Source organism: Amblyomma maculatum, chromosome 6 (genome assembly GCF_055883805.1).
Source record: "Amblyomma maculatum isolate TAMU_Amacu chromosome 6, ASM5588380v1, whole genome shotgun sequence".
NCBI classification, from domain to species: domain Eukaryota; kingdom Metazoa; phylum Arthropoda; class Arachnida; order Ixodida; family Ixodidae; genus Amblyomma; species Amblyomma maculatum.
In genome coordinates, this window is record NC_139349.1 from 31,692,994 (window position 1) to 31,765,082 (window position 72,089).

General features: G+C 45.9%; 1 non-coding gene across 1 annotated transcript; it reads left to right on the top strand.

The window, feature by feature from the left end:
- The first annotated feature begins 10,857 nt into the window (after window positions 1-10,857).
- TRNAS-UGA (transfer RNA serine (anticodon UGA)) lies at window positions 10,858-10,930 on the top strand. The gene has a single exon. It is a non-coding gene; the product is annotated as a tRNA-Ser (tRNA).
- The last annotated feature ends 61,159 nt before the right edge of the window (window positions 10,931-72,089 follow it).

Sequence of the window (72,089 nt, forward strand, 5' to 3'; positions counted from 1 at the left end):
CGGTAGGACATTACACCCTTTGTCACAATTTCCTGAAAGCACACGTCAGCTTGTAACGACCGGCCATTTCCCGTCGTTCGCTATGAAACCAGAAAAATATTATGGTTAGTTTTCCTTATATGTAGCCCTCTCAGCCCGTATCCTCCTACCTGTCGTGGTGTTTTAAATATACTTTGGCTTTGTAACGAGATTTCATACTTTCACGATCTGCTCTAGGATTTTCGTACTAGCTCTGAACCAGAAAAGAACATCATAGGCTGAATGCGAAATCAGAAAACTGCTTTAAAACATTTACGTCTGTGTATTTTTATGATGGCTAAGACTGCTTTTCACCCCCATTGCTCTGCGGCGTTCGAGAGCACCCCTTTTGTTTGTGAACACCGTGTTTGTCTATAAAATGGGGGAGTCACGGAGCAAGTGGGTATCTTGCACAGCGATTCACTCGCGAAGGGACGATGGCGCATAGGATGGCGTCGGTAGACAACTATCAGTAGGTTCGTTGTTGTTTAGCTGGACAACAAATTCATACAGAAAGAAGCGGCGGTGGTGGATACAGTATGGTGTGCATAAAGCATACGCTCGGACTACGCGCGGTGAGTTCAAAATGGGGCCCATAAGGTGACAATCATCACGTCGCGGCTGCAGTTGAGCATTGTTTCCAAGTGTCATGATCGGTTTGATGCGTAGAAGAAAAAAAAAATGCTTCTCATAACCTTTCGATTATTAGAAGCAAAGCAGGTGGAATTAGTGCGCACACACGCTCAATTGGCTGTTGTTGTTTGTGTAAGGCATGAAAGCGTTCCAACTGCTCCACACTGGAACGATTCGTGAAATGTTCTAAGAGTGTTAGAAAAATCTTTGCGAAGGGTGCAAACAAGCTTTTGCTACTATAAAAAGTCTTCCTTTTGTCATTAGTGCGACATTACTTTCTTTGCACGAACATATTGACAGCCAACACAGGAGGACAGATTGGCCAGCGGAATCCATCAGAGCGCCTTATCTTCCGTCTTCGAGATTTTAAATTTCTTTTTGTGCTCATGCACAAGCGCGCGCACACAGGAACAGGTACACAATAACAGTAAACCGTGCAGCTCTGATGAAGGTCTGCTTGTAAAATGACTTTTGATTTTTGAACATGTGCATGTAAGAAGATAGGTACAGAACAGGTACAGTGGTTTTCAAAAATACACGGCCCACGGCTTCAGTCCGCGGAGCGGCTGCCGGGCCGCACCGCGGCGCTACTATCTCTGCCCGGCGCTCGATACGAGGGTGCCCTATGTGACGACAGCTTTCTCCCTCCCTCTAGCGCTGTAAAGTAACACGCCTTCTGAACTCTATGTGCGTCGTTCGCCCGTTTCGCCTTTCTTCCTCTGATTTCGCCGCTGCCGCTCGCTACGAAAGAGGGCGTCTGGACTGTGGATATTCGCATCACCGGTCTCTGCGTGCGTTTGCAAGTACTGGCGCCCTGCAACCTTCCTCCAACATACGTTCATCACCGTACGTGCATCGAGACGCGAAAAACGAGCGTCGTGCCTCTCTCTCGCCGCGCTGTTATCCGACCTATGTCCCCGGAGCGTTGAGATGCCGCGCTCTGCAGTGGCGAGACCTTGCTACTGAGTCCGCTTCTCTTGTGCAGTTGTGGCGATGGGAACAAGTGTTCTACCATTGGCCATTTTGTCTAGTATAGTTGCACTTGACAAATCGGAGGCCTTAAACGTCTACTGTGAATTATGTCAGTGGAAATAAATTTAAACATTATGCTACATTTAATGATATATCACTGGATAGCTTGTCAAGTTTGATAACACTGTACTAATTGTGGACATTAATGAGTTGTCACTAATTTGTAATTTGCGATTAAATATATCGCTATACTGTCAAGTCATAAACTGTTGGATAGCTATGCAGAGTATAATTGCGTTGGAGTAGCTAATTGTACTTTTCAATTAATCATCGCACTTTTTTTAATTGCAACAAAGTATGAAATATGCTACACCATGAAGTCATGCATGGTTGGAAAACTTGTATTACGTATTATAGCAAATAATGATTGGAAGGCGCTAAACTATTAACGCTTTGTTAATTTCGCATAAATATGTATATTACACTACAACCTCAGCTTATATATCACTGGATAGCATATGTTGAGTATCATTGCACAGATCTACTAGTGGGTGTTCATTAATTATTTCTTATTATTTAATTTAAATATATATGTTGCGCTACAGCCTGAATTTATATATCATTGAATAGCTTAAACCGACTATTATTGCACAGAACTGATAATGGGTGTTAATTATTTATCGCTTAATTGTTAATTGCAATTAAACATTGAGTGCCATGCTAAATGCTCAAGTTATATGCCTTTGAATAGCTTATGTTGTGCATAATTGTACCCCACTATCAAGAAAGATCAGTATGTATTACAGCATCTTGCTCTGAAGTTAGGCTAAATCTGGCGTATTGTGCGAACTGTGTCTATGGCGATAACAAATTAGCGATAAATAATTAACCCATAATATTAGTTCTGGGCAATAATACTCGACGTAAGCTATCCAATGATACGTAACTTGAGGTTGTAGTGATATTTATTCGCAATTAACAATTTCGCGAAAATTAATTAACGCCTCCCATTATTTACTTCATATATAATACTTTATATAGGTTTTCCAACGATGCGTATTGCATATCTAGTTACAATTAAAAAGAGGGCGATAAATATTTGAAAAGTACTATTAGCTAGTCAAGTGCAATTACTATCCAACAATTTATGACTTGAAGGTGTAGCAAAAAATTGATTCGCAATTTACAAATTAGTGACAACCCATTAATACCAACGGTTAGAACAGTGTAATCGTACTTGGCGTAAGCTATCCAGCGATATATTATTAAATGTAGCATAATGTTCAAATTTGTTGACACTGAAATAATTCACAGTAGATGTTTAAGATCTCCGATCTTTCCAGTGCAAGTATACTAATGGTAGAACACTTGTGCCCATTAAACTTGGTATTTCTTCTTTCGAAGAGTTTGCAATGAGGAGAGCAAAATTTTCTAGAAAAGTCATACTGAGTTTCGCCACAACTGCACAAGAGAAGCGGACTGAGAAGCAAGATCTCGCCACTGCAGAGCGCGGCATCTCAACGCTTCGTGGACATAGGTCCGTATAACGGCGCGGCGAGAGAGCCACGGAACTCGTTTTTTGCGTCTCGATGCACGCCCGCCTATGAATGTATGTTGGAGCAAAGTAACAAGGCGCCAGTATTTGCAAACGCGCGCCAATCACCCACATGGTGAGCGCCGAGACCGGCGATGCGAACACATGAATGAAAAACTTTATTGAGTAGAGATAAGGGAGGGGGATGTGTAGGTGGGGTCCCTAGCCCAGGACTCCAGCGGCTGCCGCTGCTATCCGCGCCCGTATCACGAGGGCTCGTTGGGCCTCTAGACCAGAGCTGAATAGGGCAGCCTCCTACCCGCCAAATGTTGACACTGTATTTGTGACATCTGGAGGCCCCAAATGCAAATATTGCGGGGAGAAGGCAGACGTGCACCACATGGTGTGGACCTGCCCACACAATCCTCCAGATGACCCGAACATCCTACGAACATCCAGTGTCCAGACGCCCTCTTTCGTAGCGAGCGGCAGCGACGAAACAAACGGACGAACGCCGCACATAGTTTTTAGAAGGCGTGTTACCTGACAGCGCGAGAGGGAGGGAGATAGCTATCGTCACATAGGGCACCCTCGCACCGAGCGCCGGGCAAAGATAGCAGCGCCGCGGTGCGGCCAGGCACCCGCTCCGCGTACCGAAGCCGTGGGCCGTGTATTTTTGAAAACCACTGTACATCGGCGAACAAGTGACAGGAATAAAAATAACAAGGCGTATTCAGAAAATAAGGCATAAAGTAAGCAGGGATCAACCACACAAAGCAAAATATTTTTCTACTCAGAATGAAGGTCACGCTTTGGAATATAGATCGCCTATAGAAGTAATGGGAATATTTCCTTTTCGCACTCTCTGTGGTTTGAAAGCTCGTTGCAAGTTTGGCTTGAACAAGCAATCGCATTTTCGTGCACCTCTGAGGAAAGGCAAAAACGGACGACTTCCGACGACCCCTGCTTAGCGTCACGACTTGTTGCCTTCTTTCCTTCCTTGCCGGGCTGCTAAGTGCTATCACTGCGCCGGTAAACGCCGGGCAGTTTATTACAACTCTCTGCCATTAGTGTGACAAACGCGCGCATTCCATGCGGCTACGTGGAGTAGGAGAAGGCAGCCAAGAGGCGAGCGCGAAACGCGAAACGATCTTCGAGAAAAAGGCACGAGAGGGCGCGTGGGCGCACTCGGTTAGGCGCGGGTGCTTCGGCAGGCAGATAATGGCATCTTCGCGTCTCGATCGACGCAGCGTACCAAAAAGAAATTACGCGCCAATGAGGTTGCCGAGGAAATAGCGGGCGACAGAGAAAGCGGTGGCACAAGAAATAAAAAAGCAAGCAAACACAGCCATGAGCGGAGGAGGAAGAAGAATAGAGGGAAGCTCGAGAGCCGGATGAGGTTGATAACCGCGATTAATGCACGCAGCTCGTGCGCGAGCGAGGGCCAGAGAATGACGTGGTGGAGGCGGGAGTTGGGGCTTGCGAGGTTCTGTAGAGATTTATAGAACGCCGAACGGATTCTCTGCGTGCATATCTCGCGCTAGCGCGAGCGTTGTATCCTAGCGTTTTCGCAGTGCCGTGCAGCGCGAGCATATGTGCCGGATGCCTTAGAAAGAGCACGCTCCAAATCTCTCGGCTCTGAAGTCAGGCAGAGAAAATGGATGCTGCTATGTCAATGCAGGTTTAGCGATAAAGCGTTGAAACAAACCCGCATCACAACGAGAGGAACAAGGAACATTTAAGTCAAACACAGATTCCAGTGCCTATGTAACTTCTTCCCTTTTGAGCTTATCATGTGCGTGCTGGGACTCGCGAATGATCTTTCACAAGACTACCTGCTACGTGACATTAATCAGTACAACGCCCACTCAATCCTGCAGCTACTCCTGACTATGTGCGGAGTATCAAGTGTGCGGAGTAGGTAATCTTGTTTATGCGACGAAGATACGTTTGAAGACATGTTCATAGGTCACACTGAGCTTATTCCTTAAGGGGAAACAATTTAACACATGTGTAGGCGTTAGGTTGCTATATCATGCGAGATTTATATACCCGTGTGATGTGGAAGCTTGCTTCAAGTTTTCGTGCCTAAAGTGTAAATACCGCTATTACCTACCCCACTCTGTGCTAAAACATAGGCACATAAAATACTAATCTAGATTTAGTGCTATGTTTAGATGTTCTGGAAGCGGCGTTCGAATACATAAATAGAACGGGAGCACCGAAATGTGATAGTTAGGCTGTGGCGTCGTTCCCGAAAATATTTTATGCCTATAGTACTGCAGATACCTGAATGTTGTGGTATGACAGTTGAGCTATACGTTTGGAGGTATATATTCAGACGGGAAGCTTGGAGAACTACACACCTCCATGAGTGCTTGTGCATTGATTCATTTTACACTGTCGAGTCCTTCAAGTGCAGCAAATATGCTATACAGTGATATTTATGTACCTCCCATGTTATGTCTTAACTGTTCCTGTCGGGTTCCAACCTATAATATAAAGCTTCATTCGTTCAGCTCTGTTGCTTTATCAAATGTGAAACAAAATATTTGAATAATTTCTTTTCCTCATCTTGAATCAATCAAGCCAGTGCTTTTTACCAATTCTTAATGACAGCTCTTACTTACCGTCTTAGATGTAAGAACTCAAGGTTGGATATAGAGCGAAGGAAAGCTCCTAGGTCCCTTTCGCATTCTATCGAGTCTTCATTTCGAACTATTGATCGTAACGTCAGCGTAGTTACTTTGCAGACATTTGTCCGACCAACCCGTTCCTTATCACGTTCCCAACACCCGGCCAACTGCACAGGACTATCTCGACGGCACACGTAGGGTGCTGTGCAGGCGCACTCCGGCGATTCCGCGGCCGCATCGCCGTCCCACACCCTCAGATGGCGTGGCAGCGTCTCTTCGCCCTGCTAGCCGGTCGTTATCGGCGCCCGATAAACCCCCGACGCTCCAGCCTTTCTCCTCCGCATCTCTTCCTCCGCGTGGAGTGGATTCGCAGTAGGCTGCAGCTGCAGATGAACAACATTAAAGATAGAAAAAAACAAACAAACAAACGGAAAAGGATGGAATGCAAGGAAAAACCTGAACAAAACAACGGATGGTGAACTAACGGAGCCAGATAATTGCCGGCACCAAAGATTGCGTGAGAGGAGAGAAGGGCCAAGAACAGAGCGGAGAAGGAGGGTGGAAGCGGATGGCGGGGCAACCGAGAGTGCGGCATTTGAGCAGCACGGACGCCTCCTAGGCTTTCCGTCCTTCTCTCCTTTCAGCGGAAGAAGACGATGCGGACCCTCGTGCGACGCTGACGAGCGTAGCGCAGCCGAGAAAAGGTATTAGAGTGGCGATAACTTGATTGGGAGACTCGCCGCCTGAGCCTGAACAGACGGAGCTGGAAGCCTGCAGCGGTCTCTCGCCGTTCGATATAGAAACAGACGGCCACCGGTGGTCTTGGGATCGGTTTTAGCGTAAGGCGTTCCTGGCTTCTTTCGGCCTGGCGTTCTTCATCGGCGAGCTAACGGGCGCTTACGCTTATTCGCGATAGAAGCGGGCACATAATGAACGGGGAGTTGAGAGCTCCCCGAAGCTGGGAACCAGGGAGAGGGCTTTAATCGAGTGATTAACATCGAGCTCTGCGAGTACTCAGAGGTTAATTTGTTTTTCTTTTTTCTTCTACGAGAAAGTAGTTGTGCTCTCTACGTAGACGAAATGGGAATGCTGAAATGTTTCGGGAGCTAGTGACTGTTGTGTTGCCTAGCGGCCGAGGTTGAACAAAGCATCTTGGCGTGGGTTTTCAGCGGTTGCTCCCAGCATGCGCTTCCGCTCGACGTTGGCTGGGCGCAAGTTATGCGTCATGTGTACTGCAAATTTCCACTACTTCAGAGCGATTTGGTAGGTTTTGTTAGTGGGGTTTAACGTCCCAAATTGACTCAGGCTATGAGAGACCCCGTCGTTCAAGGCTTCGAAAATATTGACCATCTGGGATTCTTTAACGTGCGCTGACGTCGCACAGTCCACAGGCGCTTTATTTTTGCCCCCATAGAAAAGCGGCCGTCGTGGCCGTGATTCGATATCTCACATCCTTGGACACAGCAGTCGAGCGCCCAAACCACTGCACCACCACGGCGGGGCTGTTCCGAAAGAAGAAAGGAGGACAGTGACAAGCGCCTCCATATGCAGCACTAATTTATACGTTTGCATGTTTACTATTTACTTTGTTCGCCAACTTCACATTTATTTTATTGAAATGCGCGATATGAAACTTCAGGTCAGCAAAGAGGAAAATGAATAGCATTTCAATCGCTTCTGAACGTCGTTTAGAATATTGCATGTATATATCTGTTCCTATCAGATTATATCATCATCATCATCATCATCATCATCATCATCATCATCATCATCATCATTATTATTATTATTATTATTATTATGATTATTATTATTATTATTATTATTATTATTATTATTATTATTATTATTATTATTATTATTATTATTATTATTATTATTATTATTATTATTATTATTATTATTATTATTATTATTATCGAAACAAAACAAACTGAAACAACGAAACCAACAAACTTAACGACAATGAAGAAGATAGTCTGATGCACCAAAGCGCTACAGGAGGAGGAAGATGAGGAGGAAAGGCACGGAGGTTAACCCTTAAAAAAAAACGGTGTGCTACCCTGCAGGGGTGAGCGTATATAAGAGTTGTTGGAGAGGGATTGTTGAAGTTAGTACAGTCACATCACAGACATGTCACATCACATCACGCCACAGTCATATCATGGAACATAACAGCAAACTCATAGTTTTTCCATTAGGCCTGTGCTTTTCATAAAGCGGAGCAGTGCCTGGGAGGCCTTCACCGCAGAAGATCGCCGTGGCCAGGGACCTAAAATCTTAATTGGGCGTCCATCTAGATGCTCCAGCGCACCGCATAGATACTGTCTTTCCTCACTGTATATAGGGCACTCACAAAGAATGTGGCCTATAGACGGGGCTTTTTTATTCCTGATCAAGAGGATCAGATAGGTTGTGCAGTATTGCCGTAGTGTAAAAAAAAAAAAAAGGACAGCTAAGTTTGTAGTAGCAAGAAAAATAAGGCTTGCAAAAAAAGGTACTGTTCTAATTTCAATGCAGTAAAGCTCAAAGCGCTTGGCACGTGACCTTAAGCAATCTTAAGGAGCATTCGAAGACATCTTTTGCACTTATACGATACCTCGAGCCCCTTTTGCCGATTCTGAAATTAGAATATTACTTCCGATTATGACGGTGTTACATTTCGCCATGTAATATTGTGCCTTAACAATTGAAATAAGTAAAGGTAAATATTTTTAAAAATTTAACTGTCCTTTAATTGCGCTTTATCACGTATATGATGCCTATATAGCAGTACAGTCAAGATGCAGAAATTGAAACAGCGTCTATGTCGCAGCTTTAAAAAGGAATGCATGTAACCAATAATTTTAAACATCCTGTATATCATCACCAGCAGACGATGCAATACGACTGGGATGAAAGAAGAACAAAATAAACAAAAATGAGGGAGAATTAGAAGGTTGAGTTACTTCATTTCCTTAACCAATTTATTTCGCTTATTCCAAATAGTTAACACCGCTGGCGCAGCGTCTGGACATGCTCAATACCCGATATCTGAGGCCATCGACCTCGAGCTCCTTCCATTTGTTTCCAAATCGCGCCATTACAGCACATTCCTTTTTTTTTTTTTCCTGATGGAGAAAACATTGCTCAAAAGAGATAAAGACCTTCCAATAAAAGACTCGGGATGACCCTAGCTACGACTAGCTCATTTCACTGCCAGCCAATAAAAATCTTTAAAGGCAGACTCCAGCAGCGGCAGAAAATGAGTCCTATTGTAAGCTTCTACAGGAATTCACTCTAATACGACGTTGACGGATTAGTGCATTCCGTTCCGCCGAGGAGAGGCCGCGAGGTGGCGGTGAAGAAATTTAACGCACCTCTCGCTTCTCCTTTGTGCACTAACCTACTCGACTCTGTGCGCTTCTAGCCTTTTGACTCAGCCAAGTGCTGCTCTTGCTCACAAAGTTTGTGTGGCAAATTCTTTCGCTCGCTTCGAAGTCTGTGCGAGCGCGCGGTACAACAGCGATATGATATGATATAGGTTTGAGATGGCAGCAAGTATTTTCCCCTATGAATGCGTGCAGGAGGGCCGAAATCATATCGAGAGAGATAGAAAAAAAAAACCCCCATCAGTTTATTTTGTTTCGCGAACCAATTATTCTGCGAATATTCCTTTCTCCATTGAACGAGACAGAATAAAAAGGTCTTTTACAAATGCCGTCAGCCAACAATGGTTCAGAGCGGCGGATTCTATTGTGCAGCTCGATAGTCTATTTGGTGCACTTACAAAGCGACTGCGCAAAGCATTTTCGTTTTAAGATTCCATATCTGCAAATTGGACAAGCCTTTTGAGAGTGGTGAATTGTGGAAGAAAGGAATACTGAAAGAACAAGGCTACCAAACAAAGTAAATAAAGCGAACGAGGACTGACGGAAACCTATTCGCTCTTCAGTGAAAAAAGTTGGAGAAAAGAAAAGATTTTGTGAGACAACAAAGAATTGAATAACGCGAAATCCGTATAATAGAACAATGCAGATAGGCTAGTAAGAGAATGTTCTACATACATACAAAAATACATATATACATACATATCATGACTAGCAGCTTACCGGTATCGCTCAAGAAGAAAGTATACAACAATTGCATCTTGCCTGTACTCACCAATGGGGCTGAAACGTGGAGGCTAACCAAGAGGGTTCTACTTAAGTTGAGGACAACGCAGAGGGCTATGGAACGAAAAATAATATTAAGGGATAGAAAGCGTGCAGAGTGGGTCAGAGAAATAACTCAAGTTACCGATATTTTAGTGGAAATCAAGAAGAAATGGGCATGGGCAGGACATGTAGTGCGAAGAGAGGATAAGCGATGGTCGCTGAGGGTAACAAAATGGATTCCAAAGGAAGGAAAGCGTAACAGGGGGCGGCAGAAAATTAGGTGGGCGGATGAGGTTAAGAAGTTCGCAGGGGACAAGTGGATACAGCTAGCACAGAGACGGGTTAAGTGGAGAAATATGGGAGGTGCCTTCGCCTTGCAGTGGGTTTATTCAGGCTGGTGATGAAACCAGCTATATCAGCATCAAGCGCTTGTCTTGCCTTTTATTAAGCCTCACGTGACCTTGGTCAAACTGGCGTCCCAGGCACCATTTTGCCGACGAGACCGAAGCGGCGTGAAAAAACTGGTGTGGTATGGTATACGGTGCGGTATATGAGGTTTAACATCTCACAGCGGCATGGCTTATGAGGAACGCGGTAGTAAAGGGACCCAGATTAATTTGTACCACCTTAATCTCCTCACACAGTGCGCTGTTGCGCGGGTGTCTTGCGTTTCGTTGAAACGCAAGACACCCGGAAACTCGGGCTGCCACAGTTGGTAGCGAACCTACGTTTTTGGGATCAGCATCAGTAGCGTAAGAGGGTTCTAGCACAGCTTTCGCCCTCGCTCTTGATCATGTTCTACGTGATGCTGGCGGTAACACAGGACGTTCCACGTGCGCCGCTTTGGTTGAGGGTGGCGCTGGTGAACACTCTCAAGGTTCGTATACAGACAACATTAATACCCAAGAAAGTAGCAGGGGGGGCAGCGGCCGATGTAGCTCAGTTGGAAGAGCACCGGACGTGATATTCGGAGGTCGTGGGTTCGGATCCCACCATCGGCACGTTGTTTTTTCTTCTACTTTGTGTTTAATTATCTTTCTCTTGAACAGATTACATTACTAATTTATGTGATTATCGAAGTAAAGATTAAAAAAATATAAGAAAAAGTACAATCCTCAATGCTTTCCTTGGCCTCGCCGACTGTTGGCTTCTTTCCTTCATATATATATGCACATCATCGCATCATTACCCGAGGTACTTCTATTGTTAGCCGCCGCCCTTACCGTGTTTCCTTATCAGAGCGTAAAATCATAGAAGATAATGTGAATCCCCGGTCGTCTCGGTCAAAAGAAAGAAAAAAGGATGGGTCAGTGCGTGTTTGTGTTGATTACCGCGCAGTTAAAGAAGTCACTCGCAAAGACGTTTATCCTATGCCACTGATTGACGACTTCCTCGACTGTCTTCAGGGCGCCGAATATTTCGTCACTTTGGATTTGCGTTCCGGTTACTGGCAGATTTCGATGCACAAATCCAAAAAAAAAAAAAACGCATTTGCTACTCTTGACGCGCTTTACGAATTCAATATCATGCTTTTTGTACTTTATAATGCCACTGCTTCGTTCGAGCGCATGATTGACACTGTTCTTACAGGACTTAAGTAGAAACGTACTTGCGCTTCCTATACGACGTAGTTATCTTCTCTGCGACTTTTTCTGATCATTTATGCCGCCGTGATCAAGTATTAACGTGCCTGGCATCAGCCGGTCTCCAACTGAACACAAGAAAGTGTAATTTCGCCGAGAAAGAAATCAGAATCCTCGGCCACCTCATCCGCCGCGGTGGCATTCGACCCGACCCCGACAAGCTTGCTGCAGTTTTGAACTTTGCACGCCCTCAGCGGACTAAGGAAGTATGCAGTTTCCTTGGCCTATTTTCATACTTTCGCAGTTTCATTCGCAATTTTGCTACCATTGCTGCACCACTACACTAGCTTCTTACCAACCGTACGACTTTCAATTGGTTCGAAGAAAGCGAGAAAACTGTTCAAACCCTGAAGAACGCCCTCACTTCGGACCCTGTTCTCGCTCACTTCGACGACGCTGCTGCCTCCATTCTCCACATCAATGCCAGCAGCCTTGGTATCGGCGCCGTACTTCTGCAGCGTGATGGCACTTCTCGGGAGAAGGCAACTGGTTTGCAAATCGCACTCTAACACCAGCGGAACGCAAATACACCATCACTGAGCAAGAGTGCTTTGCCGTCATTTGGGCAGTTCAGAAATTCCGCCCCTACCTCTACGGCCGCCATTTCAAGATCGTTACCGATCACCATGCTCTGTGTTGGTTATCTACCCTCCAAATTATGACTGGAAGCCTGGACCATTGGATTATGCGTTTGTAGGCATATACTTTCGATGTTACATACAAATCGGGTCGCAAACATCAAGATGCCGGTGCTATTTCCCGTTGCCCGCTTCCAGAATCACCAGCTAGTGCTTCTTCGCTCCTTCCTGCGTGTATTCTAGACGCACCAATGTGGTCAAAGAATCCAGATCTCATTAGTGCTCCTCCTTCCGCTGCTCCAGATTGCTACGCCCTTATTTCACATCAGCGACCGGATCCATACTGCCGTTCCCTAATCCACCATCTTACCGGTGCTTCTCACCATCATACCGCTAGGATGCGCAGGCAACTTCAAAAGTTCAAACTTGACAACGGCGTGCTCTCCCGTTATATTTATTGCTCTGAAGGAACCCGTTGGGTCCCTGTTATCGCGAGAGCGATTCGCACCCATATTCTGGTGGCTCTGCACGATGATGCTACAGCCGGTCCCGTATGCTTTCACAAAACTTACCCCCGCGTGAGAAACCCTTACTTCTGGCCAGGCCTCGCCTTAAGCGTGGCAAAATATGTCGCCTCTTCCCTGCCATGCTAGCGCCGCAAACGGCCGACTTCATATCCTGCTGGCGTACTACAGCCTCTACCTTACCCTGCCACTCCTTTCGTCATTGTACGCGGCCGTTATACGGGCCGTTTACATTGTTCGCACGAGGTAATCGCTGGATCGTCACCGCCGTCGACCATCTAACGCACTACACTGAGACCGCTTCCCTGCCTAACGGCTTATTTTTTCACACTCCTGGACTTTGTGACAAGTTCCAGCGCCGTTACATTGGTCCGTACTCAGTTCTTGGACAAACCTCTCCGGTCAACTATCGCGTCTCCCCTGTTTACCATCCTCCGGACAGTCGTTACCATGGAACTGAAACTGTCCGGGTTGCACGCATGAAGCCTTTAATTGGGCGCAGTGCTTCGGACTAATTGCGGCCAGGCTGGCCGCTTCAACTGCCGCGGAGGAAATAGTGTGAGCAATGTATGGCGCTTCATCTTTCATACGGGTGAACGTGCAGCCTCATCTTCATCCTTCTCTCTTGTAGATACCCATCGGCATCGCCGAGGGTGGTTCGGTATGCGACTAGGGCTTCAGGTCTCCAATAAATCTGATCCGCCTCTCAGTCAGCGCGCAACCGGTCCTTTGACTGGTCCCCTGTTTTTGGGCGTAATAAAAGAGTTCACCACCCCCAAGCCCTAAAGCCAGCTGATTCAGATCATAAAATTAGCGAACGTTGTACGCGGAATTAGAAGCATCGTTTGGCAGAAAAAAAAGTAAAAAGAAAACTTATAAGAATAACATGATAAAAAACGAAGTCCAGATGATGAAGTGCTTAATGGATTTCGTCTTTACTTCTTTTTTTTTTCCCTTACACTTAAATATGAGTTCGAGACACCTGGCAAATGTTAGAGGTCGCTGGTGAAATAGATCAATCTAAAATATATTTCTAGACCTCATTAGAACACTTTCGACAGCAGGACGTCATCTCGAGCGCTGCAATAAAAAAAAAAGAAGGAAAAAAAAAGATAAGAAAAAGATTGAGATGCTTCAGAACCACTGAAAATATGCGGAACTCAAGCTGCTGTTCCTGCAGGTTTTGTACCGCACGGAGCATGTTTTAATTCTCCTGTGTAGTGAGGATTTTTTTTTATTTTGCAAGCGGTCGTTTGCTTTGATTAAAAGTGAAAAAAAAAAAGAAATATACAGGTTAGCTCGGTTAAGCCCGCCTACGCAAGCAAAATATTTGTTATGCTTGGTTATTTTGTATTGCTAAGCCACGCTAAGCTCACGTAGACCTGAACCTAGTTTATAGAGTGGAAGCTCGATTAAGCATGGTCAGGCACAGTTTTCTATTATTTAACTCCTCTATGGCTGTCTGAGAAAGTCAAGCAAACGCAGCTGAATCATTGATCCCAGCTCGCGACTCTTCCATGACTGTCTAAGAACCCCAAGGGCACCACAGACTGGTCTAAACAAAACGATGGTGTCGAGGGTATTTTGAAAGGGGAGATCCAAGGAGGCGAGCGAAATGGGCAGCGGTAGCGGTGGACGGAAAGGGTAGGCAGTGGACTGGAAGGCTGTGTGGCATTGTGGGAGGCAAGGTAGAACGAGAGAAAGAAGATGGCTACTCAGTATGAAAGAGCACTGAACAAGGGTAGATGAGGAGGGGGGAGGGGGGAAGAGCCTCAGTCCGTCGGTCGAGCCAACGTTTTGACAAGTGGACTTGTCTTCGTCTGGGCCTGACGAATCCACTTGTCGAAACATTTGTTCGACCTGCGAGATGAACACAAGTGTACTTGTCGAAACATTGGCTCGACCTTCGAACTAAGCCTCCCCCCTCTCTCTCTCCTTTTGTACACTTGTTCAGTGTTCCTTTATATGTGAGGCAGGACCACTGATCAAGTGTAGAAAAAGAGGGGTGGGGGGAGGGGGGAGCCTTAGTTCGCAGGTCGAGCCAACGTCTCGACAGGTAGACTTGTGTTCGTCTCGCAGGTCGAGCCAATGTTTTGACAAGTGGATTCGTCAGGCCCAGACGAAGACAAGTCTACTTGTCAAAACGTTGGCTCGACCGACGGACTGAGGCGCCTCACAGTTGTTTGTCTAGCTGACCTCTGCATTCACCTTTCTTTTCCACCTGCAGTAGCTGATCATTTGGAATGTATTAAGTGTAAATTAAGAATAGCGAGACAACCTACCAAGCCAGAGGATGAGCAGCAACACAGCGCTCCAGCAGCGGTGGGCGAGCCGGTAGCGCAGCGATGGGCCCCTGAATGGGAACTTCATGCTGGCTCCCTCAGCGTACTCGAGATGGCGTCACCGGCTGCCACGCTGGCGCCCCTTTGTTGCCGGGCTGCCTGCGGCTGAACGCTTCACCTGAGGAAAGGAAGGAGAGAAGCACTGTCAAGCGTTGACCAGCAAGGGCACAGTATTAAGGGCAGACATAAATCGCATTCGCAGAGGAATGTCCCTTCAAGCAGTCGTACGATTCTAGAAGGTGTTACGTGATACACCCGCACGCATCACCGTTCATAATGTGACTCGAATTGTAGGCTGGGCAAGGAGGATGCTTAGCTGCGTTCTAAAGCAGTATTTTAGCAATGGTCACTCGCAGCAGTAGTTCAGTGGCTTAGGCGGCCGGCTGCTGGAACCAAAGTCGTGAGTTCTACGCCAGGTGCGATGACCACTTTTTGATGTAGGTGGTACGGAAGGTATCCGTTTACTGTGCGATGACAGTGCTCATTAAAGAACCGCAGATTATCAAAATTATCTAAGCCTATCAATGCGCCATTTCTCCCACCGTTCTCCCTTTAGGACGTTAAACTTCGTACAAAAAATATAAACACGGGATACCCCATCGCACCACATTGCGCTGTACCGTACCGTACCGTACCGTACCGTACCATACCGTACCGTAACGTACCGTACCGTACCGTACCGTACCGTAATAAGTTTTTTTAAGACACTATAGTGAACAGGTATCATTTAAAAATTATGTTCAAGTCGCTTTAAACAAAATAATATTAAGACAGCGTTGCTGAAGAATCGCTGCCATAGGCGCTCAACTTCGTATTATACGCATTCATGAGTTTATAAATTTTACTTATTGGTTCGGTATGGTTTATATGGTTGAACGTCCCAAGGCAACTCAGGCTATGAGAGACGCCGTAGTGGAGGTCTCCGAAAATTTCGGCCACCTGTGGTTCTTGCACGTGCGCTGATATCGCACAACGCACGGACACCACTTCATTTCGCCTCCATCTTTAATAACGCACTAAAGCTGTAATTACGCGGAAAACGTGGTTATATACGCGAGAGGGAGGAATAATATATAAAAAAATAGCCTAAAGCTAGGCAGCATGGGTAGAGCCTTGGTTCATATTGCGGAGCGAGAGTTATAGATGGTATGCTGCGAAATTTTTTTACAGCATCTGACATTTGTATCCCGGTATTTAATCGAATATAAGCCAGCCCCGATTTCCGTACGATTCCCGAAAGTTCAACGTCTGAAATAAAGAAAAAGAAAACTTTCCAGAGACAAAAGTAAGAAAACTGAGGACAACAGTTACAAAACACAAATGACATTTGTTTGCCACGAACCTGTCTCGGCTCACGACTCAGCGTCGTTGCTGGTCTCCTTATCATATGTCATGCCTGCAGGAAATCCCGAACAGACAATCTTATAATCAGCAAGCGTTATGTATTCATGCGCGTGCTCGCATCCGTTTCGTATCCATCGTATAGCGTGAGACGCTCAAATACCGTTTGGTCAAAGCTCTCGTGACAGTACTGAAGCATTGGAGAGTTGTAGCACGCGCCGCAGCATTGAGCAGCTAATCTGAATGCTGCCATAAGTATCCAAGGTTCGTGACGCTCGGACTACAAAATTTTCATACGTTGTGCTCTATAATGGTCTTTTAATGTACGATCAAAATTGGGTGGCCTTTCCTAAGGGCTCTTGTCCGCTTAGCGGAACAATATAGGGACCTCGTTAGACTGTTTTCTCGTTTATGTTTACAGAGAGCTCCTACTCTAGAACCATTAAGGCTTCTCAATTGGTCAAGCAATAATTAGAAATGATCAGGAAACACTATTTCGATGCTAGTGCAGACTTCACTGTGATGCTAGCCTGGAGTGACCATTGCTTATTTTAGGACTTCTGAACTTTACTTTTGTAGAAGATTAAACAGCTTGGAAAAGCAAGACTATATTACGACTGCATGCTGTAGTTTAAGTGCAGTATCTTCATGCGCGCACGCTGTGTCCGCGACATTAAACTTACGCCTTGCGCCACTACAAGCACTTCCACACATCTATGTAGGCCAAAAAAGAACACACAAGGAAACGTTCGCACGCTCACTCTTCCCGAATCCTCGGCAGCCTTTAATAGGCCGAGCAAGCTGCAAAACGATTTCTCGAAAATAGGAAGTGGTGGCAGCGGTGAATTTAACCCCAGTCAAGAGCACCTGGTCTAACGATGCAGCGTTGAGGAGCAACACGTTGAGACACAGAATAAAGAACGCCACGAGTTGCCCTGGGGCCCCTTCGCAGCCGCTGAAACCGCCCGCGATATACTCCTGGGGGCGAAGAGAAACAGAAAAAGAGGGAAAAGAAGGAACAATAAAGAGCATTAAAAATGAAAAGAAAAAGCATCTCTCGCCGCACGCGCGCGGGTGCGCGCGACGATTCCATTACTTTCCTCAACTGCGAGAAGCTCGGGGAAACGAGCACGCAACACAAGAACTCTGTGCAGCAGTGGAAGCTGCTTCGCGTTCTCCGAGTTGTGCGGACCAGTACGATGCAGGTGCATCGCTTCCCACGCGGTGTGTGGAACGTCCGGGAGAGGCAGCGCCGCCTGAAGGGATTCGTCTAGGGGATGAGGAGGAGAAGCTCGCAACTCGCGTTCGAGACGGGAAACTGAAAAAAAAAAAAAAAAAAAGAAAGTATGGTAGAAAAGAAACTGCGCGTGCAAGAACGTTTTACGGAGGAGGTTTTTCTTTTTTTTCTCAAAGAAAGAGAAGAGGGAGCGAAAGAAACGCCGGGTGAGCTTGGCAGCAGAGCAAGTGCGTGTTACTCTCCAGCGCTGTAGCGGAGTGGCGGCGGAAGCAAGATGCTCTCTTCTTGTTGCCCACTTTCGCTTTCCTGGACTCTCTCTGCGTGCGTGCCACGGAACGTCTTGTCTTTCTCACAAAGTGAAAGCCCGAAATTGTTTGCGTGTTGCTGACGCTCTAGTTGTCCGTTTTCAACGCCGCTGTCGTCGTGTTCCGTGCCCGTCTGCCGAGGGAGGGTTATGCGTGGAGCAGAATATCGACGCGCGTGCGCACGCTCACAGCTGCTGGACAATGTCTTGATAATGGTTTTTATTTGTTTCTCTTTCGCCTCAACATGCTTTTTTGAAAGATTAGATTTCGACTCTTCGTCTCCGGGACTCTGCTTTTTCGCCTCAGTCGAAATGGCAAAAGAGCATGGGGACTCAAAGACTCAAAGAAAAGAGCCTGCTAAGACTAGTACAGACTTAATCAGTAGGGTAAAATATGCAACACCCTACCTAAACCTGCTAGTAAGGGAAACGGAACAAATAGGCGTCGTAATAAGGAAGAGCATCAAAAGCGCACTCAGCCTTCCCAGCTGCACCTCCACGACCAGACTGCTGGGAATGGGGGTACACAACACATGGGAGGAAATAATGGAAGCCACAAGAATAGCGCAAATGGAGAGACTCAGTTAATCCGAGACGGGAAGGCAAATTCTAGAATGGGTCGGGCTCCAGCACGACAGAGAGATGGACCCCAAGATCAACCTCAGCTAAAACTGCAGAACCAACCTATACATCCCAGCCATGCCAAGAAACATGAGCCCCATTCATAACAAAGAGAGAAGAGAAGACAGAGCCAAAGCCATCGAAAAGAAGATGAGCAAGCTTGACCTGAACTCCGTGGCGTACACTGACTCAGCCACCGGGAAATCGGGACCTGCAATCGCAGCAGTGGTGGACGGATCCGGAGCCCCTCTAATCACGGCGTCTATAAAAACAAGAAATGTAGTCATCGCTGAAGAGGTAGCAATTGCGCTAGCCTGCGTCGGCACAAAGGCTAAAGTGATTATAAGCGACAGCAAAACAGCCATTTGGAACTTGACAAAAGGAAGAGTGTCATCCGCGGCTAAGAAAATTCTCGAATCTAGGAAGATCTCACGGAGGATCACAATAAAATGGACCCCTGGCCACGAATCGGTGTCTGGAAACGAAGCCGCTCACGCGCTCGCCCGAGATATCTACCACTGGACGAACGTCGAGCAGGTCGACAACCCAGAACCCGAGGAGAGGTTAAACACCTATCACGAGATCTGCGAATACTACAAACTAAACAGAAAAAAACATTCTCCACTCCACACAAAGAGCTAAACAACGAAGAGGCCAAAAGTCTTCGCAGATTACAGGCCGGAAATTACCCCAACCCGGTATGGCTGCACCATTTAAAAGTAGATGACAGACAACACGAAAACTGTAAACACTGCGGACAGAGAGGTACACTAGAGGTACACTAGAATCTGGCAATGCCCCTTTTCGCCTGGGGCAGTGGCCAACATTCATGACACGGAAGCTTGGGAATCCCTTCTCCAAAGCGAAACCTTTGAGACCCAAAAAGAAGTCGTCCGCCTGGCGGCTGAGGTCGCGAAGAATCAACGTATCCTTGCGTGCTTAGTCCCAGCCCATTATTCGGGTCTGCGTACCTGGGTGGGGGAGTAGTGGAACCTCCTGTATCGACGGCAATAAAGTTTTAAATAATAATAATGAGTTGTTCGCAGCATCTGACCGAGCACATCAAACCTCAACTTGGGCTCCAAGTTTGTCACTTTCAAAATGCTTGTTATTCTTGCAAATATATGCATTTGGCGTATCAGTATTTCTGCTATGCACTATAGGCACGACCTCTGCATGATCTCCGACATCATCGTGCAGGCGAAAGTGGCGCCATTAAACCTAGCTGCAGTGGGAAACACTGCATGCAGTTATAAATTGTAAAAAAAAAAAAAAAAAATTGATGTGCTTTAGCACTTATCTGTGTGTATCAGGCAGCAACTACTTACTGTGTGCCTTTTCTGCATTGGTCCATTCACAGATAGCCAATTATTGCATGATAGAGTGCACAGCTCGTTCGTTCGAAAATGCTTCGTCGTCGACGTATTCCAGAAATGCGAAAAATATGTAGGAAAAAAGTACGCAAAACGTTTTCCATCTGAATTGAGACGCAACCGGAAAATATGTAGCGTTCAGGGTGGTGACGTAAGATTTCGCCTCCGATTTAGCATCCATCTGCTAACGTGGGGCCCGGCTAGCTCAGTCGGTAGAGCATGAGACTCAATCTCAGCGTCGTGGGTTCGGGCCCCACGTTGGGCTCCCAATGAAGGCTCCGCCTTCTAGGAAACGGGTCCGCAAGAAGTGATCTCGCCCGACCAGTCGCAAATATCCATTTGCATAAAAAACACCGGTTTATTCCGGGTCAACCGAAAGGCACTTCGAAATGATACATCGGAAGACACTGTAGAGCGAAGCATACATTTCATGCTTGCGGCAGCGCTATGCCAAGATTAAGAAAGAAGGGCGACTGTGCTTTCACACGGCACGGCAGGGAAAAACAAACTTGGGGGCGAATAGGGTAATGCGGAACGGCAAAATCGCTCATAGCGGCACCAGAGACGTTGATTCGCGCGTGGTAACAACTCGCGCCAACAGCTTAACCCTTCTCTGGAGGCACCGCTTAAGTGGGCTGAGTCTTCATACTGGTCGGGCTCCGCTCAGCCGTCCGTGTTCACCCAGGATGCATTGTGCCGCTTGCTGAAAGCATGACCGCGCCGATGGACAGCGCGGCCCTCCGTAGTCCTCCACTACGGCTCTCATTTTTCTCTTTCCACGTTCTCTCCCACCTTCCTCCTTTCCCTTACGGCGCGGTTCAGGTGTCCACAAAGCAAGTGTAACAGATGTGTAACAGAGTTTATATTAGTTTATAAGAAAGAAAATGCGCGGTATCTGTGAAGGTCACTTGAACGTGAAAACCGGCGCTACGCTGACAGTTCGAGAAGCTGGCGTAGTGAAGCTTTCGCTTCAATAAACATAGGTAGGACTTAGAAACGGGCTAAGCTACTACGCGGGGCACCTACTTTGTAATGTGGACTGGTAGGATGCAAAATCGCAGAAAGACAAAAAAAGTTAGCGTGTTAGAACAATAAGGCGGGTAAGTTGAAGTGAGTGCGAGTAAAACAGAAAGGATACCGCTTTCAAGTGCCTTTATCGCTAGTGAAGCCGCACCAAGAACATCTACCATCTATCAAGGCGGGAGGAGGAAATAACTTTATTTAACCAAAACATTCGTAGTAGGCTTCAAAAAGACAAGGCGGTAAAATAACCTGCTTCAAATTTGCTACCTTTGAAAGAAATGAAGGCCGTGAAAATCCATTGGAACTTGTATACTAATCCAATTAACGTTTATAATACTTCTTTAGCAATCATCATTTTCGCAAGAGTATTGCCCTTTTTGTTTCCGTGTAAGCACCTGACTTCTTATTTGTATGCTACGTCCTGTGCATGGAAACAAACCAAAACCTTAAAAATCGACCAGCACTAACGAAGAATAAAGTATGTGGAAAAACAGTGCCGATAAAAAATCAGGCAGGAGAAAAAGCAAACTGAAAAAGAAAAGAAACATTATGAATAATGAAACATACATACTCTTTATTCCATGAACAGCTTAGCAATGTTTGATGAACCATATCGTCACTGTGACTCTTCTATAAAGCAATACAAACGGGGTGTCTGAAACACGTGTGCATTGACATTACAAGAAAATTTTCGCTTGAAAGTACGTATGCGACTTCATTGAAAAAGACGTGACAGCGATCGTTTCTTTCAGTACCTGTGTCCGCTACGGTGTATAAAAAGACCCTGCTAACGTTGCGCTTTTTCAAAACTATTGAGAGCTAAAAACGCAACGAGAATGATTAATCGCAGTAGAACAGCGCTTGCGCTGCCAGTTTAGCTTACTTTTGTAGGTGGCACCTCCCAATAAGTGCAACAAACAGTGCTTCACAATCGCTAGCCACGTTCTCAAATGCGCTTTCCCCGCTGAAAAATTTCATGGTTCCAACATGTAAAAGAAGAGAGGTGATGAAAGTGCTCTTTTCTAACCCTGTCGCTGCATGGGCAGAAGTGCAACGTATTTCAGACGCACTTTGACAAACTTCTTGCAGAAGTAAGCACGAATACAGGAACGACTTAAAATTGAACTTAGTGGTTCAAGCCGTGAACCTACATCGAGTGTTTTGCATATGGAAATGAGCCGTTGCCCTTATCGCCCTCTACACCATTCTCAGCCTTCACAGAGGCAATCCAGGAGTGTGTTGTTGTTACCCAACTCCTTTTTTATTTGTTTTCCCTGCTTGACACTTTTCCACACCAATGGTATTTATGCGGAGAAGCCATCCTATCTGTGCTGTCAAATGAGGCGTCGCTGTAGGGGAGATTTTAAAACGCCAAATCGTCCCGTGGGAAAAGCGACGGGGTCTGCTTTCTTCATTAAGCAGTTAGGTCCGACAGTTCCATTACCACGTCGTTTAAACAGAGCGAGGGGTTTCAAATTAGAAGAAAACACGGCAGATATGGAAAAACGGTTCGGGTTGAAGTACGCCGCCACCTTAATTCCGGCTCTGGAAAAAGGGATGCGCGCGTTCTTTTCGAGATGAAAGGGGGTGCGATATTTGGGTTCGAGCGCATCATTACTTGACGTTGTTTCGTGCGAACCCATTTGCCTGGAGCATCTCGATTCTGTTTAGGTGTGCGCGTTCGACGCTTAACCGCTGTCAGACAGGAGATTTTTCATTAAACAGAAAAGGGTCCCATTCGTTAACCTTTTCAGAAAACATATTCGAGACTGTATGCCTCAACAACTCCAATGTTTGCCCTCTATTTGCATTTCTTTTTTTGCCACCTGCAAGCAATCTCTGAAACTTTATTCACGTCCAGCGTATATGCGAGAGCCTCATGGAATATGTATGCTTTCGGCGTTTGACCTTATACAGTAGGTGGGTGCGTTGGTAGGAGCTGAATAACAAAAACCATATTATCTCTTATATCTCATTATAAAGCGCATCGCAGATTTTTGCTATTTTGGTGATTAATTTTTAAAATAGTTTTACTCACGACGCACGACTTCTACTCGGGGAAGGTATTTTGCTTAAATATTGGTAGCTATTTGTGCCTTAAAAATGCGAGCCACTTGTGCTCAGAAAAACAAACTTCTTTTCGAAAGCATTGTAAAGAGCATACGGGAGTGAAACAAAATAGGCGTCGAGATATGGTTTAATATTTCAGGACGGGGGCTCTGAAAAACGTCCGAAGCAGCGCTGTCGGGCATGTCGATCGCCTGCCCACACGTTGCCGGTTAGACAGCGAGAAGCGAGACCGCACAAAATGTGAACAGTGACGTTACTTAATCTGCAGCCTTTCGAAAACATGCCAGCATCTTTCGCAGTCTACAGGCCTGCCTTTCCGGGCTGCACACACACAACGCACGCTGCCACGTAAGGAACCCTACTCGCGTAGCTGGTGGGAGCATAGCCTTGACGAGCAGTTTGCTCCGGCAGTATCTTGTTCTTCCCTCCACTGTTCGGTACACAGAAGAGGCGTTGCTGTGACAACAACCGCGTCGCAGCCCTGAGGCATGGTAGCATCCAGTGCCAGTGCAGTGCCGCGTCTCGTGACGGCGCGAGTCTTCTTTCAGTCCCTCTCTTTCTCCTGCCTCCTTTCCACAGAGGTGGCACTGCGTTTAGTGTGCCCTCCGCAGCGCCGCTATCGACCGCTTCTCTGATCGCAGCGCCACCTGAGAAGTTTCCGCTTCATTGAGGCGAGCCTCGTGGCGTTCAGTGCCTGGCTGCGAAAAGTCGAGTGTTGTAAGTCAACTAAGGAGCGGCTGTGTCGCTACCCGGACGTGTGAAACCGCGGTTGTCACCTGGCTATGATATACTGCACGTGAAAGGAACGGGCTACTGGTTTCCCAGTCAGTACAAGCTTTCCCTAGGCTTGGTGACCGGCTTCTCTGAAGTGAAGTGCTGGGGAAAATTCGCCTTTAATTCCAAATATAGCAGACCAAATACGTTAGCCCTGGCGCTCTCAAGGCGAGCGTTTCTAGCGCTGCTGAAATTGAATCAAACAAAGAGATCAAAAGAAAACTGCCAAGAAAGTGGGCCGTACGCGATTCAGAGACAATAAAGAAGGCTCATAAAACTGTGGTAAAACTAAATCGTGGGCTTATGCAAATATTTGCACTTTTACATTTTAAACGAGAGCTGGGTGGTTTTGTTGATTTCATTTAGCATATAATTTTGTGAGATGCTTCCGCATAGCGCAGTGCATGAGTGCTACGCATTAGAGCAAGTGCTTTCAACCAACCATGAACGCTTTAGCGTTGTTTACAAGAATTATGTGCAGCCGAAACTGCAGCACAAAAAATGGCAGTGACAAATGACGTTTCCTGGTAGAATACACACGCTTGTTCAAAGGGACCGAAGTAGGCCTAATGCACGCATAACCTGAGCAAAAATACGCGTTAAGGAAGTACAGAATGAAGCATGAGGACATATGTGTTTGTGAAAATAGTTACCGAGATGATTAAGTAAACTGTCTAATGTGGTAACTGTGTTAACCAACGCTTCAGCGCCACCACTGGATCCATTCATTTTTTACTGGTATGCGTTCTTCGAAGACGTAAAGCTGGCTACAGAAGACAGTGAGCGGTTTAACATCCTTTATTAACAAAAGAAAACCCAACCTCATATTAATTGGATTTAAGAAGCATAAATCTCGTTTATCTCGTTTACTGCATCAACTGGTATAGTTGATATTGCCAGCAACTGTTGCTGTTACGTCCATAACACCAATCACGACTACTTCTAATTTATAAACACAGCTACGGTTACTATAAGCGGTAATACGATTATGCTATTTTAATCGTCACAGTTAGGAGTACGTCAGTATAAACACTAGCATACATTAGGTCAATTTATAAAAATTCGCTCTGTCTTTCCCCCAGAGAGCTAAATGCAACTGGCTCCAGCAAGGCATGAAACTTGCATAACGGTTGCTGGAAGCCGCGTCAAGGCAGGTGTATGCCAACCAAACAAACACTGTTTGAAATACTTGGTACGTAGCTGTGGATAATACACGATTTACGAAGTCTCTTATTTTTTATTTCAAGGCTTTTTACTGAAGTAATACCTGACTTCGCTTTTTACAGAGAAGCCTGAGCAGCTTTGATATCCCCCCCCCCCCCCCCCCCCCCCCCATCTCACTTTGATTGTCTTTTTTGAGTACTAATTTCTACCGCCATGAACTGAACCAACTTGCCCGTCAACGTATCCTGCTTAAATACCGTTCTACATCCAGTAAGAAGCATAATCGAGAAGATATGAAATGCTGCTACGAACAGTTCGTATCTTGGATCAGCTACCCGCTTTTTGCTGTGGAAATAGAAGCAAATGTGCTCTTGAAGATTCTGTGTTCAAATACATGAATGCCTGCTTGCTTCAAGTGCTTCAAATAGTAGCCGTGAGGCTTAAATTGGCTTACCAATCTGCCTTTGTTTAATCCACAAGTTTAGGATGTAAATGCAAATGACCAGTTAATGATGCACTCACTGTTTGATGATTGTCCCGTCAACCCACAGCATACATAAAACGCAACTAAAATGATAATTAGATTTGTCATTTCTTGAAGGTTTGCAAATATTATAAATTTGCGCACGAAGAAGTCCTGGTACGACTCATACATGAGCACGCAATTAAAATCTTACTCAAGCTAAGGAGCAGTCTAAAGTTCAAGAGACAAAACGCTTCAGAGGCAGTAATCTGTTGTAACAGTATGACTCTGGGATAAATGTAAAACAGAGCGTTCACATTCCGTTTCTTTTTTTCATTTCGCTGAACATGCGGAAGTAGGAGCAGGAGTGGGGGACGAAAATCTTTAATACGAAGATTAGATTGTAATGCGCATGCATTCGTGGGGACCGAGAAGGTTAGCCGGGTAGCAGTTCGGATGTTCAAGATAAATGACAAATACCTCTGCGCATATGCGTGCATGGTTGTTGGGATCAGTTCCCAGACCGGAGCGACACCAAACGCTTCTACCGTCTTACAGATGTCGACGATGCGTGAAATTAACTGCGTTATTGCGACCCTTTCTACATTGTTTTTACCCTATTGTCTTTCCCATAACTGATAGCACGTTCATAAATTATTGAGCTCCGTATTTCCATATTTCTTTTATATATTTGGGGGCATCGCGTTGTGCGCAAATCTAATGCAAGCGGGTGCACTTCTGTTTTGCTCAAACGCACTGCATGCCATTTGTACTCATTTAGGTGCACTAGAGTTAGTGGTTCAGTGCCGAAGTTTTCATTATCACGCAGGATTCTCAGTGCATTACATTTTAAAGGAGTAGTTATATCCAGTGGAAGTTAGGTGCGTGCAGTAAGACTGATGAATTTACCTTTTTGATATCGCATCAGATGTCACTCTATTTTTTCTTTCCCTTGTCAAAAGGCGCACATCAGCCGTTACAGCTGTAGCCACAAAATGCCTCTCAGGATGTCGGCAAGTTCCTCTCCGTGCAGTAAGACTGATGTCAGAGAAAATTTAGAAAAAAAAGCGGGGCGCACGGTCGGACCGAAAGAACCGTTTCTTCTAAAATGGAGTTTTTTTCTTCCTACTGGAACGATCCCAGTTAAACAACGTAGAAAATACAAGCGCGAAGGAATCATGTTCAGTCGTCACATTTTCTCAGACATGAGCTTCACAATCGCATCTCCATTTCCCTTATACCCTCCCACTTGTACCTAGAGACTGTACGCCGAAAACAGGAGACAATTCTCAGAGGACAAATCCGGCCGGACATGAATGTAAAAATAAGGTTCGCGCGTTGGGGTGCAAAGGGCTCCACTTCCGCTCCGTACGCGTGTCAATCCCCCCTCCTTCCCATTTCCAACCCTTTGCTACTGGCCGCACGCGTGCGCGGCCGCGTCAGAGGATCAGAGTGGCCCATTGCAGGGCTTCCGCCGCCGCTTCCGGTGTCCTTTCTGACTTCTCTTCCAGGGTTGATCGCCGCCTCTGTTTTCTGGTTTCATGGAGTCCTTTCGTCACCAAGCGCATATTTGGCCTCTGAGCTTCATTTCCTCTCTCTTTTTCATTTCATTCTAATCCAGACTGGGGCACTTCGTATCCCATCCACTCGGCTTATCTATTTCTATCTTCATTTGCCCTCTTTTTGTCCGTGCACAGACCGTCGGTGGCTGCCCCCCTACCACTAAGCAATCAGGAATCTCTCGAGGGGGCGCTTGCGTCAGTTGGCCGATTAGCGGAGATTACGTTCGGCGTAGGATCTTCGCCTGCGGCGGCCATCCGCGGCGGGTCAATAAGATTTCGAGGGCGTTGACTGCTGACGTTAGGCGTACGCGCTACCTCGCCTCTTCATACACATCACTTTTCCCTCTTTCTTTCTTTTTCTTTCCTTCTTTCTGTTCCTCTGGCTTTCTCAACTACATCAATGTAAAGCGGTTGTAATAATATCAGGAAGAGTGCTCGAACTGCCCAGTTAAAGCCCTTATCCCAGCAAAACCGCACTATAGTTGAGACCACCATGGTTGAGGCAGGATGTGAGAAATTGGTTTAAATACTCGACTCGCAAGAGGAATGGCTAAATACCTTAAGGCATTAAGGCGAAAATGAAAACAGCGGGGTCAGTTAGCGAAAAGAAACTAAAAGAAAGGATCTTGTTTCAGGTTCTCGGTCTTCTTTTCTCCGGAGAACGCAGCAATATTCAAGAGTTTCTTTTTTACACCGACGGAACTTGAGTCCTGCTGCGTGTTGTCATTAGCAGAAATGGGCATTTGTCTGCAATTTACTGCGGCCTGAAGGGTGCACTGTCTCTATAGTAGCAAGTCGAGATGATATGTGGCTTTCGTAAGAATAGCCCCTCTTAGTAGAGGGTTCGAAGCACCGCACGAAGGGAAGGAAGATGCCTATTTAGAGTGGGTCATCAGTGCTTTAGCTTGTCAATACAGTAAAGAACACAAAAAAAAAGTATTCTTTTACTTATGACCATACTGCAGGTCTCCAGAGTAAAAAAATAAATAAATATAATCAGTCCATGTGAATGACGCAATGATAATTACTACGCAACAGTGATAGTCAATAAAGTCAAACATCATGTGAAAAACTATTTTTATCGTAAAAAAAGACTGTGAAAAAAAAAAAAACACTTCCACTTATGGCTATTGCAAGGGAAGCAAGAAATTAATTCAGGTGAATTGAACACTGCCGGGCAATTTAGCCAATCGTTATGGGACCCTCCAAAGTGCAGTAGGTTTGGAATAAGAGAGATATTTTTTATTACAGTCGATCCGAGCTTGGGGGCCAAAAGTAAGGCGAAACCCATAAAGCTTCAACAGAAATTTCTTAGTTTAAAAAATCGTACAGGTTCGGAGTTTGAGCCCGGGCCTCCCGCTTTTCCAGGTCGTTCTCTCGACTCAGGTAACCAAGACGGCCACCAATCGGGTGGTAGGGAGGGTGGATGGATGTGGGACAAGTCGATGAGGGAACAGGGTTTTTTCGATGTTTACGGGTATCCTCAAGGTGGAGTAGATTTGCAGTAAGTAATTACTCATTAGCGTCCGCCTGAGCCCGGCCATACCTAAAAAGAAAAGCTTTCCTATATAGCACACAGCTGCGCTAGAGTGGACGCTAGTGAGTCGGTGGTAATAACACCGCCTATGCGGCAGCCATTGTTCAATTATAAGCAGAGAGTAAAGACGGAGACCTCCCCTCAGAAGAGGAATATGTCATGCATCCTGGGGTATAATGACATTATAATATGCCAGAGGGAACATTTTAAGGCAGAAAGCGGCGACAGAGTTCCACAGGTAGAGACACGATTTTCAGCATGCACACTTCTCGCCCAGCATTTTTTTTTTTTTACAAAATTTCCCTGCCCCGCTCTGTTTTAATAGGACAGCTTTGGGGGACCCGTTCACCCGGAAAACAAAATTGGAATACCAGGAATGTCACAGTTACAGAACCAACAAAACGGCGCGTCTTCCACATCATACAAAAGTCAAGATTAGTGCAAGTTAGTTTGAAGTAGGTTCAAAAAGACAGTTCTGCGTTGTTTCTCCTATGGCAGTAAGAACAAACTGCATGCGCAAGGAAAGCACGCCCTTTTTCGGGTGGTCAATGCGTCTGTACAATCTTAGGCACCCACGAGAGCGGCCCAATAGATTAATTTCACAAATGGGATACCTGAGAATCTGCGCTGAAGTTACACAGCGCCTGCATTAGTCCATTAATCGAGAGAACGCCATTCCCTACAAGCAGGGTGGTGGCGCAAATTCGATCAGTGCGGAATGACGAAAACGCAGTAGATATTCACCCCTGTTTGCAAGAAAGTTACGCTCAGAAACTCGTGGCTTCCACCTCGGGAGGACGATCATCCCAGGCACTTTATCATTTCAGTCGAACCGATGCCACGGATGCTGCGGGGATCATTGTCTTGCAACATATTCTCGCTGAGACGACGAACACGACAATTTCCAGAGGCGGGGGTGTAGTTAGCACAGACTGCGTGGCAACAGAGCTTATGCACGCGGCTTTGTGCACTATTGCAGCATGCCCTGTTAGAATCCCCCATAAAGACGTTCGTTTTAAACAGCTCTTACATCACCAGTTACATCAGCTAGGATCTGATAGCCCAACTACATTTTTTTTTTAGGTAGCGTGATCCGATTTCAAGAAACATTAACACTCAGTGTCAGCGGGAAAGAGGCCAGGTTCTTTAATGTGTTTCGCATAGTAACCATTGCATTGCCCGCTACTTGCGTTGCCTGCTACTTGTCTCCTCCAGTATGGCGAAATAAACTTTGCCCGACTTAACCACTCAGGGCAAGATCAGCTGTACGACATGTTGCCGCATCGGATTGCTTTTTTTCGAGAGTGCTCTTTCAAACCTGAAACATTTCATTTACTTGCCGTTCTTTTTTCTTTTTCTTCCCCTAGGCCTGACAGATCAACGACAGCGAATATAATTCGCCATTACGTTTCCAGTTATTCATACTAACCGAAGTAGGCCCCAAACAGGTCCCAAGCAGGTCCCAAGCAGGTCCCAAGTAGGTCTCAAGCAGCTCCCAAGTAGGTTCCGAGTGGTTTCCGAGCAGGTTCTGAACATGCCCGGGACCACTGCTTTGCTATTTCCATGAGGCGAATCGTGCATCTATAAAAATTAGCATCTAGTATTATACAATGTTATTGGTGCCTTGTTCCAGGTTCCTTGTCCAATGTATGCAATACTGTATGAAACAAAAAGAATTGACGGTTTGTCCGTGGTGGTTCAGAATGACGGTTCATATCAATAACGTGTACGACCTCATCCAAACTTCTGTGCTTTGCGCTTTTGCTTGAAACCTGGGAAGGTAAACTTTCAAAAAGAATAGAACGTGCACAGAGTCACAAGATCAGTAGCTACTCTGTAATTCGAGAACGAGCTGCTGTCCTGATGAACGAATTGCACGCATAATAAAAGAGGAGCACGCATGCACAAGCCAAATAAAAGCTTGCGTTGCACGCCAGCAACACATTAGCGTGCGCCATTCCAGCGGGATGAATTACGTTCTTGCTTTTAAGGTCACACGTGAGGCAGCGTTCTGTTGTTTTTGACGCTAAAATGGCGACACAATTAGTGTCCTAAAGCCCGTTTTCTTTTCTCTCACCCATCACGCACATTGTGCAATAGCGAACGAAGAAATTCGCAAGAATATTTTAACACACCATCAAAGGAAAAATTGACAAAGAGCACAAACAAGAAAGGAAGGGGGAGGGGGGAGAGGGGAAGCATCCTTTTAGTCATTCGTCGTGCCTCGTGTGAGATTAAAACGTGCCTAGAATGAGTCTGTCCGCCAGACAGGGGCTTCTCATGTGTTACACGCATGAAAGTTCTTGGAAGGGTAAACACTAAACTCTCGGAACCCATCAGGGGAGATGAAATGAAAAAGAAGTAAAAGGAATTCTTGCGAGAATATACGCGAATAATAAGAAAACAAAGTGAGAAAAACAAGCTTCAGAGCCCTATAGTCGTATAGGATGGAAACAAAATAGTGTTTCATTCATTCTAACAGCGTATACTAGCTGCGATGCAACCGGCTGAGTGGGGGGCCAAGAAAAGAGCAAGAAATCACGACAGCAAGCGGGCCTATGCCTCGACAGCAGCAGAAGAGCAGATGGGTGAAAGAGGGAAGGGGGGGACAGAAGAAGACGGGGGCGCGCCATCCAATTACGTAAATGGCATTTCTGCAGCCTTCTCGCTTGCATTTCTACCGCCGCCTTTCTTAGCTCAGGATCATGTTCGTGCCGCCGTCCCCCTTTGTACGACGCGTCGCGAGACTTAGCCCGTGAGCCGTGATATAATATAGACAGAGATATAAGAAATGCCCCGACGGCCGCCATCGGCGACGCTTTCTCGGGTGAAACCTTATCCGGCGAAATATTTCTCCATCCACGCACGTAGCAACTGATAGAAGTATCGCCTCTCCGCATTTCTTTTTCTCTCTCTCCGTGGACGTATGTATACGCGCTGAGCGAACGAGGCCTCCCTGCAAAGTGTGACGCCCAGGGGATTCGTATTGCAGGCGCGTGTAAGTAATAACAGCATCATCATCTGAGTGCTAGGCGCCGATTTCGCGGGTCCCACGGAGCGCATGCACGAAGGACAGCTTAGGCACGGTTTGTGCAGTTCTTGTCGCGCTTTCCATGTACTGCACGAGCAATGTACAACAACAACAAAAATAGAGTTGACACGCAAGTTTCGCCTTCAGAGTAGACGCTTATAGGGTCTTTAACACCAACTTCCATTGCGCGATTTTTTGTTTAATGCTTGTTAAAGTTGGTTCTTGGGGAAATGAAGGTATACTATCTATCTCGCTTCTCGGTGGACAGCTACACTTACTGTTAACAGCGTACAATACGAGGTGCATACGTCATTGGTACGCATCCCTATCACAAAGTAGCCCCCGAATTGAATAGGAGATGGATGCTAAATGGGAGGCGAAATGTTATGACACCATCCTGAACATTGCACAAATAGCAGCTGCGCGATAATTGTGATAATAAATCACGCGCGTAACTTTTCCGGTACGTTTGGGACCATGCCAAGATTTTTCCACAACAATTTTGGGGTACGGCGACGGCGATGGCTTTTCGGCACAATGAGCCCAGCACGCTTTCGCGTCAAATATGCAAGCGAAGTTTGGCAGTAGTGGCTAAACGCCAATTATCCAGTGCTCACCGAAAATGCACACACTGCGGTTGATTAACCTAGTAAATTTTCTAAACCTTGCCAACAGCCCAATTTGTTCTCTAGAGTTTTTCTCAAATACGTGATAAGATCACCGAGTGATAAGCAGGTTTGTTCTTTTCAGTGATTTCGAGTAGAATATGCCTATCGTAACTGCCACTACCAAAGTAGGTCGGTCACTTTCGTCTGATAAGTGAGTACCTTACAATGAAAGGCCTTTCCCCGGATAGGCTTATCGTTTACTAACATCGCCATATACCGACTTGTGCGGCAATTTCAGCTCCATCGTCAGTAGCTTTGAGGCTCAAAAACGCCATTCTAAGGCTTACGATCTGCTCGTTACGTAGTTGTAACAAGGGACTGATAACTAGATGGATATGCGTAGCGCATTTGGTTCACTGTTCGAAGTATTTTTATACGCTACTGCTTTCTTTTATCTCTCTCTCTCGCTGTGTATGTGCGTGTGCGAGTGCGTATGTGCGTGTGTGAGTGTGTATGTGTGTCTTTTAAGGTTGCGCTTACTGCTGCTAATAAAAGATTCGGAAATACATCAGCGAAGCCCAAATTGCGACGTTAGTGGAGCTGGTGTTCCTGCCGGTCCTGTCAATAATCGATCACAAAGATAAATGAGTCACATCATCCCGCAGTTATTAGAATGCACAATGTAGGCTATTAATGACTAGAAGGAGAATACGGCATCGCAGAATTCCACTGCACGGACAATGCCCGCTCGATTTGCCTGCAAGAGCGGTGTTTTCGTATCTATCCCATTCGAAAGCTACGCTGGTATTCTTTTTTTTTTTTTTTTGTACGCAAACTTGCCATAAGGCATATTATATAAACTCATGTAAATGATTTTACATGAGTTTATATAATATGCCTTATGGCAAGTTTGCGTACAAAAAAAAAAAAAAAGAATACCAGCGTAGCTTTCGAATGGGATAGATACGAATTTGTTGAATCTTGGCTATTTTTCGAAGTAACATCTTCAGCTTCGACTTCACCATGCCTACCGCAGGATCCGGTAGCTGTGTAGTATTGCCTGTGGTATGACGTTAAGTGCAGTGACCAATATATTTCTCTCACCGGTGTGGCTGCTGACCCTATAACTGCTGGTTGCAAGTGAACCGAGACGATAGAGCACGTTCTATCTGCATGTCACGTCCTGCGTTTAAAGCACAAATGTTGGTCACTGCAGCGTCTTGTTTTCAGTCCAGTGATGGAGGCGAAAGTTCTAGTATGTTGTCTGTAGAGATCATCGATTCTGAAGGCCTGTTGGTGCGATAGGCTATCATTTTCTTGTAGCGAAGCCTTTGCATCCCAACTTTTATGTCTGTCTGGCTTCTACGTGCAGCCACTTGATAAAAAAAAATTATCAGTCTTAAGTGCAAATGCTCTATTTGTGAGAGCGTAATACTGGTTTTCACATACCAAGAACCTAATTATCAAATAGAAGACGGCTTCGCATGACTAAGTAATGCCTAATGAAATGCTTAACGTGCCATAGCTCATGTACCCTCTTACTCGTCTTTTTCTGTTGCTTTTGGTAAGTGAAGTGCACGGCTCAGTCACTCATAGCAGACCAAAGAAAAACATGGAAATCACTAAGATTCAGCACATAAGCCCTCACAATTTGAAGTGCTGTCATTTGAGTAAGTTGAGTACATGGGCGATGCACAGAAAAAAAGAAGTAAATAAAGAATGTCAAATAAATAGGTTAAATTGCAGCACGAGCAAAGAATAAACCCTACTCTTTGGAGACGAAGCAGGACTCTCGATCCTTTCATCTGTCACGCACAAAGCGCGTCATAACGCCATAAGCTCCCTCTACCGTTGCAGAGGGAACCAGGCGAGGTCGCTTTGAGCGAGGCAGGGCGCTCCTTTTTAATTCTAACGAAGCCCTAATGACGACCCTTCGGCAGGCACAAGCAGCGGAGCAAACTCTCTCTACTATCACGTGCAATTCAGAGAGAGAAGGTGGAAGGAAGTTCCGTGTGCCCCAGAGGTGATTTACGCTTTGATGAAAGCGATCGCGCGCTACCCTGTACCGTTGGCGTGCTGCTCACGGGGGTCCTTCAATAAATAAAGCGAGTCCGGCGTTTGAGAAAAAGCTTCGCCAATCAGCCGGCCCCGCAGGGTGTTTGGAGACTTTCATATCCTTGGCGCAGTGCAGCCTCGTCATTGCCTTCTTTCTCCCCTTCCCCATAAGCTTCTTTCTCCCTCTCTCTTACTAACCTGCTTGCGAGTGCTGCCTACGTATTTAGACCTACGCTTACCGAACTGTGTCTTATTATACTTGCCTACAGCACGGCTGAATTTGGCCTGCCGAGGTGTGCCCTTTTAAAGACAGTTGAAAAAGCTGTTGAAACTCGTGGCATTGATGCATGTTTTGGTTTTTAACTTACCCCCCCCCCCCCCTTTTTTTTTTTGCCCGAGAAAGGTTTCTTCTTTCTCCCTTTCTCTTGCCTGAGAAGACAAACTAGATCTTAAGCGACATTTTCATTTTTTTTTTCAATGGAGAAAACACACTCAAGAGGATTCTTCAAGAGGATGCTGAACTGGGCGACTTGGAGTGGCTTTATAGCTAGCACTCAGCGCAAAAAGTGTCGAAAGAAAGCGCTCGTGTGTGGCTTTTCTTTCTTTGGTCCCCGTTGAGAGTTTAGCGAGCCTATAGTTATGGGGCAGTAATGCACGGCTCACAAGGATACAAAATACGGGTTATCAAGGTTATCTACCGGTCACTTCGATACCAAAAGGTCCCCCATGATTTCATAAAAGCCCACCGTATACAAGGCCAGGCATAGCACACACAGCACACCTGTCGTGTATACGTAGCAGCAATATTTATCCATCTCTTAGACTTTAGTTTGGAAGAGGATAAAGAGAAAGGAGCTAAACAAATTCGCAGGCTATCAATTCATGTGGCATATAGGTGAGAGCGTTACTTTTCTACAGCATGCTACATGGTTATCTCATAGCCTATGAAACAAAAGATAGATATATTAGTATTCGTTTTGAATCCTTTATTATGCGGTGGCAGTTTTATTTTAGGTAACTTAGACCACATGGGATGTTTTGTAGCCGTCGACATTTCTTTCACTCGAAGGTTTGCACCTCGAATGGATAATCGCATTCTTGCTGTCAGAGAAGTGGACACTACTACGTCACCCCTCCCAGTGGCATGCCCGTGATTACTCGAGGCGATGAGGCTACACACGGGGTTGCGAGTGTCCCATGTGTTTGAATCCCATCTCATCATCTCAACCGTCTGTACGAAAGGAGCTGCCCACGTTGGCAGCTTCATGCCATCTATTCGCATGACGTCACAAATTTTACCGCCCAATCAAAAGTTCAGATACTCTCATGAGCGCGATAGAAGTGACTACCCCAGCCCCTTAGACCTATCAATGCCTGGCCACGTCACCTGCCAACTGCATGCTTGTAATTTTTCATGGCTGCGTGGCTTAGAATGGTCGACGCTGACGAGCACGTATATATGTTTTGACAATATGGTACTAAAGATCTCGCGTTAAGAAAAACAAAATCAGGGAACTGAGGAGATGGACTTGGTAGGGTGCACAGAATCCTATAAGGAACCGGCTGGGATGCATATGAACATTAGCGGCATCGAGCATTTCGCGTGTGTTCTGCAAACTTTTTTTTTTTTCTTTTTTTACAGAGCTGCCTGTGCTTACATGTCTTAGGTGTTAATCCGATATTATTTATCAAGCCACGTTGGCCACAGGAGGGGACGTTGTATTTACATCGGTATGAGAACTAGAAAGCGTGAGGACGAGCATTGTTCGCTCATACAGCTTGGACAACCAAGAAGTAGCGATTTACTCGTGTTCATCGGCTTCCACCATATATCTTGATAAGGACAGAAATGCAAGGCAAAAAGAGAAGGATATAGAAGTGCTTTGTTGACCCTCTGTCTGCCTAGCGGCGAGACGCAATTGTGCACTCAGGTCACATCAGGTGGACTGCGTTAAAAAGAAAATAACAGAAAGGTAGCAGTGAGAGTACAAACATGCAGTCAAATGAAAAAGTGCAAGTGTGGCAACACCTTTGAGGAGAGAGGTTGGGAAAGAAGATGCAATCCTAGACCCCGTCTTCGGCATGTTTACCTCGGCTCGGCGGCGGGACGGCGTTGCGGTCGAAATCCTCTTAGAGCGTGAAATCCGCCCCTACCCGCGTTGTGCTCCGCGACAGCTGGCGCGCGATAAGCCGCACACCGAGCGGCCTCTGTTTCTGAGCTTCGCAACTCGCTCGAGCACTGAATCCCTCGGAAAGCTTTGCCGAGGCGGGACCACACACCGATACGGCATTCGTTCGGCTTGCGGAACTCACCCACGTCCACAGCACCAGGTGCCTCGTTGCTCCCGAGCTTGTGGCCTCTGGTCTAATCCCAGCCGCTCAGGCGATTTCCTCCTACGTAAGGCGACCGCAGGGACTGTATACAAGAGTCTGGTTTCGTGTTTGCTTTTATGACCCACACTCAGGTGTGGGTCATATCAGCATTTATAGGACAGTCGCTAAAATGTCATAATCGATTCGGGCTGCGCTTCCAGATTTTAAGGACAGCGATAAATACTCCGTCAAAATATATGGTTGTAAGGGAAAACATTTTGAGGACACCTAAGCTGCATTCTTAAGAATATGGAGCGGTAGCATTAATGACCGCTAAGTCTCCCCTTGCGAATCATCATTCTCGTGCACGTACTTTGCTACTCGCTTAATCGTTAATCTTTTATTTTGCTTCCACCGTATCACGCACACTCATTAGCATACACTCTTAAGTCACTACATTGCATGAAAGGCCACCAGATGTAGATATAAAGCCAACGTTCGAACTCGCATATGTTCAATGGCGTGTCTGTTTCGGGATCGGACGGTCTTAGGGGGTTAAATTTCTCCATCCTCCACTCTGAATGGAGATATCTGGGTTGGCAGCTCCTTAAAACCAGGCCATTTCATCTGCTCCCATGACGATACATAAAGCGGCATCCAATCATCGTTCGGCCATGTCAACGCTCAATTGCTACTTGCCAAGGCTATGCTCTTAATTGTTCGCCCCCAAAGTCGACGAGAATGCCGACGCCGCCAGCTCTCAGGCAGAATTTTCCGGAGAACAAGATATTTAATGCTATCCTGTTAAAAGAGAATTTTCGGGTCTATTCTCGGTTCGCTGACGTCTATCCTGCAGCAGGAGACGTATTATTCAGCGGAGAAAGATTGATTAAATCAGTTCTCGCGAGTCGATAAAAGCACGTGTCCTTCTTATCTTGCTTGCCGCCATTTTCAAGCCAGGTGTCGGTGTAGCATATAGCCTTCGGGATCCGCACCCAAAATTCAGTGTCGACGCCCGCATTTAACCGATGCATGTGCGTAGGAATCCCCCTGTAAGATACTAGGTTAAATAAGGTTGCCTCACTTATAACCTTTATAATTGTGTAATTTGGGATGGTGCTTCCCGCGGCATGGCGTCTTTTAGCTATTGCGTGCCAGACCGTATTACGAAAAAAAGAAAAAATCACTGCACTCAGTATGAGTTACACAATGAACATAGCGGTTCTCCTATCCTGGTAAAAAACGCGCCCGTTTCTCTGCGTTGTTCTGTCTGTCCTTCTTCACCAATGAGTAAATAAATGACAATCGTAATTACGCCCACGTAGCTGTTAAAGGAGGCTGCATTTGCCTAAGTTCACCACATTGCACGCAACTTGCCTCGACCTGCGACGCAACGCAGCGCGCCATCTCAGAGCTCGGCTCTGTAGTGCCCTTTGATCTAGTGGTTTCCCCCCGAGAGGCAAAAAGCGAGAAGGCGGACATACTGAAAAGGGGGATATTTTATGATGCGGCCCTGTGTGAGGAACAGAGACGATGGGTGAGAAAATAGAAATAACCGATATCAGACGCGCATGCGCACTTAAAGACTTACCGTACTTCTGTCCACGTGTCTAGAAAACGCTTCACTTTACGGAGACGTTTGCATGATTGGGATTTGCGCAGCCTTCTTTTTTGTCCATTCAAGAGATGAGAAAAGAAGGAGAGAAAACAGATAAAAAAAAGGATAGGTACGTGGAAGCGCCGCGAGCCATCTGTTCCTCACAAATGCTACTGCCGATGTTTGATGTAAATGCCATATCCCTTCTTGGACTATGTAACGAGACTCGTGAAGGCGCGGGGCATAGGCTCGCAAAGTAGGAGCGACTCTTGCGCAGTGCAAGCTGTGACCAAGGAGCACCTTCAAATAGAAGAATTAGTGAAGACAGCCGACTTCACAAAGCGGCCTGCGCGCAACAAATGCCTCGGGATCAGCCCACTGAAGTAGCGAGTTGTCGACAAAGGTCTCAACCAACACGCCTAACGTATCCGTGTGTGTGTGATTACTTCCTACACATGAGCCTAAGATAAGCAAACGATGATTAGAAACCGGTAGCCTTGTAGAAGAGTATCTGCCGTGCGCCACATGTTCGGACGCTCCTGTGTTCGATCCCCAATGTCCCCAATGCCCATCGGTTTTCATATGGGTAAAAACTTTCCCTCAACCTGTTGCTCGGTTCTTCTGGGGTGAATGATTGGGAAACGATTCTCGGTTTAAATCGTTTTAGCAGGACACTTTTGAAGCCTGCCTGTAAACCAGCGAAATTTGCGAGTACAGCCATGCACCGGAGTTTCTGCTAGCATGTGTTAGCCGCACTCAGTTCCAATAACATGCGATGCGAGTTTCTCGTGGGCGTTATCGACTAAAGGGTTCCAGTTGAAAGGCTTCACCCACAGCATTCTTTAAATAAAACACACAGTGCCGCGGCGGACTGTCAAGAACTGAATTTGTTGCCGTCCTATCGTGTACAAACGAATAATAAAACGGAAACCTTGCTATTAAATCGAGACAGAAACAATATAGCATTATTTTTTTAGATATAGGCATCAGCTAAAAAACGTATAGATGAAAAACTTCCATTAAGCACATCTATCCGTGCTTTTTTTTGTTTTGTTTTGCTGGCGACAAGAAAATATGACATGCTCCTCCTTCAACGCGCCGGGTTGGGAAATCAGCAAGAATTGAGACTGGCATTGAAGGCGAGTCCCATTTTCTGAACCTCGAATGAAAAATGCATTATCGAAGGCGTCATTCGCGAGCCTTCCTATCGCGTGCGCCAAGACATGAACGTTTCGTTGCCTTGCTTTTCTCCCACTGCTGCGCCTTTTCGAAAAGGAAATAAAAGCACTTATATTTCATGTCTCTTCGGTCTTCAAGGCCAAAGAGAGCAGACGCCGCAGCACACGCGTGGAACAGACGCTTTTTTTACGACCACCGATGATGGATGTTGGTGCAGACGTGCAGACAGACGTGGGCCCAAGCACTTATCCTTCGATCGAACCCTATCAAAGTTTGTGCCCCAACGTTATTTTCTATGCCGACGGACTCAGGGGCTTCCAGTGTCTTTAAGCATAACCTTGCAGACATGCATTCAATGTAGAGCTAATAAACAAAATATAGAAAGAAGGTGGGAATGATGATGATGATGACGCATGTAACGTTACTTGCCCTGGCGACACCCGGACGCTTTCGATGACCGTCATAGCAGACGATTTCCGGTTGGTCCACATCGTTTACCGTCCTTTGAACTCGAGTCCGCTGTACCAGCCAGACGACGTACATTTCCATTTTTTTTTCCTGTTCAACACTCTTAACGTATTCCCTCTGATCATGATGAACAACAGTGCATTAAACACGGATAGAAAGCGAGACTGAGAGATGACAAGTGCTGAATTCGACTGCAGGGAATTGTAGAATTATGGACCATTAAAAAGAAAAAACCCGGCATGCAAGGCTACTAGCGAAGAAGGCTGTACACGTGTCCAAAATATTGTTAATGTTTATGGCTATGGCATATTATGGCATATTTTCATGGCTATGAACCCAGATAGGCACTTCGTAGGAGATCTAATTCAGTTTGAGAAACCGCTAGCTATGGTCTACTGAAGCAAGTATCTTTGTGAAAATGTATGTCCAAAACTTCTAACATTTTCTATGCCAAATGGATCTTTATGCCTAAAGAGAATGACTGTACAAAAAAAAAAAAAAGAAAAAAAACAACAGCTTAGGAGCAACTGCACGAACGATGACTCAGTGCAAAATCAATAGGTGATTTTGAAGAGTCACTATAGCTTAAATTGATGTGTTCCTGGAGCCTTTTAATTAATGCATCGTCCAGAGTGCCCCTATAGACAGCAGCACATGAAAGTGGCACTATATGCCCTAATTTAACACAGCAGACAGTCACTTCAAATGGTTCTGGACCGGTTGAGCGGCATTCAGGCCAAGCGATCTTGTACCAGATTTACTTGGCTGATGCGCACAAATATTGCTTATCTTTTTAGGAGCCGAAAAAACAATGCTCACGCTGCATTTTCCTCCTATCGTCTTCATGATGTCATCATATCGTCATCCAACATCTCCATGTTGGATGACGTTAATGATGTTCGCCTCCGGTTATGTAAGAATCGCGCGACAAGAATGTTGACATGTTACACGGGAGTCAACATGGGATTGACCGGGAAAGCGAGGAAACGAAATGTATGATGCCTCTCTGGATGACGCTTGCGGGTTTCGGTTGGAGGGTTTCGGCTGCAGCTTAGCGCGTTGTGTGAGAAGAAGAAGAAGAAGAAGAAGAAGAAGAAGAAGAAGAAGAAGAAGAAGAAGAAGAAGAAGAAGAAGAAGAAGAAGAAGAAGAAAAAGAAGAAGAAGAAGAAGAAGAAGAAGAAGAAGAAGAAGAAGAAGAAGAAGAAGAAGAAGAAGAAGAAGAAGAAGAAGAAGAAGAAGAAGAAGAAGAAGAAGAAGAAGAAGAAGAAGAAATCAATAGATTCGCGATGAGTCAGGCGCTAGGAAGGGAGACGAAGGAAGCGGTGGAAGTGATGAATTTGCAAGCATGACATTCAGATCAGCGTGGGAGTGGAACTTATCGACTGTTCACGTCATTCTTTGCTTTGAGGAATATAGAAAATTGGAACGGATTTTTCAGTGGTCCTATTTTTACGTTTTATTGAGAGCATTACATAACTTTAAATATAATAGTTATTATTTCAGGTAATTTTTCGAGTATAAAAATTTCAAATGTATTTTTTTTTCATTAGTCTTCTTGTTGCTCTTCTTCAATACCCACTCCCCTCCTTCCTTCCCCCTATCTCCCTATATTTCACACACACACACACATACAGACACACACACACACAGACACACACACACACAGACACACACACACACACACACACACACACACACACACACACACACACACACACACACACACACACACACACACACACACACACACACACACACACACACACACACACACACACACACACACACACACACACACACACACACACACACACACACACACACACACACACACACACACACACACACACACACACACACACACACACACACACACACACACACACACACACACACACACACACACACACACACACACACACACACACACACACACACACACACACACACACACACACACACACACACACACACACACACACACACACACACACACACACACACACACACACACACACACACACACACACACACACACACACACACACACACACACACACACACACACACACACACACACACACACACACACACACACACACACACACACACACACACACACACACACACACACACACACACACACACACACACACACACACACACACACACACACACACACACACACACACACACACACACACACACACACACACACACACACACACACACACACCTAATCATGTCGCCTTGTGCGTTGAATAAGATGGCTAGGTTTGCTCATGAAGAAAGGACAGTCGTGATAAATGTCCCAATCTATATTGATTTTCTCTTATATTATTGCTTAATCTGCAGTATGATACTAATAGTGCCCATAGGCAAGAAAAAACAAAGCGCGTGCATACAGCGCGATCTGCAAAGAAACATAACTTTTGTACTATTTCCCTCCGTCCTGATCATCGTACTTGGGCGCGCACTATCGAAATTATTCATAACTACACCACGCATAAGTCTCTGAACAACTTCTATTCCAAATTATTCAACATTTTTTATATTTTACATCATGCAGCATGGCTTGCAAGGACGCTTATTGTAACGACTAAGCGTGACCATCTGCGGTAACATAAGGACAGTAAGACGCGTAGGTTGGCACTAGATGCGTCTGTGGTGCAAAGACGAACAGGTGAGTTGAGGCACAACAAACGCAAGCACTGAGGTGTAAGGAGCACTCGCCCCCAGATGTTCCCATCTCTATGTTTTCTTTCTTTCCATCGCTTATTCAATGCCATATTTCAGGCTCCAGCACACAGTGTAAACAGTCAGTGCATCTTTTGCTTTTAATTCTATAGTACACTTTTTTTGTTGTACAAGATATATGTCAGCACCATAACATTTCAGAGGGCAAACTGAAGCAGGAGCTCCTCGTAAACTCCCCTCCCAACAGTCTTGCTTCAAGCGAGGTGGTATTGTCAGACCAGGCTGTGTTATTGACCGCTGCTGTCGGAGCTTACTGTCTTCATTCCATTTTATTTCTGAATCGTACTTGACTTGTCAGGGCTGCAAACGCCTTGCTTTCTTACCTGCAAAAGCCATGTGCCCATCGCTTCCAAGAGCCAATGCCTCTGTTACCCTTTCAATTCGAGGTGTCATTCATGCAGGCTAGAAAAAGCGGATCAATAGAAAAACAGACAAGCTGCGAAAAAAAAAAAAAGAAAAACACCGTGCACACATCATGAAGCGGAGAAAGAAGTGCTACCGGCAAATTTCTGCCCAGTTTCAGCAACAAAGCTTAAGCTCAGGTGCAGCTTAGTATGGAAAGACGAGAAAGAAAATTGGACAAAGAAACAAAAAAAAAGTAAAACGGCGTTTTGTTGGGAACAAGCTCGATTGGCGCAACGATTTGCGCGTTAACTTTTTTTTCTCCTTGTTGCTTTATAGAGGGATAAAACATTCCTCGGCGAATCGCTAGGCTGTTAGCCGAACGCACCAGTTCAAGTAAGAAAAACATTCTACTCTTTTTAAATCACCGTTTGAAAAGAAGGAAGAATTTTCGCGCGACTTGGCCACGTGTGCAGTAAATGCAAGCAAGCAAATAAATAAAACGTCCTACAAAGTGCAGTAAATGTCACGCGTGTAACAACCTGTTCGAGCGCGGGGGCTTAGGTATTGACGCGAACCCAGTGCCCCCGGGGCCTCAGGTCGAAAGACGAGCGCAGGGTGATGGCGGTAACGGTGTGGAATAGAGGAGGAGGATGTGGAAAAAGAGAGGGACAGCGGATGGTTTCGAGGTGTGGGAGGAATGGTCGGGAGCGGCGAGGGATCGGTAATCCTAACGACATCGCCACGACGCCGACGGACACTCGCTACGGTGACAGCTTGCACACGAAAAGGCCTCGCGGTTGTTATTGCATGGGTACAACCGCTGCACGACCGAGAATAACGATCAGCGACACGTGCAAGCCATTGGCTGTTTGTCCTCTCGGATTTGCCCCGGGCGAACCTTTCTCCTTGACTTGCCTGGCCCGCTGAATTTTATTTTATTTTCGCCGGACAACAACAGTGCTGAGGGCCCATTACACTGACCAGACCGTGCGACTTTATCCCTTGGTGATGCGGGTTGACTCTGTGCAGTAAGGACTAGCTGCAAACATAACCCTGTATACAGGCTGCTAGTAATGAGTCGCATTTCGTTACCGCTCTTAGTGCCGGTTATTTATGCACGCATCCGCTGGGATATCAGCTATAGCTTAAGCCAGTCAGAACTACAGCGATGGCAGACGCGGAAAATTGCTTGTCTGCGCGGTTCAGGTAATATCTTATACAGGAACCAGCCGAGAAAGTCGAAACGCCTGCAGCATGATTGACGCTTATCTCTTTCGTCCTGCCTATATATTTTGCATTCTTTTTCGAGCTGTAAATAATATCAAATCTGCAGGATGATATGGACTGCTGTTTGTTGGCGTAGAGTTAGCGTCGGGCTCTTTACGAGGGGGATGTTTTTTGGCTTTAGCGAGTTTTGCAAAATGCCGTAATGTTGGCTTGGTTTGGTTTGTGGGGTTTAACGTCCCAAAGCAACTCAGACTATGAGACTCTTTACAAGTGGAAAGAAGCCGTGAGCTGCCGTTCAAGCCATCTTCTCTAAACGACAGCAGCGACTATTCCGCGTTGCGCAGACGTGCAATAAAACAGCAGAGGGCTCCTTCTGTGGGAGATGGCCTCTTTTCTTGACTCTTGCACCTGGCGTGTTTACCACCTTGACGGTTTCTAAACGTCCCGCAGTCTGGCTGACCAACGATGTGCTCCTTAACAAATGGCACATAGCAAGTGCCATTTGTTAAGGAGCACATTACTTCATCATGAGGACAGCCAACAGGGGCAAGCTGGTGTTGTACAGCGCTAGCTCTACCTCTCGCAGGAGAAAAAAAAAAAAAAAAAGCTGAATAAGCGAAGAATGAAGCAGCCGCGCACAAGGCCTTGACAGGTTTGGTTCGATATCAAATCGCAGCAGACCCCGGATGCCTTATTGAAAGGGCCCGAGTGTCCCTGAGGTCTCCCTCCACCCCGCGAAGCATACAAGCAGCAGCAGAGGTCTTTGAGCGCCATACGTTGACGCTGGTGACCTCAACGTGGCGGATGTCACAGCGGCAAAACGTGCGATGGAAGAAGCCGGAAGAGCGCAATAAGAAAAGCCAAGCAGTTTAGGCGCGGAGCGAGAGAAGAATTGAAGGTAAGAAGAGGGGAAAAAATTCTCATGAATGCGACCACGGCTGGACCTCCTGTGAAGAAAAAGCGTGCAAGCAGAGGGAAGCAAGTAAAAAGCGGTCGGGCGCGTAGCCGCTGCCGGCGGCTGTGCACGAGTTGGCGAAGATGCCGTGCCGTTCGTCGGAGCGGCGGATTCATTCTTCTTGTAGCATGACAACGGGTTTCAGCACCAGAGAGCAACGACGGCAGCTGCTGCGGCATGGCGGCGCTGGCTCCAGCGACGACGACAAATCGACGTTGTCTCCTCTTCGGCCTGCCCATCTTCCTCCTCCCACTGCTCTTCCTTCTCTTTTTTTTTCCTCCAGCCAAAGAATAGGAAAAGAGGACTCGATTTTCGCGCCGTCTGCGACCCCCCCTGCCATTTCTTGTTTTTGCTCGCATATGACGTCCCCTTCTTTGCGGGTCTTTGCGGGTATTTGGGCAGCACTAGCTATATCATATATAGGCTGCACTTGTTCGTAAGCGGTTGTTCTGTTCCCCCTCACCTATATTTTTTGCAGCAAAGCTTGTCCAAGGCTAAGGTCCTCGATCATGCCGCTGGCCATTCTTATCAGCTGCTTTTGAATCCGTGTCGTCATATCATTTCTGCTCCCAGGGCTACAGGCCTATCTTGCCGCTGTATGCAGGCTTTTCAAGGTAGCATTAGAAATGACAAACTGCACGGAAAACTCGAAACTGACGTATCACCCAAGCCGCCACTCTTTAGAATGTAAGACCTTGTCACTCTTTAGAATGTAAGACTTTGTCACTCTTTAGACATGAAAAAGAGTTTCATTTGGCGACCTTGCTAGAAAGCAGAAAGGATTCTGTAAGGTTCAAAGACCTCATCGCAACGAATACTTGTAACCAGGTTATGGCACCGCCAGTGCCTTCCGGATGAACGCGTAATATCATTGGTTTTTATTCAGAAGATATTTGTGATACAGTTGTGATATCTGTCTTAAGTGAATTGTGAATAGCGGTGCGGGTTGAAAAACGTCCAGCTCTAGTCCTGCGTTATCAGAGATAGGCGCGCTCCTCCGCTTTGCGACTGTTTTTGTAGCGTAAAGCTACACTACGCGGGTCAGAGCCGAGTTTCGCGCGTGTGTGTGTGTGTGCCGCCCGGTATGCGCATGCGCGAGAGCCCCGTGACGTCACGACAGGCGCAGGTGCGTTACCTCCTCGCCACAGCCAGTGCGCGCTCCTCGCCGCCGCCGCCGTCGGCGCGCGCTCATCTGCGATGGGCTCATCTCCGACGCGTGACTTTTAGCCGGAGCCGTGCTTACGACAGTTGCTCCTTGCCCAACTGCGCATGCGCGAGGAGAGCCCGAGATGGAAGATAAGGAGAGTCGAGCCGCTGCCAAACGGCGCAGAAGACTGGAAAATTTAATTTCTTCCGATCTCGAGGTTGTCGCCTGGCAGTTGGCCGTCGAGCAGCGGAAGATTGATCGAGACAAGGCGTGGCCAAGGCGAAACATGCAGCCGAAACGCACGCTTTACGCTACGCATATCTAGGGACAGAAGAGCTAAGCCACTGCCAATTTATTTCCTTGTGTTCTTTTAGGGCGAAATCCTTTCATGGCTTATGACTCGCCAGCGTGTCGGTTCCTGCGTCCGCGAGAAGTGTCCCGCTCTTCACGAGATTCTGCGGGATACCGCGGGATTCTGCTTGTCAATCATCCTGATGACTTCATCTGTAAATAAAAATCCGTTCTCCAGCGAGAATCGAACCTCCAACCCTCGGTTCCCCAGCCGAGTGCTGCCACGAATCGCGCAAAGCCCGGTATCGTCAAACGCCCATCATAACTTCCTTTGTCTACCATGAGGATGATAGTAGCGGTATTCGGCGAGTGACAGATTCTGCGCCTTTCCTTTCCTGTAAACTAATTATAGAACGCCAGTGAACTTTGATGCATTCAATAAGACGTTGGTTGTGCTCGACAAATGGCGTATGATGTACCGTGTGCAGCAGCAATACTCAGGCTTTCGCATTTCTCCCCAGCAGATTTTTCAGTGCTCTCGGAATTTTCTCTCATTTTGCCCATAGAGCGCCAAATTTATGCTTTTCAGAGATGGTGACGTGCGCAGCGCGGTTTCGTTACCGGCAGCGGCTGTGACCCATGCGGGGGAAGCGAACGCAATGTCGGAAGCAAAATCAAAGCTCTGTAGGCCAGCGAGCTATAAGAGAATAATAACCAGCCAAGAGACGAGGACGAAGAAAGACGATGTACACACGGAAGCTTCCATGTGTACATCATCTTTCTTCGTCCTCGTCCCTTGGCTGGTTATTATTTTCTAAGACTATGTACCAACTGACCCAGATTTCAACCCTCCTTCAGAGCTCTAAGAGCGCTCCCTCAGTCACCAACACGAGCTACAGCTGTTGACGCAAGCGACTGTGGAGAGAATGTATTGCTGAAGTGGCAAGACGAGAAAATGAACTTACAATAAGACAGAAGCAAGACTATCGAGAATCGGAGGAGCGCGCTTATCTCTAATGGTGGCAGGCAGACTGCCCGACAGACTAGTACGCATTTCTTTTGATGCCAGTAGTACGTTATCCCATATTTGCGCACATAAATGAACCAAATAAAGTGCGCACGTTCCCACAAAGTATATTTTTGATAAATCTTGTCAGCTGAAATGGACAGCGTGACTACATTAGACACACAAATTTACAAGCCGATTAAACTGCTAAAAAAAAAAAAAAATCTAGGGTTTTCGCTACTTAATGATATACGGCCACACGAGCCTGGCTCATAAGATCCCGAAACGAGATATTTACTGCTGAAAAAGATGGAATTCGCAAGTGAGAAATGAAAAACAAATTATCAACAAACAAATCTGAGAGGTTTTTATACGTCGTTGCTTACCTTCTACGTTCAGCATCGATGTGAGGAACTAAGCATGACGAAATAATCAACGCTTTTCCAATTTTCGAGAGCTTACTTTTTTTCGAAGTTTATTGCATAATGAGGCTGTCGTTATATTTTGTATGCGAGGCGCATACAGGTCATAAGCAAAGCGGTCGTAATATAGGTTTGGTTTGGTTTGTGGGGTTTAACGTCCCAAAGCAACTCAGGCTATGAGAGACGCCGTAGTGGAGGACTCCGGAAATCTCGACCACCTGGGGTTCTTTAACGTGCACTGACATCGCACAGCACACGGGCGCCTGGCTTTTCGCCTCCATCGGAAAGCGGCCGCCGAGGCCGGGATTCGATCCCACGTCCTTGGGAACAGTAGTCGAGCGCCCTAACCACTGCGCCACCCCGGCGGGTCGGTCGTAATATAAGCCGAAAACCTTGCACATTCATATGTATTCAGGCTGAACTATACTGAAATTTGTTCTCACGCGAATTTTATAAAGCTCCAATGACAGCTATGGATTGTATTCAAAGAAAGCTGAAGCTCGAATCGAAATTCTAGATCTGACCATGTGGACGAGGAAACACAAATATTAGACGAAATTGCTGAAATTCAGGTGTAAAGAATTGAAGCGCATGCTACATCACATATTAAAGGAACAAACAAATTGGTCCACGATTACACTATTTGATAATGGGAAATTGGAGCGCATCTCTATTGGTATTTTAGTATTGCTATACGTTGAGGTAAACCACTTGAGAGAGACAGGTTTCTACACGCACGAAGTATGAGCGTGCTCTATATGTTCCCATGTAAACATCTTTCGACTGGTACTCATCTTTTCCCAGTTCGTGATATTTGTAAAGTAGGCGCTCTCGTGACACCTGCCGGCGCTACTGTCGTGTTTCGTCGACCACAACGTCGCTTCATGTTCTGTACCAAATGGTTCCCTCCTTTCTTTTCCAGCCTCCCATCTTCCATCTCCATTATCTTATCTTTCTTCCCTGGCAGCTTCGGTCGATGACCTTGGACGGACTTCATCCACGCAATGCTCCGCATAACGGCTCCCAGCATAAAATTGAAACAGCGGGGATAAAACGAAGACGTGATAACTTGATGTATCAAGTTGTCGTTCAAGCTGCGATAAAAACTGCACTATTTGTCAGTAATAATCACTGGAAGTTGACGCATGCGGGACTGCTTATTCTTCTTTATTAAGAAAGCCTTTAGTAGCTTGCGCTCGTGTCTTGACTCCCCTACATATAATGCCTACGCGTGAAATACAAACGAACAGAGGCGGCGATCTTTTGCACGCGCAGACAGGGGCCGTATTTTCTAAAGTTACATTTTGCATTTTCCATTTCGCATTCATTTGGTCCTCTGGCACTGGTTGTGTTATGAAACCACGACTTTCAAGCATTCGTGGGCAGTGGTAGGACCATTAGCCTCATTAGTGACCGTACCTCACCATTGGCTGCATTACGCAGTGACTGAGTTTGCTGGTGAGTGCGGGGACCAGCTACCCTGGAATTTCTGCGACTGTATTCTCGCTGTTTTCGTCTAATGCTGCCCTTATAGCGTGCCATCGCGGTTTTGCTGCAGAAAGCGACGGTCGCCCAAGCACGCCTGCCAAGCACGCGCAGATAAGATTTCGTGCCTGCTGAACTGGCGCGCTCTCCCGTTTCCGCGTGGCCGAGCGGGTCCGGCCAAAATATATTTGCGTAGACTCCGACAACAACTTGTGACTGTGATCCACCTGCACACCCTCATGCTGACCAAATTAATGTCAGATGGCCAAATAGCTGCGAAATTAAAATAAAAAAATGGACCTTCGCAGAATACGGTCCCAGGTTGTCCCGTACTCAAACGCAGTGCCGTGCTCAGTCGGGTACTCACTCCTTCAAGCCCCACCCGGTTTGTCCGATATACAATTTACCGCATGAAAAACAGATACAGGATACCTGAAGAAGGCAATCATCGAAAATTCTCTGAACCGGAATCAGCGACCGGAGAGTGTTTCGCACTTCACATGAAAGCATCTATAAGCGCGAGATTATTGTAATAACAAAAACAAAATCCGCCACATTGCGACTGTCAGATGATAGCGCTGTTTCTCACTGTACAAACTAGTGACACAACTGAACTGCCACCTTTCAGTGGTAAATGTAATTACTGAGCTAATAAAATCCTTCTTTAAATAAATACCGCTTGCTCGTGGGAGTTGTAAAATTGGACATGGCATGTGGGTAGAAAAAACATTTGTCCTAATGCAACTATGAGTTTATTTTATACCTTTTTTTATTAGAGGAGCCAATATAACAACATCGCAAGTATATTGTTCAAGTTGTCTGTAGTGCAAGCTTTCATTTCTTGGAGTTTTTATACAATGCTGAAGTGTATATTTGCGAATCTAGCGCGAATAGACGTTTGGATGGCGCCACTAACGCCTTTTGTAGCATTCGAAAGAATTTAACAAGCCGACCTAGAGCTGACACTGATGTTCGATCAAAAGGGGGTATTAGAGTCCAGTTCTCAGCCATGTTAGATCGACGAAAGATACAGCCTTTGCCAATGAGTGCGAAGGACAAACTGTTGACGTTTACGGTGCCTATAGGTTTTCCCCATAATCCTAACCCGTCTAACCGAACGGGTGCAACGTCTTTTCCGCAGTAACTAAGTGATTTTCGCGATATTCTGCTGACTTGAAAGCAGATGAGATACGCCGTTTGTTCGCGCTCGTTGGGCGCAGGCTTCGGCTGCGAGTGGAGGCGCGCAACCAACGAACCGTTATTTTATCTAGTCAGCTATAACTGGATAGCTTAGGTAAGAAGGAATACATTGTGCCGTAAAGCTTGGGGGAAATCTTTCCTTCCGTTGAGTGCACATCTGTAGCATCCTACCTACCTTACATCTTATTACTTACTTTTATTTTTATAGCGTCTTTCTTGATCAGTGAAAGGAATTTGGCTCCGGTTACCATTGCTCTCTTATCCGAGCTTTATCCCTCGTGCCTCCTCGTGGAAGCTTTGTAACCAAAATAATGGGACTGCCTAACTAGGCGTGTACTCACTAAAGTGCGGGAGGTGACCTAAACGCCCACTAAAGATCAATATGGAGCATGGTCGGCCGGGTCCCATAGCTTCTTAAACTAAGAAAAGAGCCAGTTTGTGAGAGCCGGGGCGCGTGTTTTTCTATATTCACCATTCAGCCGCTGTGCAGAAAGGATAGAACTTCCAGGATGAAATCATTAAGCATATTTGAAGGAGTGTAAAAAAAGGATTCAGGCGTAAGTCATGGCACTGCGTGCACTGCTACGAGGTTGAATAATTGCAAGAAAAATTTACATTGAAAGCGTTCACTGCTTAACACAGAGGAAGGCGAGTAGGCTTTGAAAGAAAAACGAGTGAACAAGAAAAGTAAGCTGCAAAAAAAAAAAAAAAAGAGCCAGAAACACGGCATCGAGGGGGGAGGGGGGGGGGGATGAGCTGTAGCAATTCGGCCTTGCTCCCTTGGGCGGTCGGCCTTCGAGGCAGTTTTTAGGCCAGTTCTCGTTCTCTTTTCTGCTTTCTTTTTGGCTGGCCATTTCTTCTTTACTCCCACTTGGCGCCTAGAACGCGGGAGCGGCGAATTTCGTAGGCACACGTAATCAGCTTATCTCCGCAGTACGCACGGCTGCACCCGGAGCTCGTTTGCTCGTCCAATCGTCTAGCAGATACGACGGGGGCGGCGGAGGCAAGCGGCGGCGGACACAGACCGGCGCAAACTTCACGGGGAAGCTTTCCATCCGGAAGCTGATTTCGTTTTGCCGCGCCCACCATCTCTTCTCTCCATCGTTCTCCTTGGCTATGTCCCGGAGGGGCGATGGAGAGGAGCACGAGCATAGCGGAAGCAGCAACCAAACACGATTCGCTTTATAACTCCCACAAGCACTGCGAGGGGGAAAGAGCCGCCGGCGGCTCGAATTTCGCTAGAATCACATTTACGCGAGGCGGCAGGAAGTGTAGGGTTGCGCCTTCTTCCCTTGTTTTATGGCATTTGCACCATTTATCTTTAATTTCGTCCTTCAATTGCGTGAGGTGCGCTTGCTCTTAATGCTAAGTGCGATGGAGTGATGGGAAATACAGTGTAGCTTTGCGGCAACGCAATGCTGCACTGTAACGAGTCATGTCTCTCTCTTTTTTTTTTTTTTTTTTTTTTTTTTTGGTACGAGTTTGAGATTGAAACTGTATACACACTGCCCGGAAAGGAAAGAAGTCAGCTCTCAGTGAGGACAAGGAAAGCGTAGGGGATCTTCCTTCTTTTTAAAATTTTTCGTCTTGCTATTCACCTGAATTAGTGCTGCATTCAATTTATAAAAACAAAACATAGTGAAATCAACGCAGAAGAAGAAAAACAACGCGCCGGTGGTGGGAACCGAACCCACGACCTCTGAACATCGCGACCGGTTCTCTTACCAACTGAGCTACATCGACGGCTGTCCAACCTTTTACTTGTCTATCTATTAATATTGCCTGTACCCTAATCTTAAAAAAAAGAAATCAAAAACAAAAAACAAATAGGGTATGTCAGTCTGCTTTGTAAGCATATAATTTCCAGTCCATAGCGCTTTCTTATATATATATATATATATATATATATATATATATATATATATATATATATATATATATATATATATATATATATATATATATATATATATCTATATATATATATATATATATATATATATATATATATATATATATATATATATATATATATATATATATATATATATATATATATATATATATATATATATATATATATATATATATATATATATATATATATATATATGTATATATATATATATATATATATATATATATATATATATATATATATATATATATATATATATATATATATATATATGCACTAGTCGATCGGATGCGTTGTCCTATATATTTTTTCGACGGCAGCGTACTGACATTTTAACTCTTTCACGCTCAAATCTTCCCTTTTGAGGCCGGTTCACGGACAACACAGCCGATAGACTGCAGGTTCAAGAGCTAAGCACAGTGGAAACTAAGAGGTCACGGGAAACGCTACTGAGCTAATAGACTGAAATTCACACAGAAAAAAAAAAACGGAAACAATATGGAAGGGAAACAACTCGCAGTATCCGACGTGTATTGTTGGATAATTGCAGGCATAATATAACCAATCATTAAAACTTACTGAACGTGAAATAATCCGAAACAAAGTCCCCAAGTGTTTTCATACGCAAATTTGGTTTGCCTGGAATACATTCTCTTGTCTTTATTTTGACGTCTCAGCGGGTAACAGCCCGAAATGATGGTGGGACCAAATTGGACGCAATAAAATATTTATTGATCCGATACCCAGTGATTTCTCAAGGAAACATTGATGGGAAATTGTTTGAAAGGGTAACCTGCTGGATCCTCAGTGAATTATAATGTAGACGGGAACCCACATATTCACATATTCAGGATTGCCCATGAGCGCAAAAGAAGTAAATGAACGTAGTAAGGGAACCTTTTCCCTGTCCGGTTCCCTTTCTACGTCCGTGTACGTTTTTGCGCTCTTGTGTATTCCTGAAAGAAAATTAAATTTTCCGGTTACCTTTGTGGCAACTGGCGCTAGACACGCGCGCTCGGAGCTCGATGGAAGATGCTTTTGTTTCACAATGGGCGTAAACAGGGTTGGTGGTGATGCATAAATTATAATGATGGAAGGAAAACACTAGGTCATGGCAGGCAGATCCGGCCTCTGCTTCACAACTCCCAAGGGTAATATTGAAAGCGACTTTGTTAACACGTGGTTAGCCTTCGGCCCGTCTCAGTGTGTATAAAGGCAACAAGACAGACCAATCATTCTTCCAACATACCGGACCTTGCTTTAATTACTGACCCTGACAACTTCTCACAGCTACTTCATTTACCGAAACCTAGCGATCACTCCAAAATTCTTGCTTTTTGTCAAGCCACAAAAAAGAAAGGAAAACATTAACATTTAAAAATAAACACAGCTATCTAGTCATAAACGCAGAATTTACTGGCTCCTGCGTACAATTCCTCAATTATTTTTCATGATGTTCATTTTAAACCAACTGGTACGTTTTCAAGAAATAAATGGATACATTTTTAATGTTCCTACCATCGCAGAAAAAAAAAAAAAACTGAAGCGCCTCAATAACAAAACGAAAATGCTGTTTAGGTCCGCGAAAGAATCCAACGACGCATGCGTATGAAAAATACACAATTCTGCAGAAACGGCATTGTTACTGTTGAGAGCGAAAAGTAAACGTTCAACTCTCACGTCAGTCTTGCCACCAGTACTATGTACCAACCTTCGAAAATTCTGGAAAGCTAGTAGCAAAACACACTCTAAGCCCGCAAAATTACATAACGTAACGATAACAATCTTATTTCAGGCTACTGTAGTCACGCCCTGAGCGACTTTTTCTACTCAGTTTTAATAGGGAATCCGACTTGCAATTACTGCACTCTTAGTTTTTGACCGCCCATTCACAGCACACATTAGTTTTGATACCGATTGTATCATGTAGCATATTGAGAAATATTAACTTGTATCGTCATATGGTGTGCAAAACATTATTTATGAAGTGTTAAAATACGAAGAACATTATTATCACCATTTTATGGCATTCCTTCAGCAGGTCATAGAATCAGGTTTAGTTACACAAGGCTGGAAAGTCGGCAAGATCATCATCATTATCATCATCAGCCTGCCTATACCCACTGCAGGGCGAAGGCCTCTCCCATATTTCTCCAATTAACCCGGTTATTTGCTAGCTGCGTCCACTTGACCCCTGCGAACTTCTTAACCTCATCCGCCCACCTAACTTTCTGCCGCCCCCTGCTACGCTTTCCTTCCCTTGGAATCCAGTTTGCTATCCTAAGCGACCATTGGTTATCCTCTCTTCGCACTACATGTCCTGCCCATGCCCATTTCTTCTTAATTTGCAAGATCATGCCAGTGTCCAAAAAAAGTTCAATTGCGTTAATATAAGAATTATTGATCCATTCTTTTTAAACTATTAGAGGATGTTATTTATTGTCATATTGTCAGATTGCTTTTATCACTTAATTTCTTTTGTATCATCATTTCCAATATGCTTTATGAGAGGACTTTCCCGTGATTACAAATTGGCTCTTTTTATTAACGACCTACACCCGAACGTCAGTCCAAACTTTCCTTCATGGCTTCTTCGTACATTTAGAGGAAAAAATTCCATAAAAAACAGCCTGAAAACACAACTAATGGTTTCGTGACCAAACCTTAATCCCTTGGTAATGTAATGGCTCTGCAATTTTCTCCCTAAAAGAGATCAATTTGTCTATGGTAACAAATGTTCGTTCTCTCGTGCTTCGGCGATCGCAGGTATTCCCCCAGGATCACTACTTGCACCTCCGCTGTATATCACTTACGTTAACCACCTTCCCACCAATATTTCTTTTACCATCCGATCATTTGCTGACATTTGTGCAAACGATCGGTCAATACCTAACAGCAGTGGCGTTTCCATTCTTCAAATAGATTCCACCTGCATTGAAGCTTTGTGTAAGCAACAGTTAATGCTTGTTAACATTGCTAAAACACGTTTGATCTCCTTCCACTGCGGACAGTCGCACATTATCCCTAAATATTTTCTTTTAGGTTCCTATGTGTCGTCCGTTCCCTCTTATAAGTGTTTAAGCATTACACTGTCCCACGATCTAACATAGGCGTCTCATATCATGACCACCGCTAATGAGGCTAACCACCCAAACCTCGGTTTTACGACGGAATTTGAAATTTTCTTCTCTATCGATCAAATATTTAGCGCGCCAAAGCCTTCTCCGTATAATAGGGGATACGCTTTAGCAATTTGGGATCCTTGCCAGTTTAACCTTTCTACAATCCTAAAAATATCGGATATGACAGACGCAATCTTAGAAAGAATACAATTCGTAATATCTGTTTCGTTTATCCTGATAACTCCTATGGCAGTAGTGTGTATCCTTTAAATTCTAGAGCCAATTTGTCTAGCCTTGAAACGGTACAGAAGATTTCTTGATTTCTGCCTCTTGGATAATGTTACGCACTAAATACTTAACAATATGTTCGATTGTTTATCTTTAAGAGCATCAGTCATATTCCCAGCTCATCGCCTTTCTATACGAACCAGCCACAAGAATCCTGTCGAAGCATCCGCTTGCTTTATCTTCATCATTTATATTTTATTTTCGGTATTTGTAGCGCAATGGACATAGCAGGCATTGAAGCATAAAGTAGCTGGATATGTGACTACTAGTATACCCCTAAAATTTCGCATCTTACAACTAATGTTTATGTTCTTAAAGCCCTATATATAATACCGCTATCGTGAACAAAAGAATACAGTGTGGTAAGCCACCCGAAGTTTCCCAAGCCAACAGACCTGCACTTCAATGCCCTTCCGCACGTCAATTTATTAGCGCACTTTCATTATAATGATCCCAGGTTCGGCTAGGCGGCGCTGCAATCGCTTGATTGCGCGTTAAAATTGCTGCCGTCAACCACTTGGGTCGGGATAAACACGCTATAGCGTTGCGAAGGATTAGAGATGCTCGTTTGGGTGATAGTCGCCTATAGTGCTGCCGACTTTGGCAAGTTAGGTGCCGCACTCTACGTGTGTCTTCGACTCAGTGCTCAAGCTCTGGGCATGAAAAGTGTTACAGAAGCTCCCATAGAATGCTTGCTCCTCTCGATAGGTCAGACGTTGCGGATGTGCGATCGACACAGCAGACTTCACATCTCAGGTTCCCTTTATATGTTGTGCTACGTTACGTTGTGTTACACTACTGCGATTGCTACGCTTTGCTAGTGTGATATTATACCAGGCTTCATACAAGTGACATCGCAGTGGAGAACTATAGATTAATTTAGACACCCTGGTGTTCTCTAAAAGGCGTCGGTATCACACAGTACACAAGCGTTTCGTGCCTTTCGCCTCCACCATGCTGCGGACACTACGATTGTGACTGTTGTGCCAGGGCAAGCCGCCCGGATTCCGCTCAACCGAATGTCAAGCTTATCCTGTTAACACCCCCTTTGCAAGCAATCATGCTGTTTCGAATTACAGCGAAACATTGCCAGGAAGCATCGACGAAGAGTTTGCTGAAACATGCCCGCAAAATGCCAGACGACGTGATACTAGTCCCCTAGCGGCGAGTCGCCTTTGCGCCGTGATAAATTTGAAGCGAGCGATCAGCGCACTGGCTGATTGGACCTCTTGGGTCGCCGTCACTTGCTGCCCCCCGGATTGGGCAATTTGAGTGCCAACGGCTTTTACAGGCTATATAAGCGAGCGCACTACCTCTAGCGACCGAGACCTTCACGAGCGTTCGTCGAATGCCGTGCCGCTCGCAAGGGCGCGTCGTAGGCTCCCCGGCCGTCGCTGTGCGACTACAGTTGTGCCTAAGCTTGCAGTCTTCGGCCCCCGTGCCGATGAGCTGTAAATAATGCCATGTATATAGTGTATAAAGACGCCGTTGTTCATCTCACCGATGCTGGCTCGGTTTTATCGCTACCGCCAAGGGTGCAGGCAGCTCTCGATCACGAAACGGATGACGTGAGCTACGGCCCATACTTCCTACGACACAACAGGACTCAATTCAGCATGCCGAGTGTAATAGCCACTGAGGCACCACAGCGCAGGTCATAATTTTTGTGACAGGATTAAAAATGCGACTATTCTCTGGAAAATACCAACACGCCATCTCGAATATTGTGACGTATTTTGATGTGAAATCATTTCATGTGTCATGAGTGGCGTGCACAGGCCCTGTAGACTGCATGAACTGTCAACCATTAATAAGAAAACTGGCTTTAGAGATAAAGAAAGAGAGAAGGTAGAGGGTTCGAGTCTCCAAAAAAAGGTCATGTATTAAAGTATGGTCAAGGGTTTGAGATTATCAAAGGTACTGGTTTCGGGTCTCTCACACGCGTTAACAGCTGACAACTGTGACGCCAGCTGCTGCCAAGCAATCGAAGTGGCTTGTGAGAAAACAGCATGCACAATAAATACTCTTGTGTCACGGGCTCTTCCCACTTTTTCGCCTGTGAAGCACCATTTGGTCTTAGGAAATCACAAATAGACCTCAAAATCATGACGTAATTGCTCTTCTTAAGAATTCTCACTGGTGTCATAGCATTTCGGTGCTTAACTGAATCCATATGCTTGTCTAGTTAAGCGATAACAATTCGCATTATTTGATTGCATTAAATTACTTGAAACTCTCACTTTAAGGGTTCACATCTGTGCTTCCGGGCATGTCCGAACAAAACTTCCAAGTCGCAATAACTACGAACGTAGACAGTACGGCACATGGTGCCGCGCCGCCCGAGGGGATGTGGCAGAGATAGAGGGTATACCCCCTACTGGTCCTGCGGGACTGGGAACCTAGAGGCCAGCTTGCCCCTTGCGGCGGAAGCTTCTTGTCGCCTGTGTATCTGTATCGGTTGTGCATGTGTCATTGCACTTACCGCCGCTTCAGTGGCAGAAGGCCGCTATTGCGAAGCACGTCTCTTTTTCTTCCTTTCTTTCATCTATCTCTTCCCGTTCTCCTGTTCCCTACAAAGGCAGTGATGATGGCTCAACTAGAGCCAGTTTGCAGGTCCGTGCATTTCCTTTTCCTCTTTACTACTGTTGCAACAACAACAACAACACTGAGGGGATATGGTAGAACTGAGGTTAGAGCGAAAAAGCGCCTTAGAAAAGACAAAGACATAAAGAAACAATCATGCCACAACATAACAGGCTCATTAAGAGAAAAGCTTTTTCATTATTTGCCCCAACTAGACTTAAGTACCCCGTAGACTTTGTTTTGATTTTGCTGCATCATTTTTTTTATAACTATTCCCTTCAGATCTGCTATAGCTTTTACATGAACGTGAAGCGGGGGTGAATTTTGTCCTCTTAGATTCCAAGAGTCACATACCTAAGTGGCAGCACGCCTTGGAGCGACGAGGTTTATATTTCGTACTAGCGATTATCATGACATTCAGGTACACCTCAGCTCACCCAATATTGCGTTACATTACTTTATGTTATACAGGACTGACTCCGCGATCTGTATAAGAGAACTTTTTTCTTTTCTGAATTGCACAGTTGACTCGCATTATTTTTTGCGATAATTTCAAGTTTTTATAGGAGTCGAACACCCTTTCAACGGGGGTTAAAGGAATAAACGAAGCGCAAGAAAAAAAGCCATATGGGCGTTTGAAACATCCGGTAAGAGACCGGGATCTAGGCGGTCGCGCCATCATTCGCCAAGATTTTTAACAGCACGCTAGGCTCGATGAAGACTCACCACCCACTCACAGTGAGAGGAAGGAAAAATTAGAAACACAATTTTATGCATTCATCCTCAGGGGTAAGCAAGGCCCAGCGATTAATTGCCATGCCGCTTATGATTTCGTGGGCTTGTACTAAAATTTTATGTGGCAACAAATATTGCTGATTCCTAATCATATGCAGAGGTGAAAAGCGAGGAGCACGAGCTCGCCCTTTACCGGATGCTGTTTCAGCGAAGCCCTGTCCTTGCGCATTCGTTTTGTTCGTAAGCAGCGGAAGGAAGGTACCTGCAAGAGTGCTACTTACGCCACTGCTCTATTCAATTATGAGAATCCTCTCTTTCAAGTAATACTTGCAGTAATAGGGAGAGGGAGAAACCATTATGAATTGCCGAATAGCTGAAAAATTCGTAGTGCAGTGTTGTGCCAATGAATACGTTATTTAATTACCGTTATCAACTCGTACTTACCGCGAAACCATTCTAGTATTTCCCGATAATAGCTCTTAAGACTCAGACAGTCATGTCGAAAATGTCGCACAAGGAATCTCCCCCGCCAGTCCGAAGAGCTCGGAGAAGTTTCCTTGAAAAAAAAAAAAAAGAAAAAAAGAAAAGAAAAAGTGCCCTGTACATATTTAGACCCTGCTAGTCGAATTAATAGGTGTTTAAGAAGTAGGTCCGCTGCCTGAAAATAACTGCACGTTCGCGGCACGTAAGGTTAGAAAATTAATTTTAGTTGTTTAAGCAAATGTAGGCTGCCAAGGCACTGTGTAGATTGAGTTTCCGGGTTAATATTCAATTAATAGTCCAGAAGAGAAGTGCCAAGTAATCTCTGCATGACACTGTACTCCACGTATCCACTAACTGCAAACAGAAATGTGCTGCTTTCGCTCGTTGGCCATCCGCGTGAACCAAAGTCATTATTGTTCGGTAAGGTGATGAGCTGCTCTGGATAGACATCGCTTTTTTTTTTTTTTTTATCGCTGTTGAATGTTTCTCTAAGGTTTGAGCACAGTACGTGCTTGCCCTGTGGGCTAAGCAATCTACATTGAGGTAATCTGTGGCGTGCACCCTCGTTTTGATGGAAGTGCTGAAAGCGTTCCACTACAGCGTGAAAACTTGGTTCTCCACGCTCTCTGTGTCGCTGGCGTCGAACAGTTCGCGTACTGACAGCAGCTCTTTTATATCGTTACCGTGAACATCTATGCTAGAGGTTTTTATAATTTGTTCGATATTGTGAAAGTAAGACAACAATGCATAAACATGCTTGTGAACTACTCATGTAACCTAGTAAACTGTGCGGTTGCGCACTCATCGATCCTCCTCAGGCTTGTTCGCACTGCTCCAGAGAACCATTGCCATCCGCTTACTCGTAATATAAACTGTTCAATGCCAGGTCTCTAATTAAATGTCCAGAAAGGCCTGTACGATTGTTCAAGGACAAGAACATGGCAGAGGATGCTTGATTAGAAAACAAATGTGTTCAGAGTCTTTTCAGCGCGCCTCATGAAGAGCCTACGTTAGTACCCTTTGCCACCGATTCCAGATATTTTCAGGATTTATATTTATATATTTAAATTTATATTTTATTTACATCTTGTTGACAGAGTACAAACTCGTACTGGCATCGCATAAGTGGCGATAGCCATTAATCGGAGCGGGCCCTGAGCAATCCTGTCTTTGAAGCCCTTTGTAGTCATTATAGCAATCCATAGGCCAGGGAAGCCCAGGCAACAGCTAGGCCAGAACAGGAGAGAAGAAAGAAGAATCGATAAATGGTCAGAAAAAAAAAATATAGGGGACACTTAAGCCCGCCTTTAAGGATATGACGCGAGAACGTAGGCTGCCAACCAACATATAAAAATTCCGCTTTAACTAGGCCGTATGAACATGCTTGCGTGGCCTAAGCGTAGCGGGCCTGGAAGGTTGATTCTTATTCCACATTCCCACCTCCTATGAGCAATCCAGAGTTGGCAGCTCCTCCCAACTTTCTCGTACAATGTGGTCTCGTTAAGTCGCACAAACCATCGAGGAATCAGCGCTCGGCTTTCTCAGCTGCCAGCTACCACATGCCTTCGCCATACCCGTGGTTTTCTCGCACACAAGGCCGACACCAACTCCGGCGTTTTGGCGCATCGTGCCCTTTAACGCTATCGCGTTGCTACAGATGCACGGGAGCGAAGTTGCCTGAGAAATCCAAGAAATAAACTAAAAACTTAGGCTCCGCCTCAAAGCATATGACGCAAACAACGTTAATAGAGAGTTTTAGTTTACCGCGATCCGCGATCTGCTACCGGGATTCGCCGCCGCGCGTTCTACTGCGCATGCCCAGATCAACTTGAAGCCGATAGATGGCACCACATGCTAGATGTCGGCCCATAGGCCCACACTGCCCACACACGGTAGAGGGTCAAGGTGGCGGATCGCGGATCACGGTAAGCTAAATCTCTCTAATGGCTTCCGGTTGCAGCCTCTCCTCGCGGACTGTCGCTCGCCTATATCCAGTTCGCTACTCCCTTCATCACTAATATCATAATAATTTGGCATATAGTCATAAGCTCCTTAGTTACGGGAAAAACCACCCCACGTAGATACCCATAATACTCCGCTTTAGTCAAGCCGTACGGACGTGCCTGTGTGGCTTAACAGTAGGGCGTCTTACTCATCGTCCAGGAGACCTGAAAGATCAGAAAGTTGGGTTAGTTGATTGATATGCATACTGAAGTGTTTGCGCGTCTTTATCGCTGTCGTGTGGAAACACAGATAGAAAGAAGAGGAGAAAATGTAGAATACAATGGAAGGACACGACGGCTTCCAACGAATGTTTTAGCTAGCCGTATCTGCAGATTAGCCAGGGATTTCATTTTTTCCGCAGACCGATTTGCACCTAAAACGGTAACCAAAGGAAAGAAATGCGCCATTTACAGCACTGTGTTGAGCTCGTGACGCATTTTCCACCCCATTCATACTTTCTATAAAACCACCTGGTGGAAAAGGTCTGCATCTATTCTAAAGCGAAGCTACTTGTTCTCTTAGCCCAAGATTGTCGGAGGGAGAGAGAGGTAGGAATAAGTAGGAAAATAACAGATGGTCCGGAGATGGAAATCGCGGATTCGAAAAAACGTATTTTCTCAAAGGCTAGAATTACCATGTTTCCCGAACTCGTCCGGCCGCGTAAATACGAAACGAATCCAAGGGAAGGAATCTCTCTCTCGGTTGATTTCGTGAAGACGAAGGCTAAAAAGCGAACAAACTTGAAAGTCGAGATAAGGCGCGAAACGAAAAGAAAGGGCCACCGCTTCGGACGTTTGTTAATTAGATTTCGATAAAGACTCCTTTGTCCGCCTAATTAGGAAAATGGGTCCGCAACGGAACAAGCATGTGAAGTTGTGGCATGCTAAAAGGACGAGGAGCGGCAGGAGAGCTAGAGTACGGCCAGATTGAATCGGGTCGCTGTCCTGCCAACAGCGAATTTCTCTATTTGCACTTCGCTGTGTCCAGAAACGGAAAAAGGTGGAAGGGGACAATCTTTATAATGCGAAAATTTATGCGAAACAGCCAAATGCTTTCACCGTAAAGCGGATCTTTCTCTCGCCGCAGAGAAGCCCGCCAATGTACTTTTGGGCCTTTTGCTGCTTATTTTCACATAAGTGTTTCTCGTAGCACCTAAAAGGATTACCGGAACGAGCAGGATATCGAAAGGAAGCTGGATGTCCAGCCTGTACAGTCACAAACTCGGTTTGTGAGGCACTGTTGAGGTGAATCGTGCACCTGCCGTGTCGCAGAGTGGTCTCCGTTGATTGTATTAAGACTGCACTCAGCCACTTTGGGCCTCCTTGGCCAAGAAAAATTCAGCATATTGCATGAAACACTTCCGGATAAGTTGTCCTAGTAGGAGAAATGCTATTATTCTGAGCCCTAAATCGGTCATGCGTTTAAACGTTAGGGCAATGAACGATCTCCTCGCTAGTTATGATAAGAAGACAAGAGCAGTGTCTTGTGTACATTGTACAAGACACTTGTGTAGAAGAGTACATTGTGTCTTCGTTGCTGAAGAGCACGACCAATCAACTGCAAACTACGCGCCGTAATAAGCTTCAGCAGTGTCGTCTCATCGTTTGGCGCTAAATATGGACAAGACAGGTTATCGGGCGTTGATGCCGATTTGTTACTCTGCAGCTTGCTTGCTTTTACTCGCCTTGTATTTTAGTAGAAGATTCTTCCTCAATATGCGCTCCTTTATAGAGGAGTCTACAAGGAAGCATCCAGATAGTGGAGCTTTGACAAACTACCAGCTCTTCAAAGTCTTGAAACTTTCTAGGCGAAGACAATTTAATTCTGTGTATAACCGCTTCTGCGTTATTCTGCGTTATGCGGCTTTTCGTGTACCATATACGGTATGCCCAAAGCTAGCAGGATAGGAGAGAAGGCAGGAATAGCGATCATACTGCGTGACTTCCTATTTGTCATGTTCTTTACACTGGTACAATGATTTCACACCAATTAAAACTTCAAGTTGGGCTAGTTGGTAGTTTCTTGTTGGAATCATTTAACACCAAAATCCTGCTTAGCTCACCTATGTGTTTTAAATGATGCTCAACGTTTACTTCACTGTGTTTCCGTCGTACGTCCTTCCGATGCTCACCTAGCGAGGCGGGGACTCATAGCAATAAGGTAAAGTGCAATGTAGCGGAACACGGAAGTGAAAATGGCAGGGAGAACATAAAGAAACATAAAACGAGCAGCTTAGATTTGTATCAGTTTCTTTTTTTTTTTTTTTTTACAGTCTGAATCTACATTGTTTGTGGAGTATCAGTGCATTGTCAAATAGATTGATTTTCTTTCAGAGCGTTAGCTATTAATAAATGCGAAGGTTCAGCGGCAAAGCGTGTTTTTTTTTTCGTGGTCGCATTTTGTGAAGTAATAAAAGAAATTGGGAGACAATTAAGCTAAACCTTCAAGGACATGGTGCACAGCGTTAATGGCTTCCGCGTGCGACCATCTTCTTGAGGAACATCTTACATGCGCTTAGCTACTCATATAACCACGTATCCGTTAATGTGCGCCTCATGCGTGTCATTAATATGTAGTCGTATGCTGACACGTTGTGTTAAAGCCTGCCCGACATTAAAGCCTCGCTTTAAGCAAGCCTTATAAAAGGGCCTGCGTGGCCTATGGGAGTATTGCGTCTGGATAAGGACCCAAGGGCCCCGAATATTTCGATTTTCACTTCACCCTGTCACCTCAAAGGAAAAGGCGGAGTTGGCAGCTCTTGCAAACGCCGCCATGTCGCGGAGTCTTGTGACGTCATAGAACCTGACGGCCAATCAGTGTGCTGCTATGTCGCCTACCAACTATACCACCTTCCATTGGCATGCTCGTGCACAGATGCCGCGTTTTCTAGAGAACGTGCCCTTCAACGCTTTCATGTTAAAATCCTTTTAGAGCGCAGCTTTTTGGCGCCTGTTCCTGCGTTTCGCGTCGGCGTCGCCGTCACCCTTGGCGTTGTCCCTCTTAACCAGCTGCCGGGGAAGCGCGCGCTCCCGCCGCCACCGTTCGCCGCTGCGTATTATACCCCGCGTGTACTCCGATTGCTGCGCGCGTTCCTGCCGCCACTGTTCGCCACTACGTACTGCGTGCCGGCCGAAACGCCTACTCGGCATCAGCGGATCACGGTGCTTGCATCGCAAGCTGAAACGCAGAACCACGTTCACTTGATTTGGTAGCGTTGTCAGCGGTACCAGTAAGTCGCTGCTATTTCTTCGCCGCGCAACGTCCCCGCGACCTCCCGATAACTTAATTGCTCTCTTCGCTCCTCCTCCGATGCCACCCCGGTGCGGAGGTCATCAGAGCGCCGGATCGATGGCGGCGGATCTCGATATTTGCACCGCCCGAGCTAAAACCGTATCTTATTCTATCGAAAAGCAAAACAGTTGATGAGCTTCGCTCAAATTTGACATTAGAAAGTAACGTAATCATCTACATTTCTTTTTTAGTTCCATGCCGACTGAAAGCTTGCTGTGTCGGCACACGCTCATGCGCAGTTGCCGGTTGTCATTTTGTCCGCAGTCGAGGCACCAAGCACGGCAGCGCTTGTTTCTGACACGTGGCACGTGAGACCCCACACGTTTTAAAACAACGAATGAGAGCTTACTTGAAATCCATTGATTGCCGGCTTTATGCTCCGAAGAGGCTTGTATGCTACTACATAAGACCGTTTGCGTGGTGGAGTGTGACCAGAAGGAGTTAAGCAATGGAAAGCCACCTCACACGGGCATCCCAGAGGCGATGTCACCCGATGAGAGATGAAACAGTTTGCCGATGAGAGGGTTGACGTGATCCCACTAATATTTCACCACCCGTGGGGGCCGACGTGAAGCAAAGGTTCCGCACGAGCCTCACCTTTCTTCGTCGCTATAGCATATCGGCTAACTCACATTTTGAGCATTGAGAGCTGTGGCCATTCATTTTTTGCTTTCGCTTAATTGTTTACCTTGCAAACGGCTGCTAACACAGGATTCAGCGCAGTGCATTAACAGACGAAGCCTTGTTAGGTATTCATTAAGTACCTTTCGCCTCGTCGACCTTGGCACCGCACCTTAAATTTGCTGCCTGTCCACATTTCAATGATGCGCACATCTGATTTTTCGAGACGCAAACCAAGAACATCAAGAAACGCGACTTGACGAAACACCTTCTGTATGAGAAAGAAGGTAATGAACAAGCCCAGGACATTCGCGACGCGGGGAAGCTAACAAACTAAAAAAAAAAAAAAAAAAGAACGGTCACCGGGAGTGGCCCAGAGTCAAGTGGTTAAGTGACTTACACGAAATCGCTTCATTGACCTTCAGCAGAGCTTTATTATGAGTCGCCTCATAAAGCTTAAATACATGATGACACATGTTTTGCAATATTAAATGTTTATTGCATTTTATGCGAGATTTTCCAAGCTACAAAGCCTCAAAGCTTGAGCTGAATCAAAAGAGTGGATACATTTAAATATATTTTTTTTCCTAGTTTCCTCTAAACCGATTTCAGGTTTGGCAGTAGGCTATCATAAACCGACCCTTCCATATAACTCGTCGCCTGCTGTATATTTTCGTTTTGTGCAGGGTCATCGTTTATCGTTTTTACCGCAACCACCATTACACGAAACCGCGTTTGGCCCATGTGGACGATATGCGGACGATCAAAGCAAGGTTATAGCAAACGGATTTTGCCGACCTCTTTTAACTCGGTTCCTGTCCTAAAGCAGTTCACAGCAGGTTAACGTTGTTAACCGAGCAAATAGTGGTGCTTGCGGACGGAATGTGCACGTTGGCGCCCAAGTGCGAAAAGCCACGACCTCGCCTGCTCCCCCACTGCGAACTAAGTCACGTATCAAGAGCAACCCATCAAATGAGCAGTGCCTAGAGTGCCGCTCAGCGAACCAACGACTGTATACATTCTTCGAGTACTCACCGACGGCGCAGCTACAGCAAGCTGAAGCCTCGTCCCGTCTTCGCAGTAACGTTTGCGCGATGTGTTGTTAAGTGCCACGTCGAAAGCAGTCTGGTCTCAGCTACATAGCGCAGGTACACGAGAAGTTCAGTTTAGTTCTAGCAACAGATGCTGCGAGCTTACCGAAAGGGTGTGATTCTCTGGCGGCAATAGTAAATTGGCTACTCATGGAACTGCTTTGCTTTCAATCCCAGTTTTCAGTAGTATAAAATAATACACATGAAATATATGAATATGCTTTGTGACTCGTTAGCAGGGGTGCTTCGGTACAAGAACATCACGAAAGTTGGCGCCGCAACGGCCGCAGCTGCTATGCTGCTGTGAGCAGAAACCTGGTTTATCACAGCTGCCACTGGGTATGAGTCAGCGATCCTCAATTATTCATTTTAGACATCTTCTTTAACCACAGGTTTATTGCTATTAAGGGAACAACACATTTTGGCACGCTTTTCTGACTCTGGGGCAAAGCGTCACTCGTATAGTTGGCGCGGGTGGTTTGCAGAAGGCCTGGGCCAACGCTGATGTTGCCATTGGACGACGCTGGCAGTCGCACCGAGGGTCGACGAAGGACTCTTGCAGAGAAATTGACTCTGCCAGGATGGCTTCTATTGTCAATCTAACGTCTTTCCTTGGTACTGTTTTAGAGATGTTAGTTTTGTGCTTTCGTCCAGCTAAGAAAAAAAAAAAAAAGGCCACTACGCAGCAATCGGAGCAACCACGCGGCCGCCGCCACGAAGGTAGAGGGGGGTGGAGCTGGTTACGAGGCCGACGACGACACGAAACGCAGGAACGGTCGCCAGAGAGCTGCGCTGTAAAAAAACGGGTTTATGATGCCAAAGCTAGGATCAAGAACTGGTATAGGACGTAGCAGAACTCCTATTATATAGAACAGATATTGAATAGCCGCTTAGAGTAGATTGGAGTTGGTTCGAGGTAGGTTGAGCTTAACACTGGTAGGGAGCCAGGTGGGCGTATGAAACTGGAAGCTTGTTAAGATAGGTTAGCTGTGACCACGTTAAGAGAAATTCAGTAGGAGAGACCCGTGTCTTGCGGTTGGGCCAGTGATGATAAGGATTAGGCCTGCAATATAACGGAAGCACATCGTAAGTTAGTAGCTGCTGCAGACATTTATGTGTTCATCTTCGCTCGCTCTCTCACTCACTCACTCACTCACTCACTCACTCACTCACTCACTCACTCACTCACTCACTCACTCACTCACTCACTCACTCACTCACTCACTCACTCACTCACTCACTCACTCACTCACTCACTCACTCACTCACTCACTCACTCACTCACTCACTCACTCACTCACTCACTCACTCACTCACTCACTCACTCACTCACTCACTCACTCACTCACTCACTCACTCACTCACTCACTCACTCACTCACTCACTCACACACTCACTCACTTTCCCCTATCGCTCACTCCTGTCATTAACTCGATCCCCCGCATAGTCCACACATTCACTTAAACATTACACTTCATCACTCGTACAATCTTGCACCCTCGGGTTCGTAATACTTTCGAACTTACTGGTTGAGTCATGCGTACAACGTTTCCCTTTTCCATTAACATCTTCGCTCGTAAAGTGGAGCAAGGAGACGCTCAACGCACGCGGTCCTTCTCTGCTCGGCGTCCTCGGAGCGAAAACGGTTTAACGAAGGCAGTCGGGCGAGTCATAACAGGCCTGCGTGCCCGCCAAAGTGACATTTCCCTAATCTTAGCTACACCGAATTTGACACTCGCTTGAAGCTGCGCAGCGCGTCTTCGCCCGCCGGTGCAGGTGACGAGCGAAACTCTTGAAAGGAAGTTCGGAAAAAACATCGGCGCTGCGTAACTTCTCCGGTGTTTCTCTGTCTCTCTCATTCCCCCTTTCTTCACTCTCCCCCCTACAGCACGCGAAACTTCAAGAACGATCGCACCGCGCATGAAAGCGAAGACCGAATGGGGCCGAAAGTGGTGTAATCAAATTGCGTTCTTGCCACCGGCGGGAAGACGACGGAAAATAGAGGCAGCGTCACAAAATGTCCGCAAGTGTTCGCCGTATGCAAGATTTTTGAAAAAAAAAAAAAGCGAGGGGGAGGGGGGGGGGGGGGGAGGGAGGAGGAGACAGACATAACGAGAGATCAATAGAGAGAGAGAGAGAGCAACAGCGGCAGCCGAATGAGGGGGGGGGGAGGCAGAGAGCACGAGAGAGAGATAGAGAGAGAGAAATGGCCGCAGCCGCATGAGTTCCCGATGGCTGAAAAATCGCGCCACGTAAATTTCTCGAGCCGTTTCTGAGACAGCAGCGAGCGACGAATGAAAGTTCCGTCGTGCCGTCGCTACTTTCGTGGATGCTGAGGACAACGACTCGAATGATGAAGAGGAAGGGCTGAGAGGACCGGAAGGGAGCAGCGAGTCGCCGGAAAAGACGCCACGAGTAGTTGGAGGCGTCGGCCGAGGCGATGGGTTGGCGAACGCGTGTGTGCTCGCGCGTCTGAACATTCGTGGCGACGCCTCGATGTAGGGAACCAAAAGGCGGGTGATTTTGCATGCAAGTCGCCATCAGACAAATGCGAAGAGGGAAATGAGGATGCGGACAAGAACGAAGGACAAATGCGTTGGAAGAGACCGCCACTCAAGGGTTTTTTTTATCGAAGGCTGTATCATCCGCAATAACCTTGTTGAAAGGCAGACCACGTTCCGTGAACGCACTAACAGGGTGATGAAAAAGGCAGCAAAAGCCGCGCGTGAGTAGGTGCTTATTCACACGCTGTTTGCCGTGGCAGCACGTATCAGAGGGAAGACGCGGGAAGATAAGTATATAGAAGACGGGGCACCCGAACGCGAGACAGGAAGCTCTTGTCGCTGAGAAGGGTGCGGATATGATGGTAAGAAACGAGGCTGCTTGCATAACTGGAAGAGAAAAAAAAAAAGGAGTTAAAGAAAATGAGACACTATTTTAAACTACGAAAAGAATATAGTCCGCGCCCGCGTGTGAGAGCGTGCGCCTAGCATAAAGTGTCGCAGAGATAAATAAGACCTAGGCGACGAAATGGTGGAACTAGAAAGCACTCCAATGCAAGCTTAAATAAACCGAGAGAAAAAAGAAGGGACGCTTTGAAAAGCCTAGAGCGGACGAAACAGAGAGGACAAAAACGCAGGGTAGTTTCCCGCAGGCGGAGGCCACCGAAGGGAAAGCGCAAAGCACGAAAACAAAAAGCGGTGGCTACGAATCGCAGAATTGGCCCGGGCGATAGCAGCCCAGGAAGAAAGCGGTGAAAAGAGTGTTCAGAAAAGTCTCCAGGCCCGTTTCACGTCCTGGGACGCGATGAGCGCGAGCAACCGCTACAGGAAGAAAAATGTAAAAAGAGAGAGAGAGAGAGAGAGAGAGAGAGAGAGAGAGAGAGAGAGAGAGAGAGAGAGAGAGAGAGAGAGAGAGAGAGAGAGAGAGAGAGAGAGATAGCCTCGGCGGTATTCCGCGAGAGTGCCAGGCAGGGCAGGCAGCCAGCAGTCGCCGTTGTTGCGGCGGAGATTCGGGCCGGCGGGCGCTTCCGGTCATGTCGGCAGCACACACTCGACCCAATCTAAGTTGCCCGAATTTCCGCCCATCCGTCTCACTAGGGTTTCTTTAGCATGGTCGCCTGCGGACGAAAGAAACAACGGGGCACCGCACCGCATCAACGCCGGCCTCGCCCTTCTTATTACCCGACGAGAGTGCGGAATGGTCGAAGAGGCACAGGCCGAAGGAACGGGCGAAGAAGAGGCGGCAGTATATAGCTACTGATCTCCTTTCTTTTCCATCCCTTCTTTCCAGCGTGAAAAGGAGTTAAAGGAGGAAGGAGAGAGAAAGAAGAAAAGAAGAAAGCCTCCCGTTGTGAGTCCGTGGAATCAAGAAGCAGGCAATCAGCGCAATTCCCCGGCGGGATCACACGCGGATACGGCGCGGTCGAGGATTTGTGGGTCACTCCTGCGGAGCGGTCGATGCTGCCGACATCCCGCAGTCCCAGCTTTGAAGAAAAAAGAGAGTGAGGAAAAGAAAGAAACCTTAAGTTATTTTACCCCATTGCACAGCTCGAAGCAGGTGTCTTCACTTGATTCTTTCTTAAATTTCTCGGGGTTACTTTTTTTGAGCGCTTGCTCTCTGCGGTGAAACCGTGTTGGAGAGTGTATTGCGGGTAGGGAAACCCCACATGCTGGCCAAAGAAGGTGCTTATGTGCGGGACGACAGAGCTAGAGTAAGCAGTGCAGCCTGAAGTGACTGCGGAAATCTGAGAAAACGACAAAGAAGAAAATGAATAACAAGGTGTTGGGGGTTTTTACTATTTTCGCTACCGAGCCGTCACACTTTGTCTCGAATTAGAAGGTTAATACGAAAAGGATTGAACCTCTCTGAACACGGGACGACCATCTCGATTTTTACCCCCTTTTTCCCGAGGAAATGGGAAAAAATCCGACGAATGGCTTGCTGATCCAGTGAGCAAACAAACCTGCGAACAACGCAAAACGAGGTGTGCAACTTTCTTATTTAATTTCAGAAGGCAAGGAAATGAGTTCGAAAGAGTAAACAAGAAAAAGAAAACGTGCAGGAACGCGATAAGAGGAAAACAAGTGTGCTTCCCTCTCGCAGCGCGGAAGAAAGACTGTCCGCGAAAGACAGACAGACAGACAGAGAGACAGACAGAGAGAGAGAGAGAGAGAGAGAGACAGACAGACAGAGCTATGTTGCCTATGCGCCATAAAGCCCTACACATACATACATACATACATAGATACATACATACATACATACATACATACATACATACATACATACATACATACATACATACATACATACATACATACATACATACATACATACATACATACATACATACATACATACATACATACATACATACATACATACATACATACATACATACATACATACATACATACATACATACATACATACATACATACATACATACATACATACATACATACATACATACATACATACATACATACATACATACATACATACATACATACATACATACATACATACATACATACATACATACATACATAAAGGAATGAAGATACCGCGATTACTGGCTTGCAAGTGACTTGTCGCCGGTTATCCATATGCGTATGTGTGCCGATTCGGCTTCTCCGAAACACGAGTAATCCAGTGGATTTTCTTCCGATTAAGTGGTCATGGAACTGCCTGAAGTTTTGCAGTTTCTTTTTCTTTTCATGTGTTTCTCGATTGCCAGCTCGCATTTTCCAATGGCCTGCGGGTTTCCAAGCCGGATCAGCGGAATTATAGTTTCCGGTCACGTTTCCAAGTGATTGTCGCACTGAACATGGCTCACTGATGCTCGCGGCTTCCGCGGGAACATTCTAATTGGAAGCG